Genomic DNA, 70,454 nt, shown 5'->3' with positions numbered 1-70,454 from the left:
CTGTTGTCAAGGAAAGAAATATAGTTAAACTCTTGCAACAACTCAAAAATTTATTTCAGTTACAACGAAAAAAAAATGAGTTTCTTTAAAATATAATAATAATACCATATTTATAATTATCTTAGAATAATATTATTATAGAATAATCTTTCTACCATTCATGAACTGTAGTACATTCTGTTCTCAAGGAAAGAACCGTAGTAAAATTCTAGTCAAATATTAACTTTAGGATAATGTAGATTAGAAAGATTACCTCAACAAAAAAATTATAAATGATAAAACTAAAAATTATTTTAAATAGCCTTCCCCGACTTCTCTGAACTCTGAAATCACAGCGCAAAAATTTATTTCAGCCGGAACAAAAAAAAATGAATTTGTTTAAAAAATCATAATTATTTGAATCATCTTCATAAAATTTAAATATGAGCAAATAACTAAAAATATTTTAATCTATGTTATAAATCTGAGGATTCAAAGATAGAAATAAGATTTCATATTTTTACATATGTTTTCACACAGGCACTACATGAGAGCAGCAGTTTTAATACTGGCAACAAAATCACTAGAGTGTCACACTCACTTAAGTTTGTTTAGAGATATTCAATTGCGTCATGGGTTTACCCTCAATTTTGATGTAATTTCAGTGATCATGTACCTTTCAAAATTTGAAGTTAAAGAAAAATTTATAGTTAATTATCTTTTGTTAAATTAATGTTATATAGACTGTTTGTAACATATAAAAAATGGTAGGTCATACTATTTATAAATCTGAATACAAGTTTCGAAAATAAATCTATGAAGACAATCAATTTCAACAATAATTTAGAGGCCCGTTATTCACTTAATTTGAATAAAGTGAAATAAAATTAAATTAAATTAATTAAACACACAAATCTGTTTGTGTGTTCTCTAACAGCACTTTTTCTTCTCTCTTTTACCGCCCACTATCACTTTCTTTTTCTATTAGCAGCTATTACTAAAGTTGAAATCAGTTCTAATTGTTGGATTAGAATCATTTTGGAAAAATTCTTACATTCATATATTACCCATAGCGAATAGTTAGTTAACTTCAGCTTTTGCGAATTTTAAATATCTTACATTCAGAATTGTCTGAAACTCTATATTTACGATTTTTCATATTCGAACAATTAAGTTACTATTGCCACTATATTAAAATCCAATTCACAATATATGTATATGTATATAATAAAATTTGTGATATGCCATTGAGAGATTCTGTTAGAACGAAACATATTTAAGTAATACGATACGATAATTGCTGTCTAAAACAGTGCCAAAACCATAAAAACACAACCAAGCGATACGTTAAACAATATATCGCTTGAAATATCAATAATACACTTGCATCTCGAAGCATTATTATCATTTGCTGATGAATATATCATTGGATGAATTAAGAAAATAACATGATTCTCACTACAGATGTTAAAAAGCAAAAATAAAAATCATTATTGCATTTACAAATAATAAAGAATGGTCAGAACTGCTTATAAGTTTAAAATTTAGCTATAAATAATATTTATACGACAAGGGGATTAATTTTGGATTAATAAATGAACGATACTTAATTTATGTGTAACTTCTTTGATAACATGGCCATCATATAACAAGACCAGACCTTGAGAGCTGTGTAAAAGGGACTGCAAGGATTATGTCTATTCTCTTTGGTCATTGAGGTATATAGAAATCCACGTAGAAAACAATATTCACTTTAGAAGTTCTTTGGTTTTCAGTTTTTTGTTCCAGAAGAAACAAGTTTTTAGGAAAGTACTTTTTTGATAGTTTGTCAGACTGAATGTTGATTGGTGATGACGAAAGATTTGTTAAATTACCTAAATTCAACGAGGTGGATTTAGTTTTCGTCTCATTTTTATATCTTAAGATTTCTTGCGAGAAAAGTGGTAGTAAAATGGCGAAATATCGCTATGGACAGCGGAAGAATATTTGCTGACCTGCCACTGCAACCGATTTTCGTTGAAAATAATAGATCAATAGATTTAGTTCGCTTTATCTAACCGAGAATATATATACAGTGTTGTGCATAACAAAAGCAACCAAAATAAGCATATCAAATAAATAAGTTTTTTTGTCTACATTTTACTTTTCATTTAAAAACTTTAATACATAGTTTTATTTGTTATTGTATTAGCTACTATAAAAAAACAACAAAACCTATAATTCTTCATAACGGGTTAAAAAATATATATGTATATATATCGTAGGAGTTCGGGTTTTTTAAATAAATAAATCCAAGTATTTAAAAATAGACATATTGACCAATAATTATATAGAAATAATATAGATGAATTGGAAGACTCATAAAGATAACTAGCATTAATGAATTAATTATAAACTAATTAATCATATCAATTACTTAATACTATTATATTTTGTAGACTTATTCTATTACTACTAAATATTTACTCTTACAATATGAAAATATATACATATGTTTACGCATATGTAATATACGAGTATGTACAATATACAATAGAAATAATAAAGGCGGGAGCGACCATGGCCGTCTTTGGTTTATTCAATTTGTTTGTCGCGATCTTCATATTATGATTTCATATTAAACAAACTTGTGTATATACGTACATATATTGTATTTTATTTAATTATTTCCAGCCTTATCAGTAGAATCAGAGCTGAATTAATCTCATAAATGCAATATATAGTATAAGTGCAAATTTATTTATTTTAAAAATGTATATTAACTAATGTGTAGTAGATTGTTTATGAAGTCAAACTAAATTAAGAACAATAAAAACAATTTTTCTTTAAATGTTTTCTTAATAAAATCAAAAAATAAAAATATAATAATCAAGAAATTATTTTTTAAAATAGAGAAATTTCAATACATTTTCGCCACTTTGATAATTCAAAAATAAAAAGTTTTATTGTTGCAATAGTTTATTAAGTAATAGCATAAAAAAAATATAATTTATAGATTCATATGTAATATTTCATTACATGATTTCTTTAATACCTATTCCATACTTATACTCGGGATAACGATAACCCCAACTGTACATTCATGTTGAGTTTTTTTCGATTTAGTACATCTGGGCACTTTTAGTCTTTGACAGCTAGGGATTTCTGCAAAATCCCACCCCCCTCACTGACTAATTTATATATTCCTTAATAGGTTCGTGTTTATTAGATGACTGATCTAAAATCTGCGTACCGCCCTGTGTGGGTAAAGATTACTCTGAGATTAGATAGTGCTTAGTTGGGCAGCCTGTCTGTTTTCACAAATAGCTTCAGGGCTCTGTGCCTAATGTATTTTTTGGCCCGGGTCTTTTCTAAGGTCTCTTAGCATTTGTGCGAATATACCAAGACACTTTCAAGAGACTTCGGAGAGCCTGTACGTACAAGTACAATAAAAGATCACACAAAATAGCGTATCGCAACGATCTATACACTATGTGGATTGGTAAATATCCGGCCTGAGTAATAAAAACACATTTTTCTTTTATGCGTCAATATAGTCCCCTTATAGCACGCACTTTTTAAATAATACGAGTTATCCACTTCATTTAATGCAAATTTCTTTCCCTGGAGCCATCTTTTAAAGATTGGAAACAGGTAATAGCCAAATCTGAAGAATACGGTGGGTGAGGAAGCAAAAACTTATGGTATAGTTACAGTCTGATAACTCGTTTAAAGGTTTCCAAATATACAAAGTATAATTGATTTTATTTTGGCATTACCACCTATTTTGAAGTCAGCTTATCATCGATCCATCTAGTATAATACACTATCAAAAGCATCGAACTGAAAAAAGGGGTGCAAATTATTATAAACTGCAAGATAAACTTTAAGAATTAAAAGTGGTAGTAGTATAAAATTAACACTACCTAAATGTTTATAATATAAAAATAGTAGATATGAAGAGAGGTAGAACACGACGTACAGTTAAAATTAGTTTACCATCATTCACACTACTCATTGGAGAGCAGAGCATATACTTATAAACTAATCCAAAAATTTGATTATTGAAGAACATCAATTTAGATCAAATCATGTTGTCATAAGTCGAAACTAAACTAATCTTATTCTTATTGCTACGATTCTTTTTTCTTTTTATCATATACTTTTACCTCTCCTTTTTACAAGAACATATAATCCATAAATCACGAATTCATAGAATATATAAATTTTTTTTTAACCGAATTAAATAATATATAAAGACCCATAAAATAAGAATTACTTGTTAGAGTTCATTTGTAATTGTCAATATGTACCATACTATTGTTATATAAGATTATGATAAAAAAAAATAAGGTCAAATTGTTTATAAATTTAAAATCTTTATTTATTCTTTAAATCCATTTAATTTTCTTTCAAACCAATACATTATACTTTTACTAACTTTTTTTCAACCGTAGAAACAAATTCGCAAACGATTTGGTATTTACTTCTCAATCATGTCAAATCGGTATCGTCAGGGTGGTTTCTTGAGCTTAGGAAAGAGCCGAAAGTTTTACTAGCACCATTGGATCAAGCGATTATAATAGTTATGGAATAATATAGGATAAAGTTATGACTATATGTTATCGAAGCACCAATGCAGTGTGCGATGGTGTGATATAGTGGTGAAAAAACCAAAAAAATTTAGACTAAATTCTGGACACAAATTCATGACACTCGAAGAATATTTATTGCTAAACGTTTGACTCAGTTAAAGGGATTTCTAATGCACTACATCTTGAGAATTAAAAAAAACTGTTAACATGGTATTGATTTCTGAATGCCTTTAGTGCAATTTGTCTTAATTGGTCGGTTGTTTTCAGGTCGTATGCATAGATCTAAGTATTCTTTAGCACATTTTAACGCTACATTGTTTTTCTAAAAAGAGATTTTACTCGTGTCAAGCACATCTTGCAAAATAGTTTGGACTGACTAATTGTCAATCAACGAATTTTAAGAACCAAATCTTTGGATTTCTTGACATGCTTCTTTTTTGAATTGTTAATACCGCTTGTAAATATTTTTTGTGACATAGCCGTGCAAAAAAACTGTTGTCAGAATAAAGAAGTCTAAGTATTTTATATGTATAAAAATCGCCTTCGTCTTAAATTTTTATTACTTATTGTTAGTGTCTAAATAATTTTCAAGTATGACATAAGACCCAGCAAATAGCGATATCGCACCCATTTTTAAAATTGTTTAAAGATTCTTGTTCTAAACATAGCAAATATTCTTTAAATCCGTTTTAAAAAAATGTCAGTACTTGAAATCCATGCCAATTCACGGTTTAAGAGACCTTTTTATTTATATGCAGCCAAAATCAATTCCACTTCTTGGTATAGCAAACTCTACGGTATTAACGGTAGAGTTACGGTAGAGTAAATATTTGGTTCAGGAATGATCGGAATTTAGATCAATTGAATTAGATCATCAATTATATGTTTACCATGGTTACAGTGCTCTGATTCACTTGGATTTTTTGTACTTTGTGAGGGGATGATTAAACTTTGTGAAGTTTAATTGTGTATATAATTAACCTTTTGTAAACAAGAAACAATATCTGTCAATATCATTAATATACTTATTTAATTTACAGGGCCCTAAAGATGCACCAAATTACTATATAGCATGTCAAGCACCACTCGAAGCCACCATTACTGATTTTTGGCGTATGATTTGGGAGCAACAGTCGCGTGTCATTATACAGGCTACTGATCTAATAGAGAACGGCAGTGAAAAATGTGCAGAATATTTACCACCTTCGGTGACACTTGATAATCACACTACGTTCGGAGATTTCCAAGTAACATTAAAAAATCGTGAAGTAAAAGAGAAATATGCCATATCAACACTAATACTTAAGAATACAATTAAAGACGCAAGCCGAGAACTAACACATTATTGGTATAAATGGCCAGAGACAGGTGTACCCAACGAAGAAGCACCAATAATCGCGATGCTGTTGGAAGCACGTTCATCTCTCAAAAGTTATGCTATTGAACAAGCAAATGAACTCAAGGGAAAATCATCAACAGCTACACTACGAAGTGAAGCGAATGGTATAGTGGGCAACGGTATCGATGAACTAAAAGATGTAAGCAACATATCGGGCAGTAGCACTGGTACTAATAGCAGTAATGGTGAAATAAATGGAAATATTACCACCGATAAATTTAAAGTGACCACAAATAAACACCAAGGGTAAGCCTCAATTATAATTATAATCTTTATTTTTGTCCTTGTGTTATTTGTGTTTTTCTTGTACTTTCGTCTGTTTGCTATCTTTCTTCATGTTTTCTCTATTTTTAGTCCCCTAACTGTTCACTGCTCTCCAGGTACTGGACGAACGGGCACGATTATTTCTTGTGATGTTGCTATACGCAGTTTGGAAACACCAAAACGTATTGTCGATATACCCCAAATTGTATATTACATAAGAAGGGGACGTGCTAGTGCTGTACAAACTAAGGAACAATACGAATTTATATATAAAGTTGCTAATATGTATGCAACTAAAATTACAAATTTATCAAATGATAATTAAAATTGCCTTATTTTAAAAATTATTATAATAAAACAACTCGATTAAGTCAAAAAGGTCCTTATGAACTAAATACTAAAATATTATTTATTATCATGCAAAGGCAATTCTTTTAAAACTCTTATTCTTATTTAAACTTTAAACTTATAAAACAATCTATTTTCTGAAATATAATTGTGAGCTTAGAAGTATTTATATATATACTGTATTTTTATATATTGTACTAGTTTCATTAATTTGTATAACTTTCTAATTCTAGTATATAAAAAATAATTCCATATTCTTTACAAACCATATTAGGTAATTATAAAAATTGGAATAAAATTATAGATTTATATTTTAAGATAATGTGCAACAGAAACAGGTCATAGCTGTTCCCAGATTAACCCAATATTATGCCGTCTCAATAGCTTATCTGGTAGCAAGCTGAAGAGCTAAGTGGGAAGTGATATGTCCTATTTCTCTTTATGCATTTAAAACATATTTGTTTCAGTTTTCTACTTTATAGAAACTACGTAAATGTTCCGGTGCAAAAGGAACTAGGCGACATATATTAAAAATGCTACCAAGATCCTCTTTAAGCTTAGCACAACACAAATAATTCTCATATTTCTTAGGTTAACCTGTTCATAGCTTTAAAATATATTATAAATTCTCAAGATACATATAGAAATACGCAAAATATTGCTAATTTTGCTTTATTTGTTATTTATTTATAATTTTATTGAATATTTATTGTAATTTTTCTTTGTATATATATATATATATTTCATTGATATGTATGCCTCTATATTGTGATATAAATATTGTATTTTGTTTAATAATAATATTATGTTTCCATAAAAAGGATACATGCATATTCTTTATGTTATAGTTTATCTTAATTGTATATAAAAATAAAAAGTGCTTTAATTGTATAGAAATTAAAACTGTTTTCTTTTTGAAATAATTTTTATACTTTTGAAAAAATCAATGAACTAGATTCTATAAGAAAAAATATATAAAATACAGAAATAAGTGTAATTGTGAAACTGAAAGATCCTGGGGATACGATGAATTCGAAATGTGTTTAAAGCTTGATTTTGTAAAAGTGATTTAAGCCAATTGCTTTTTATGTATGTATATTAAAAGCTTCTTTCTCATTATTTTGTAGCATTATAATCCTTAATATACCAGTTCTTTCATAATCAATGCGTTCAATATTTTCAGAAGTATTAGCATAAGTTTCACGTATCTCATAGTCGTTCCATATTTTTCTCAAATGCTTATTTTGCCAATTACTGGAGATGTTTTCTTAGCACATATCCTAACTGTTTCAAACACTGAAGTTTATTGTATTTTATAACATTCCGCCCCTATATTATATAGTCTAGTTAATGGTTGTACTAAATTCAGTAAGATCCACCAATTAGAAGCATTGAGTCATATATCGTCTTAAGTACTCTTCCTTCATACACCAAAAGCTGATTTCAAAAATATATTATAAATATAAGAACTAAGCGAATTATAAATATATATACGGATTTTGTAATTTTTTTATAGAGTTTTAATTTTAAACAACTTAATTTCTTATAAAACGTGGTATTTAAAGCTGGAACTTCAATATGTATTGCTGCATAAATAAGGTTTTTAATATATTTGGTAAACAATGTCACTAAAATTGCTATCACAACATCAACAGTTGTTTTCTAGATCATCTTAAAACAAGGCACAACAATGTCTTTTGACCTATAATCACACCGAACTGCAATTGCTTTTGGTTGTAATGATTTTTGTAAACATGTGCATGGATTCTCTTTGTACCGTTAAGAGAATTGGTAAGAGTAACTTAAAATATATAGAGAAAAACATTGAAGGGTAACAATTCGATATCAAATATTATTCAAGCAGTTCGAATCTCTGTGAGTTCTGATATTCGAGTTCTGATATTCATATTTTCAAAATACTACTTGGCTACTTGTGGATAAACACGATTAGTCATCGCTTCAAATTTGACAGGCACGAGTTTTAAGCTTGGCACTTGCAGTCCAAACAAATTATATACGAACTATAAACTAATTAAATAAAAATTCGATTATTTCCTAAGACCACTGATGAGAAGTACTTGGCAATACTCGAAACAGCGTTGTATGGTCAGCCAAACTTCAATAAATTAAATAAAATTTTTGTCTTTGTCCTTTCTTTCTTTGCTATTCGAATCCGTCTTAGTTTTATTTTTTTTATAACGAAAAGCAATTATATGTCAAAAGTCTAGGTAACTATACTAAGGAAATTTCGAGAATACAGAATTATTGTTGCCAACAAACAGGCCTGTTATCTATTTTATTTGTCTTATAAAACTCAGAGAGTTTAAGACAAATCTAAGCCTTTAATGAAACCAACAAGGGAAGACTTGTTGACTGATATCCTTTAGATGGACCAGTGGCGTAACTACATTTTTTAGGCCTGTAAGCAAATTCTAACTAAAGGGCCCCTATCAACATACTAAGGGGTATCTTTTATAAAATGCAATATGAAGTTATAACAACAAAAAACGTTTACAAACATTTACAGTGGGGCCCCCTAAATTCGGGGGCCCGAAAGCGTTGCTTCCAGTTGCTTCCCTGTAGTTACGCCACTGAGATGGACTGACTTGTCTGAAAATTTATTATAAGACTAGTGACAGCAACGTGGATTTGAGGTTTTATTAGATTTATTTGGACGAATTCTCTTAAAATTTATTACATTTCACACAATTATGCTTTATTTAAGCATAATTATCTTAATTTACTATAATACTAATATCTCTATACGCAAAATTTATCTGGGCTTTTGTAAGTTCTGTTTACTGTTAATCGAATTCTCTTAAATTTTATTTTCCATTTTGCATAATCACACTTCTTCAAGAACACTTAATGAATGTTTTAGTAACATTTTTATTTTAATAATACAAAATTTCAACAGTAAAATTTGGCTTTAAAAAAAAATATAAATTTAAATAAATTAAATATTAAATTTAATTTTGTCTTTCAATTCACAATAATTTATTTTTCAAAAAAAACTTCGAAACAATTATATGAGATAATGAAATAGATCTTATAACCTTCCTCTATCGCACAATAATATACGATAAAAGATTTATTTTGTTATATTTTGATTTATAAATATATATTTATATTTATTAGTAATAAAAATGTATATCATTTTAAATATATGTAAATTAAGGTCAGTCTGATGAAATGATATACAATAATCCAGTCAAGGCGTAAAGAGGGGTTTTGAAGATAAAAGTAAAAGTCAAGAACTTTAATTGACGTTTTGTATTTCATACAATATTATTTTAGTTTTGTTTACGATATACTCACGCTTCCGAATAATACGCTCTTGCTTAAAGTTCCATTGTAACCGCACCTTAAACCATAGGTAAATATTTGGCGTTGAGATTAATATAAACAATAAGGACGATATGAAGTTAGCAAATTTAGTAATATTACTATTTATATATATTGCATTTGCATGTGCAAATAATGATAACAAATTCAGAGTGAAAATAGGCATTAAGAAGCGAATTGAAAATTGTACTGTAAAAGCGAAAAACCGAGATACGGTGCATGTGCACTATCGAGTAAGAAATTAGCATATAAATTTCTCATAATGTTTTATATAAAATCTTTTATTGAAGGGTACTTTAGAGGATGGGAAAGAATTCGATTCTAGTCTTAATCGCACACCATTTATTTTTACATTGGGTACACATCAGGTCATAAGAGGATGGGATCAAGGTATACTTGGTATGTGTGTAGGAGAAAAACGCCGATTGGTTATACCACCCGAATTGGGTTATGGTAAAAGTGGTTCTGGTGACCGTATACCACCAAACGCTGTTTTAATTTTTGAAGTAGAACTAATGAAAATTGAAGGCAAAGATGAACTTTAAATGGCTACTTTACATTTCATGGATAATAATAATTAAACCATTCATTTAAAATTTTTATATTAATATATATGTAATAAAAATATGCAGTAAATGTGAAGTATTATCAGTAATACTGTTTTCATAAATTTAATTTAAACAAGAAAAATACATAATTGTATGAGTGCACTAAATATATACATTTAGTTTAAGTGTTTTAGGCAGGAAAAACGAAGTGGATCAGATTTCAAATTAAAAACTTCCTAATTAATAAAAAAAATCCTAGTCATTCAAATATAATTATAATAAAAAAACAAAAAATTTTCAATTTATGTTCATTATTTTAATTTTTAGAAGTGAGGCATTTTTCGTACCATTACATATGACAGTTATAAATATGTTAAATCGCTAACGACTGTATAATAAGAGTGCAGTTATAAATATAATTACAAATAATCTATTTTTGTGCAAAATACGAAAAAAAATTTTTTATTGCCTAATGATTGATAAAAACTTTTGAATTGTATCAATTGTTGCTTTCTAATATCTTTACGTATTTCGAGAAATACTCGCAAACGATTGTGCCAATGATGTGATATGCTGCATAAACCGACAGTTATGAATAGAGGACCTACAATTACAGTTAATGTATTATAGTGCATGTAAGTGCACTTGCTTCAATTACCTCTACTGAAAGGGTCTGCTTCAGTAAACAAAAACTAATAATAATTTGCCGAAATTTTTACTAGTTTTTGATAATTTTACTATACGATTACATAGCATAAAGTTACATTTAAGCTCCGGAGTATCTAAGGAGCGATACTCATTACATTAACAACTTAATCAATAAAAAGTGGCATTGCAGTTACTGACAATGACTTTAAAACGAAACAAATAAGAAAAACTATTGCTTATTTGGTTAATTTCATTTACCTGAAATATTTTTATATTCTGAAATATTTTTAAATTTTCCACTTACAGTAATTCTAAAATTATTTAAATTCATAATACAACAATATGAATAAATGAGATTATATTATAGGATATTTCAACGTTTGTCTGCATCTATTTATTGTGCCCAGCTTCTCAACCAAACCAAAACTTTGTCACTGTCATGGCTCTATAACCATTTACATGTTTGTCGACACATGCCCTCAGTGTATTGCCTAATCATAATACCCGGATACGGTGAAGGTTATTCGCCGGAAAAAACATGAAGGTATATACTTTACCTACAGAACTATCTGATGGCATACTCTACCCCCTAATTTAAGAAAATAATCTTTTTCTTCCTACATTAAGAAATTCTTGTTGTGTAGTTAGTGATTGATGTTATTGTTAAAAATATCGAATTAGTAACAAATTTATTTATTAGTTGATTCAATAGAAATCCTTTCTCCTCGTTTTAGCGGTTGTAATTTAATACATTTTTCACTTCCTGGCATTTTATGTTGAATTTCTGTAAATATAATATGTAATAAATAAAATACATTAATCCAAATATTTTTATTTTTAGTTATTGTAAATGAAATGATCAAAAATAATATTATACAAATTCAAATATTTGTTTACTTTACTTTTTTGTTGATAAATGTTTACTATTTATTCATTTTTGACATTACTTTTGTGATTTTTTAATATCGTGAAATAAATCTACGGTATTAAGATTTTTGCAGGGTATTATAGAAATAATTCGACTATTCCAAACGAGATTGTATTTTCGTAATAAGTAATAATAAATTAGAGCTACAATTAGAATGACTCTTTTAATCTCTTGTTAATCGCACAATGTATGACATTGTAGCGTACCGTACTACATCTGTTTGGACGTACTTTTTTCCGGCAAGTATAAATCATCGAAAACCAAAGTGTGAGACTTGAACGCACTAAAATCAACTCTTAGGAGCACAAATTCTAACTATTGGACCGTAAAGGTTAGAAGCTGAAACCCATTCTAATAATCAAGCGAAAGGCAGGCATTAGAAAACACAAGACTTATTAGTATTAAGTAGGTTGTGCTGGATGAAAAAAATCAGGAGAAGATTACGATACCTGATAAAGTAACTTCCCGCTAGGGATAACAAGAAATAATCTAATCGCTAACTGTTAGAAGACTTGCAGATACGAAATTACGAAGATGCTACCATAGAGTTTACTCTTGAAGTTAATGCAGTCTCAAAGCATTCTCTTTTCACACGCTCGATTGCATTGACGTACAGTGGACTTGTTTCCCTCTGCATGTTGCTTTTTTCGACAAGTTCCTTAAGCCACATTTTTCAAAAAAAAGTTTCTATAATATCATATTTTTATTAAATTTTACTTAAAAAATTCAAGGCAGACATTATATATATTTCACATATTTACAATTTTTTTATGTCAATACAATAAAATGCAACCCTGCAGTAAATTTGATTTGTTTGGATAAAACAGAAACATAATCTAAATATTCTGTTTATTGTTTATATGATTAGGGAAACTTAAATAAAACAAATACTTCAACAAAATGGAAATAACATCGGAAAATGCTAAATTTAATGAAACTTGGTGCAGAACTTGTAACGAAAAAACAAATATAATTTTTTTACATTCCTTGGAGGAAAGAGCAGGAAGCTGCCCAAGTCTTGCGAATATGTTATTGGAGATAACAGGAATAAATGTGAGTATAATTAAATAATTTTAGTTATGATTCTTGATTCAACTATAACGTATTATTTACTTATGTAAAAAAAGACAAATATAGATAGTAGTCCGAAGTTTCTACCTAAATACATATGCGGAAACTGCACCTACAAACTGAATGTTGCATATGGTTTTATGATACAGGCAAAGCGCGTTAACAAACAGTTTCTTGCTAACCTGCATAATTCATCCAATGAAGAATTCAAACTAGAGGAGCTACAGATTGATGAGGAAAGTGTAAAAATTAAAATAGAAACTTTTATAGGCGATGATGCTTCCGAAATACATGATGTAGTGAATGCAAATGTAAATGACTTAGAAAGTTGTTATAAAAGTGATCTTGAGAAAAGCAACTTAAACCTAAAAGGAACTGTGGATTCTGCCTCAAATTTCAATTGTAAAATAAAAACTGAATTATTGTCTTTTGAGGTACAGGATGAAACAAGCAATTTAAATACAGGTAAGTTTAAAAATATTTGTAAGTTAAAGTTATTTAATTCCTTAGTTTTCTATAGCTTCTGAAATATTGGACCCAATATCTGTGGCTGAAACGCACTGGAATATCGATAAAACTGATGCTGAATTTAAATCTATGAACGATAAAGAATGCTTAAAGAGGTAAAGGTATTTATGGTTATATGTAAAAAACAATTAAATTGAATTAAAAAAACAGTCCAGCTTTTAAAAAACAAATAAAACTTCGTCATCGTGGGCGTCCGCCAATTGAAAAACCCCAATCATGTGATGGACGATTTTATTGTAATGTTTGCGAAAAAACCTTTGCTTGGAAAAAGGATTTACAACGTCATCAAAAAAGTCACTTTGGTTTACCTGACTTAGAGTGCGAATATTGCGATCGAAAATTCTTTCGTAAAGATAAACTTAACAATCATATCAGGACTCACCAAAAAAATAATGCGTATTAATTATTACAGTTTTTGAGCTATTTATATATCGTAAAAGTATGCTAATTGGAGCAAAGGAAATTATTCGGAAATAACTTTAATAACAGAAATGCAATAAGGACACATACATAGTTATCTATATACTCTGTATATCTATGCCAGAGCAATATTTGACTTTTTCTATTGAGATTCGTAAAGTTATTCTTACAAGCACCAAATATGGATGAAGTAAATTCGATCATTTGTGCTATAATATGTACGAGTAATAAGTGAACAAAAATTGCTACTGGATGATAATCTGAAAGAACACAGATATGTTACTAGAATTGAACAGTTTTTAAGTAAATTCAATTTCGTAACCACACACAAATGTACTCAAGGCATTAAGAAAATAAATGTTTCATCGTACATCTTGTACTGAGTTATGCTGAAATGGATTTGATGGCAACATTAATATTTTTATAATAATAAATATAATAATTTATAATTAATATCTTTTTAATATTTAAAGTTGATCTAATGAAAATTGAAATTAGTGATATATTTTGATATCTGTTAATACATTCTCAGTAGTTTATAGTGGTATCGAGGTACCATAAGAATCACAACGGTATCGATGTTTTATTGACATTTTAATCAGATTTAAGAAATCAATGTGCGAAATTCGTTGCTTTATGCAACATTTCATTTCAATATTTTTTATTTTGATGGAAATTTAAATTTAATTTAATGAATTTAAATAAGTTTTATAGGTACAAATAGCTTATAATTTTTATTTTAAGTCATATAATAATAGTTAAATATTCATGCTAAATAGAAATTGTTTTTAATCACTAATATTTCTTAAATTCGATCGCGTTAATATGTATTTCTGCAGAGAAGAATATTTTATTGACAACGAAAACAAATGCAAAGCAAAATATTTGCAGTTGAAAAAGCTGTGTTTAAATTCGTTGTTTTCAAAAACAAATAGTAAACAATCTATTGAATTTATTTCCGGCATTTCCAGCCGGTACTATTGGGCATACAAGCAACAGCGGATGTTCAAAGTGTACTCGAATTGCGAAAAGAAAGTCAAATCGTGTAACATATGAATTCAAAATTTGTACTTTAAAAACAAATGATAATTTTAATAATAGAACATAGAAATCATTTCATACAAAAAAAAATTTTTTGGAAACTCAGCACATCCTTGAAAGCATTAGTATAAATTTGATAAATCAGTTTCTAATCAACGTTATGCATTGTGTTGACTTAGGAGTTACAAAAAAATACTCTGTAGGATTTGGGATGGACGACACTTTTGTCGAAAACCCAGAAACTTGAATGTTTTGTGTAGATGGAAAGCAACAGAATTTATGCAAATAGTTTTGTATACAGGGAAAGTCCTATTTAAAGTCAATTTGGACAATGAATTATACCACACCACTTTCTTTTACTTCATACAGCGTACAGGTTTATATCAAATACGAAAAATTGTAAAACACGTTTACAATATGTTCATGAAATGTTCGAGCGTTTCGTATCAAATTTTCAGTATTTGTATGGTGAGAATAAAATTTCTTATAATGTGCAGTCTACTTCACTTGAGAAAATGTGTTAAAGAATTCCGAATTCTTGATCATTTCTCTTTGTATAAGTTTGAACATTTTTGCAAATATTGGAAAACGATGTACGGAACCCACACAAATATTTTTTTTTTTTTTTGTGGTGAGGAGGTGGAATGATTTATGCACCGTCAAACCGACCGTCGTCGGAATGGTGTGCCCGACTCCCTAACATTAATATGTAGTATACGAACTAAAACACCCCCTCTTCAGCGAGGCTTATTCCCCCTCGGAACCGCTTTCGCATTACTTCGAGGAGGGTCTCTTTTATGTTGACATTTCAAGCCATGCTCTCTTGATTTTCTATCTGCGTCCAGACCACCACTTTTCTTGGTGTCCACTCTATTTATTATAGTTCTCCTTTCTAGATCTAATTTCTTCGTTTTGAGAACTTGAATCACATATGACTCTATCGTTCGCCAACTCTCTGAGTTCGCTTTCATCTTTTCCACTATGTTTTCGGGACTTATATGTCCAATCTGCGCTATTATCTCTTCTCTATTTGTGAGCCATCTGTTACAGTAAAAGAAGGTGTGCTCTGCATCGTCACAGTTCCTATCACCATGCAGTCGGGTAAATCCATTTTTCCCATACGGTACAGGTACTTACCAAACTATCCATGTCCGGTCAGCATCTGAGTGAGATAGTAATTTGTGTCTCCCGAGTTCCGTTTGAGCCACGTGGTTATATTTGGTATCAATCTAGCTGTCCATCTTTCTTTCGTGCTATTGTTCCATCTTTGTTGCCACATTTCGATGGTTTGGCCCTGATCTTCTCTTGCCATTTGTTGAGTATAATCACCGTTTGTTTTCCTGTTGTATACTCTTGGCCGCTCCTTTGCTTGAAGATCTATTGGAGTTACACCTGCTATTACAAAAACCGCTTCAGCCGAGACAGTGCGATACGCTGATGTGATACGTAGAGCCGCCCTTCTATGCACCGCTATTATTTCTTTTCTGCGCGTTTCTATGCCTAGTGCATCTGCACACACTTCGCTACCGTATAGAAGAACTGCGTTTACTGTTGTCATTAACAATTTTCGTTTTTCCGCGACGGGTCCTCCTGTGTTAACCATTAGTTTGCTTAAGGCAGCAGTGGTCTTCGCTGCTTTCTCTACTGCATACTTTATTTGCGCCCAAAACGTAAGATTCCCATCTATTCTTATTCCAAGGTAATTAATCGTTTTTTGGGTCCTTAGCACATCATTATTTACTCGCATTTCTATTTCTGTATTTATATGCTTTCGAGTTAATAGTAATATCTCCGTTTTATGAGTAGCCAGCTGTAAGCCATGAGAGCTTAACCAGTCCTGCACTCTCAGCATCACTTGTGTGAGTTTTCTTTGAACTGATTGGGTATCGCGGCCGGTAATAACTGCTGCCACATCATCTGCATAAGCTACTAGAAAGGTATCTTGAGGCATTTCTATTTGCAAAATATCATCATAAGTGATGTTCCATAATTCAGGTCCCAAGATTGATCCTTGCGCTGCTCCAGCCGTTATTTGTACTGTTTTTAAACCATTTTTTGTTGAGTAGATTAATTGTCGGTTTGTTAAATAGCTTCTAATTACTCTGCTTATATAAACGGATACTTGGAAGCGACTTTCTACCGCCTGTATGACGTCTTTCCATCTGAGAACCCACACAAATATTAGAAAAATTTAATTATATAACAATAGAAAGATGCCTCTGGGTGGTTCTAGTTTGACCCTGTATCTACTACCTACTATTACGAGATTTTTTTGTGGATTCAAAACGGCTTTCCTTTTTCTTTTAGGTAATTGGGGAGGATTCGTCCTCCCTCCACCACAACTAACTAACAATAGAAAGAAATGTGGTGGATGAAAGGTGCAGCACACCATCAAGTAAAATCAATAGAAACGGTGTTTAAGAATTCCTGTTCCGCCACAGTTATCACTTATTATTATGATTTATTATTTTTAAGTAGTAATCGAACAAGTGATCCATATTGTTACATCGGAGTTAGTATTTCCACACGAATATTAAAATTTTTAAAAGTGATAAATGATAAGAAGTTTGTAATTGGCTGAAAATTTGGAAAACAAAATACTTCCCAATGAATTCGGCAAAACACTCTAAAAGTATTTATGTGGAAAAGAAGAGGACAATGAATTCAAATTTAATATAAATGAAATTTCAACAAAACTTATAGATTTATCATATAAAGGCGATCTTGTAATGATACCCCTTCTATATCAGTTTACGAATTAAATTGTATCAAGCATATCTAACATAAGACTATTGATTTTAATTGCTTTAGTGAAACAACATCATCGGCGCCTGGAAATGGTTTTACCTCAGTAGCCTGGGAAGATCTTCCAAATGAAAATGAAGCTACTGAAGCTTTCTACAAGCAGAAATGTTTTGAACTTGGTAATAATTCAAAAAAAGCAATATATGTAAATTACTTAATAATATACATTATTATATTTTCAGAAAATAAAAATAAGCTGTTACAAAATCAGTTGCAAGAAATAAACATCAGTTTGCAAAATTTGACAAATGTTGTGAATAAACAAAACGTAATGCTTCAAAAGCTTACAAACAAAATTATGAATGACGATGAAAAATTCATCCGAATTTTCCCAATACAGGACTTGTATACTTTACAGCATATTGATGAAGAGCTGGCAGAGGATTCACAAACAAATATTGTACGTGTGCCGTAATAACAAATTTACAAATATTTTATTTACGTATTTTGTTTCAGATTTCATACATTAAACAAACAATTGGACATACCGAATTATCGAAGTGTGTCAAATTGTTCTTCTCTGAGAGGCTTTTAGAAGATATAAACTGGGATGGGTTAAAAGGCAAAACTCCTATAAAAACTATTAAGCTTTTCAATACCTTCGTTTTTGGTAATACGCATTCGCTTTTTTATTATATTTAAATTTAGCAATTATAATGTCTTACTAATTTAAATTATGTTTAATTTTTAGAAGCAGTTAAGAATCACATAAATTGCTATACAGACTTCGAAAACGCATTCAGGAAAGGTTTTCGGAATTGCAAATTAAAAATGTATAAAAAAAAGTATCGGGAAAAACGGACAGAACTTCAGAAAGAAGCAATTTAACATAAGGTTTGTATATCCAAGAATTATTTTGCTTCCATGTTCATATTTCTCTATCATATTAATATTATTTATTATTCATTTTGAAAAATTTTATAAAATTTGTTTTTTTACGTTGATTTTTCTATTATTGATTTTTTTTCTTCTTTTACTTTTACTATAGACTTTGCCTATTTTTGTTTAGACAAAATTTGGATACATATCATTTCCATATGGATTACATATCATTTATATGAATGCTTTGTAGTTTATTTTTTTATTTTAATTTTTAGTTCATTTTTTTTATTTATTTAATTATGCTATTATAAAACTTAATTTAAATATCATTTTTAAATAAATATAGTCATAAAATATATATATATATATATATAAATTATATACATATATTCTTCGTAAATATAAATGATGTTTATTTGAAATTTTCGATTCTTTAGGGATACTTTTGGATGCTTTGGCAGCGAAAAAAATTTATCTACAAAATTATATTGATTTCACCACACAATTATATTGATTTCCCACACGAAATTTTACTTCATAAAAGGATCACTGCAGTGAATAATAACGTACTACCACAATCCGATTACGCGAAGTATCTGGGACTTCATCTTGATCAGCGTCTCACCTGAAAACACCATATATTTATAAAACGTAAACGACTGGGACTGAAAATGCGCTCCATGTACTGGTTTCTTTATCAAAATTCAAAGCTATCATTGAACAATAAAGTACTTCTATATAAAGTTATTTTAAAACGAATATGGACTTACGATATATCAATATGGGCAACAGATGTGAAATATTAGATATTAGCGATTTTAGTGATTTTAGAGATTTAAATCAAAAATACTTCGTTTACATGGACATACCATGGATCAGCACTCTACAGCGCGATCTTTACGTCCCATTAGTATTAGAAACAATACAGTTTCCAAAAACTACCGAACAAGGCTATCAAATCACCTTAACTCACTTGTACACGAGCTGTTATCAGATATCAACCATTCACACGACTAAGAAGATTATCTACGTCGGATTTGTCAAAAAGAATCCAAAACACGATTTACTAAGCTCACTGATATTAAACATTTATAACAAAGTAGTTATATATTCTTAGTTGGAATTTGATCTTTAGCAGAGTTTACTATTGAGTGTCCGCATATGTTCTTATATCATTTTATTCTATTTTATATCCATATGTAACACTGAATGTTCTTTTACAGATTGTAAACAAAAAAGAAACAAAACTTTGTATGGTAGTTGCATCGATGGTTGTTGCATCGAAGTATCAATGCATTATCGTTGATGCATCAATTTTTTCGTCTGCTCGATTAAAATAATAATAAATTTAAAAGTATTACAGTTTATATACTTAGATTAAAGTTTATTTGCAATAATTTTTGTGTACCATATATTTAAAGGAAATTGTTTTTGTATTAATAGCAATAATACCTTTACTGAGATCTACAGAAAAAATATCGAATGTACATATATGTAGTGGTCAAAAAATAGTAAATTTTTATGAGTAGTGTGCAGATTACTTGCAATTCGCTTTACGTATGGGACATTTTCCCTCTTCCATTTTCTATATGTGTTCTCTATATAAACTCTTCAAATATTGTGTATAAAAAAAAATAGCTCAGTCTTATATTTCAATTTTAATTTTTTTTTAAATGGTCTATATTGTTCATTCTAATGTGTATAGAAATCTATTTGTTTTGCATCGAGAATGCTTTAATTTTATTCATGGAAACTCTATACTACCCGTTAAGATGCATGATATATAGGGTGCTTTTTAGCTGCATGAGAACTTAAAATGCTAATTCAAGACAAAATATTCTTGGAATCAATTTTTTTTATTATAATCTAGTAGTTTCATGGCATTTATTTTTTGAATATGATATCTAGCATATGACCGCCGCTGCTACGAGTTACATGATCCATTCGATCATTCCAATTTTTGCATGAACGTATGCGTCAATGGTGGAATGAACATTAGGTTTTAATGATGATTCGTTAATGGCTTGAGGATTATCCTCGCTCGATATACGGCAAATTTGGTTATTGAGTAGGCCGATTTTGATGACCACAAAATGGATTAAGTGATCTATGAACACATATTACAATGTTGGATTAAAAGTGGAACCTGAAATCTTCAGTTTTTCAAATTTACAATCGTATCAAAGGTAATTTGGAATATTTATTACATATCAACGCACAACTACCATAAGTTATTACATTTTTTACAATCAACTAATATGGTCACTCTTTATGTACTCATTTTCCATTTAACCAAACCCGATGACAGACATTCGCAAACCCGATGATAGACTTTCCCCAACACCGCTATCTACTGTCTTTCAATTCGTGCGTTTAGATGACTTTATGGTTCATAGCGCGAAGATACTTTACCAGGCATGATAATCTTTTTATTGGTTTTCTTCTCTCAGCTCAATATTAAATAGATCTGCTTATTAATATGAGTGCAACCCTCTTTAATTCTAACTTCAAGTTTCTCCTGTAATTCTGCTTTATAATCGTGGTTACAAACAATTCCTTGCAAAAATTTTAGACATAATTACCTCGCAAATATGTCTTCCCTTGTGTCTCTCACTTGTTCCAATTTAAGCTTTGATATATGTGTTGTCTAAGAAATATTAAGCCTATTTTTAATATCTACATTTTCCAAGATTACTAGAGTGAAGTTTCAGCTTTCGATGTTACGGTCCAGTAGCTGAAATTTATCCAATTTGCTTTCCTATGAGGTGGTTTTAGTGGATTTACGTCTCACCATGGCTTTCGACGCTTTCTACTTACCGGGAAAAAGAAAATAGTACTTATTTGATATCAATAATTTTTTGTTATGTGATACGGCAAAATGCAACCCTGCATTAAAATCCACTTAAAAACAACTGGACGCTGAATTTCTGTTTAACTTTTATGAAATGCAAATATACAATTAAATAAGTAAATTAATTAATAAAATGGAAACAAATTTGGAAAATATTAATGAAACCTGGTGTAGAACTTGCAATGAAAAAACAAACATCAATTTTTTGCATTCCTTGGAGCAGAGAACTGAAGCCTACCCGACCCTTGCAAGTATGCTTTTAGAGATAACAGGAATAAATGTGAGTATGGACAAAACAATTCTAATTTTGATATCTGAATAAGTTGTAACACAATATTAACTATTTGAATAAAAGACTAAGATCGAAAATGAACAGAAAACTCTTCCGCGACACATATGTGGGAACTGCACTTATAAGCTGAAGAATGCATACGCCTTTGTGAAACAGGCGCAGCGCGTTAATAAACACTTCCTGGCTACACTACATGAAATAACTAATGATAATGTATCTAATGAACAATGCAAATTAGTGGATTGTTTACAAGAATTGCCAATTGATATGGAATCTGTTCAAATAAAAATGGAAAATGACACAGATGAAAACGTTTTTGAAAGGTTTGGTGTACTAAATGCAGATTTAAACAACATAGGAACTTGTGAGAAAACTAACATAAAACAGAGTAGCTCTAACCTAAATAAAGCGGTGAATACTGCAATAAATAATGATTGTGATATCAAAACAGATTTTATGTCTCTTGGTGTCCAAGACGAAACCAGTACTTTCAATACACGTAAGTTTATTTAATATAATAATTTAATATGTAATTAAATTAGCTATAATTAATTTTTTATAGCTTTTGATACAGTGGATCCAATAACTGTAGCTGAAACACACTGGGACAGCGATAATAGCGATTGTGATATGAACTATACAAACGGTACTGAAAGTTCAGAGAGGTAAAATTAAATGAAGTTCTTGTATGTGAAAATTATTAATATAATATGTCTTAAAATTACAGTCCAGCATCTGAAAAACTGACAACACGTCGACGGCGTGGGCGTCCATCAATGAAGAAATTGCATTCAGAAGGCGGTCGATTTTATTGTAATGTATGCGGAAAAACATTTGCTTGGAAGAAGGATTTACAACGTCATGAAAAAAGTCATTTCGCTGTACCCGACTTGCAATGTCAATATTGTGAACGGAAATTCTTTCGTAAAGATAAACTTAATGATCATTTGAAAACGCATCAAAAATCAAATCACAGATACCAATTAAGACGACAACCACAGTGGAATTTTGCAGACCTTTTATATACCGATAAACCATTCCAATCAATCCAATGTAAATTATGCGAATATAAATTCGAAAACACTACTGAATTAAGGATGCATATGGCGGTGCACTCCAATCCTGAGTCATTGCAACAATTGACTCTTAGTAGTGAGATTATTAGAGAGTTATTCTCCCAAATCACAGAACTCGATAAAATATATACGGTCATATGTGAAGAAATAGCACAGAAGCAATTTGCAAAATATTGTGCAGTTATAAATGTGTTTGGGTATGAAATGTGCCTTAGTGATTCTGATTCGGACACAGCTGAACCAGAAACTAAAATGAAAGTATATGAATGTGAATTATGTCAGGAAAAATTTAAACGAAAATATCAAGTGCTTGCACATGTAAAGGAGCAACATACCATTGATCAATTGCCTTATCGTTGTAGCGTTTGCAAATCAGAATTTGTTTGCAGTCAAATGTACCAGTTACACGTGAATAAACAATGTCATTGCAAGGAAAAGAAATATCAGTGTCTGAAATGTCCAGGTAAATTTATGTGGTTGGATAATCTTAAAGGACACAAATGTATCACCAAAGTTAACAGCACAGAAAATAAAATAAGCAAAGACAAAGACTTAATATGTAAAATTTGTGATGAGAAGTTTACAAACCTTAAAGACTTAAAACTGCACTTAATTACCCATGACACAGAAATGGAAACTATAAGCTGTAGTATTTGCGAACAACATTTCGTTAACTCCGAAGAGTTAAATCAACATATTGCACAAGAGCATAAACAGTTTTTGGGTAAGTTGCAATGTTGTTTATGCCTGGAAGAATTTCAGAATTTGTCACAACTACGAGCACATCTGAAGCAGCATGCAGATGGTCTGACAGGTGTTAACATTAGTGAAGGGCACTTTTTTCAAGTTTATTATCCAAATGGTTGTGATGGGCGAGAAACTGAAGTAGCGAATCATATTGCATCAGATTTTAAGGACAATAATTTAACGAAATATTACATTGCGTTAGACGATAGCTACAACGAAATGGATTTGTATGATTCGGAAACAGATAATGATGATATGGATTTAATTACAAAAGCAAAACAGTCTGCTACTATATACAAATGTGATATATGTCAGAAGACATACCATAGACGTAAACATATACTTCTCCATCAAATTAGTCAACATAGGGACTGCAGTACCTTACCACATGTCTGCACTCATTGTAGTAGACAGTTTGTATGTTCTGCTATTTTAGATCAGCACAAAAATAGAGATTGCATGAATACTAACAAAAAATTTCGGTGTGAAAATTGTGCTGAAAGTTTTATCTGGGAAGCTAATTTAAAATTACATTTTCAAGCGCGTCATGTTAAAGTGGAGGATGAAGAAACTAAAACGAATGAAGGAAAGAGACTGCAATGTGATCAATGCCAAAAAGTTTTTGTATGGCCTAAAGATTTAACTCGACACAAACGTGTGCATATGCCAGACGATGAAAAATACGATTGTCCTTATTGTGATCGTAAATTTAATAGGAAGGATAATATGCATTCTCATTTAAAAGTGCATGGCAGTAAAGCCGTGGCTTCTGTTTTGCCCAAAAAGGATGTAAATCGACAAAAATTAACTAAAGTCAAAGGTAATTAATTTCAATGTTTTTATTGTACTGTATATAATATAACGATCGCTTTATCTTTTCACAGGCATTGATGAAAATATGTGCAAGCCAAATGGTTGCAAAATTATACAATGCAAGATATGTCTGTCTAAACATACAAAAATATCTGATTTAAGCACTCATTTACGTACTCATCAATATGTAGTATCATTTGCACAACATCAATTACCCATGACAGAAATATCAAGCCTGTTATATCCCGAAGAAGAACCAATGGAAGAACAAGTGCTGATAGCACGTATAATGGCAGATGTTGCAAGACAAAATTTTGAGCATTTTTATTCCATTACCAATGAAGTTGGTTATGAGTTGGATTTGAAATGCTCAGAAACTGAGAGTGAAGCAAGTGACTCTGAAATGGGTAATGCAGTTGGTAATTTTTTGGGAAATCGCCTTCCCAAAAAGTATGGTTGCGAATTATGCGGCGTATCGTTTCAACGTAAATATAAATTATTCGAGCACCAATTGTTGAAACATGAATGGAATGAAGCACAGCATGTGTGTATTAATTGTAATGCTAGATTTCTTTCCGCTACTATCCTTCAACAACACTATGATGATCAATGTAAAAATATTAGTAAACGTTTTCTATGTCGAAAATGTCCTCGACGTTTCATGTGGAAGGAGAATTTGAAATCACATTTGCGCACTATACATTCAGAATACGACGATTCAAATAAGGTAAGTACTTTTATTTATACACAGAATCAACCACCGGTCCGCGCCATTAGCATCACTTGTTGTAAAATAACGCATTTTCGCATTTAATCATATATTTTTTTGATATTGGACTAGTTTTTGCAAATCATGCAGCTGTATATTTTGGGTTGAGAAACACTGCTTTAAACAAATCCTTTGTTAATTTGATATTATTGTGTTATATGATATGTTACATTTGAATATTTTCCTCTATAAATAATTGTTCTTTTCGTCTTCTTATAATATTTCAGTCAGATACACAACGTACATTTGATTGTTTGGAGTGCAAACGCAGTTTTCAAATGCAAAAGGATTTGACACGTCATATGTCCGTACACAAGCGAGATGCATTAATTATTAAATGTCTTTTCTGTCCACGGAAATTTTATCGCAAAGAAAATCTACACATGCACATAAAACGACACGGAATCACAGCAAGCGATCTAAGCACAGCCGAATGCATGATAAGCGCAACAACTCTACCGAATGGTCCCAAATCAATATTCTGCAAAGTATGTAATTTGCAATTTAAAAATATTGTTGACTTGCGGAATCATTTGCTGCAATGTTGTGCAGAACCAAATACTCTCATGCCTCCACATCATAACATCAACTCAGAACTTAACTATTCCATAATAAATAAACAAGGATTCGAATTACAAATCGATGATTCGGAAACAGATGACGAAACTACTTCCACCGGAAAAGTACTGCCCAAAGCCGAAGGTATACCACTACAGTATACATGTGAATTGTGCAATTTGAGTTGCAAACGGAAATTTGAGATAGCACAGCACCAACGTTCTGTACATAAGCATGAGCAACTGCCATTAAAGTGTGAAAAGTGTATATTCAAAACTGTTTCTAAGGTTAGTGCAATATTTATTAATGTTTTAAATCACAATTTTTTATTTAAATATAAATATTTGATTAATTTAGGATATACTCGCATCACACTTAAGAAATCAATGCTGTAATATAGAGAAAAAATATCAGTGTTCGAAATGCACCTACAAATTTATGTGGCAAATTAATCTCGATATACATATGAGCCTACATCATCCAGTTGAATTTGAACCAAAAATTAAAGTAGAAAATAATACGACTCAAGTGGTAGCAAACAATGTTGAGAAAGTATTTCAATGTGATAAATGTAATCGCAAGTATAATCGCAAAGACCGTCTCACTGCACATATTAAAAAGGTACACGTAGAAGGAAGTATTTCAAATAAAGAAAAATCAGACGATTCACAAATAGATCCCGTTACTGGTGAAAAAGTCAAAAAACCAATAATGGAAAAAAAATATCTCTGCGTATTTTGTGGTCGTGCCGTTTCTTCATCATCTAATCTAATTATACACATGCGTCGTCATACAGGTGAAAAACCATATAAATGTGACTTTTGTGATATGGCGTTTCCACGTTCATCAGATTTGCAATGTCATCGTCGTACACATACTGGTGAAAAGCCTCATATCTGTACAGTTTGTGACAAAGCATTTTCTCGTTCATATAAATTGCATACACATATGCGAATACATTCAGGTGAACGACCCTACAAATGCACCTATTGCGAAAAGAGTTTTACACAGTCCAACGATCTGACACTCCACATACGACGTCATACTGGGGAACGTCCATATGTTTGCGGTATATGCGGTGAACGTTTCATACAGGGCACAGCACTGAAAAATCATCGCCAAATGCGCGGTCATCATGAAGATATTGAACCAAAACGAAAGACACTCTTAGAGCAGTTTTAAGGTGTGTATATCAGAGAACTGTAACGAGTCACAATTTTAATACTCAGAGTAGACTTATAACAATCAAATAACTTATAACAACCGACTGTGATGTAATACTCATGAATGATTCATAAATCATTTGTGTCGAATGTCGGTGTTTATGAGTACCATATGAGCAGAACATAACTCATTAGAACTTCTGTCCGCTGTATGTATAAATATACATAAACGTGAAGTTGAATATATAAAAAAGAGAATCAGAATGCATATAAATGAAACACAGTCAATGATTCTAGTGTTAAGTACTCATTGCAGTTCTCTAATGTGTATATATATTTTTACGAAAAATTTTGTTTTTCTACTAAAGATCAAGTTTTAAATAAAATTTGTGTTAGTTATTGGTTTATAATTGATGAATAAATGTTTTATGAAAATGATAGAAATGTCCTTCTTTAAAATTAATAATATATTATAATGTAATATGATATAATGTAATATAATATAATAATATGTAATATAATAATATGTAATATAATAATATGTAATAATATTTAATCTAATATAATAATGTAATGTAAAATAATAATATTAATAATAATTTAGATAAGTATTTAATCTATTTTTTTAGTTTATTTATACACCTACATATATTGTTTTTATTTTAAATTAATATATAATATATAACATTTGTATACTATATATATATATATCCATTTAGATTTATTTTTCGTATATTTTCAATGTATATGAATATTAATCTATATAAAGGCATGAAGAAAAAAAATCTTGAAAATTCAAACAAAGGAACCAAATATTTTTTTTAATTATGCTTAGTCAGAGTTTGTGGATGCGATATAATAATATAAATCGAAAAAATTGAGTTTAGTTTCTAAATCTAGTTAGTCCATATGAAATATTGTTACCACAAGTAACTAAATAAAACTAAGTAGAAGTAAATAATAAAAAACCTAACTTCTCTACGTAGTTGCCTTTTCAATTTAATGTTAAGAATTTAGGTTATACATATAAGATAGCCATCAACACTATGCGGCTATAGACAGATATGACAGTATTATGCATATACCTATACAAATAATTAATGTAGCGGAGGCTTAAACAATCGATCATTAGGCCGTCAGTTACAATATAACAATGTAAATCAACTGGACGGAAGTTTAGTGAGAATTAGGTTTGAAATTCTTCAAGCATGGCACTGACAACTGGTAATAAGTTGTAAGCACTACTAAGTACACCTTCACTCTCCTAGTCGCACTGTTTTTAAAACCACAGATTATATGAATGCTTGTTTATTCATGTACATTGCATAAAGTTCAAAGCTAGAATTAAAAAGATATCGTTATACTTTCTGGCGTCATTATCAAGATAAAATGGATATTAATATAAAAATAACACGATGCATAAACTTCCTATAACTATTTGTAGCAAATTGCGTCATATTACTTGGAGTCTCTTCTCCTATCTACTATCTCAACTATACACGAGGCAGTTATACTGCATAACAGTTTTTAATATCAGAGCCAATATAATACAAATAAATGTATTTTAACAGTAGTAATATACCACATTAATGCTCCTACAGCTATAATATTTTACATATATCTTAATATATTATTATATTAAATCCATATATTTATAATATACTATATAATTTTCTTTTTTATATAGATAAGTTCTTTCAAAGTGTTTCCTTACAAACTAACACAAAGAGCGTTGTATACTTTCCAAAAGAAACAATTGTTAGTTAATATTAGCTATATATTTTTATTAAACTAAATTAAAACTACTTTAGTCGAAAATAAAATTTAGTCTTTTTTATGAATTTACAGTTTTGTGCTTATTAACGTCTTGCAAATTTTAATGCAAGGTAAACGCCAACAATAAAACATACAACCATACCTAATGCACGTAAGTTAGCCTTTGCAACTCCTTTTATTGAGCGCACTACATCTCCATTGTATAGAAAGACGTTGCGGCTTTCTTCAATAAAAGCAGCACGCATATCATCATCAAATTTTCCATAGTTTTCATTTAAGATTGTACGTAATTTAGCTTTAAGAACTGAAATTTTGTCTGGAAAAAATGTAGCAGCACAGCCAGGTGGACAAATAGTAACCTGAGCTGGCATAGGACGTTTTTCTAAATCAACTTCATGCAGTTCCGGATCAAAAGTCATTGCCTTATTATCTTCAGGTTCTTCTTGCTTTCCAATCCACAATTTACGAGCAATCATTCGTTTTTTTTGTAACAATTGACCACCAGACATTAAAGCCATATACATTTGGAAGGCATACGCAAATAACAGTAATTCATTTTTGCTGCGTACTTCTTCTAATTTCTTTAGATATTTCTTAACACTTTCTCTTGGTTCATAATTTTCTTGCCAGTTGCTACCTAGGAATATGTTAAGATCCTTTTCAAATGCTGCAGTGCGATACAGCTCTTTGGGTAATAGTGTTTCTGGTAAGTGGGTTTCAAAAAATTTGTATATCTCGTAAAAAGCAAGTAGACCATCTGCCCAAACAGTTTCATTGGAAAGAGCTAAAATTATATATAAATAATTATTATATAAATGTAAAACTTATATTGAATATTTTGTTTAAATTTAATATTAATTTTAACGTTTTATTGAATATTAATATTCAATCATTTATACTATACAACTATCTATTAATTTTTTGGTTAATAAGACAATATACAACATTTAATTATAAATTATTTAACTCTATTAACAATAACTATTATAAAAGCATTCCAGATGTGTATGTAAACCTATGTGCCACTTATTGTTCAAAACAATAAACAAATAGAATTTTCACAGAAGCAATGCACACAATTGTGGTGTAAAGTCTAAATGCGTATGTATGTAATGTATACTGCATATGCATTTACATACATGTACTTTATACTGCGTCGTAGACTTAAATAATTTTATATTAAATTTAGATGATTAAATATGGCAAATTTTTTTATACCTAATGCAAATTTTGCATTTACAAGAATATCGCTCATTTTATGCACATCCTTAGTAGCTTTACGCAACTCCTTAGTAAAAGTCATATCAGGCTCAGCCTTAACCTCTACGTCATTTTCGTTTTCCATTTTCTATTAATGTATGCTCTGCGCAATAATTTTGATAATACTGAACAAATTTTCAGATATATTTTTTAAAGATTCTTTATACAATGGAAAACTTTTAAAAAAATTGATTTTAAAAGTAAGTAATGTTGTTTCTTTTTACTAGGTTAAAACAGAGTTGTTTTCTATACACATAATAAGTGTGCTAAGAAAACAAAAATTGTAAATACACAATTTTTACTTATTACCAATCCGACGCAACAGTGGCTGTACGGTTCTATTTAACTACAAAATTAAATGTGAACAAAGCAGGACTATTGCAATTGTATATGGAACACATATATAAATTATACCCTACATGATTTTATGGATAAAGTGAATGAATATGTGAATATGAGCTATGATTGAGATGAGCTGTAATCCAGATTTCATATTTTTCTATTTAATATATATTTCTAATCAAAGAAGATCCAATTGAAAAGGTTGGCATTAAAAAAAAAAAACATTTAAATAAATTTATATCAATAATTTATTTAGTAAGTAGGTTTTGAATTTTGTATGTATTTATGTGCATATATCTACTAATTTAAATATTGAAGTAAAACTATTTGTGCTATTACTCCAGTTTGTAACTGCTCGTCTTCTACTAATAAAAGATAAGTCCTTTGGTTCTTGAATATGATACACAACATATTCAAAATTGATTCTTGAATATGATAATGTACAACGTACATTATGGAGACATTATTTTCTATTGAATTGTGACGGTTCCAGTAGGCTGAGTTTACTGAAATTGAAATGCAAAATTCAATTTCAAATATTTTCAGTTTTTTAATTTGGTTGAGGAAAACGTTTCCTATTTCGTTCATAAGAAATTTGATTAAAGTTGGCATATCGTTAAATATTTGTGTTTTTGTTGATTAGTTAAGTATGGAGTACTTTGCTTAAGAATAATTATAATAAATTTATATAAATTTATTTGTTAAAGAAAACCTTGGATAAACAAATAAAATAAAATAATTTAATGCGTCATCTGAGAGAGCGTTTTGAGAGAGGGATGTTCCCTGTCGAAATTTAAAAATGCTACACAGACTATACTTGTACATTTTATTTCAAGTAAAATTTGTGTGATATGTAAATTACCTGTTTTGGTTTGAATTTAAATTTTTGTATTGTTTATTTACGCGGTACTAGTATTCTCACCAGATTTTATACAAAGCTGTTCTATGAAAATCTGTGTAAAAAGCATGATTTGGCACTTTATTCGTGTTACGTTCTCAATTTGTTTGAAAGGTTTATGTTTCATGTTTATTTTTATTATATCCAAACTAATTTTATACCGGATATCTTAAACCAGATATCTTCGTATTATATTAAAACATTAGGAAATTTCACACTCTAAATGAAATTGTTTTCTATTATTAAAATTTAATAACACTTCTTAATAATCTCAAATCAATATATTGTATATTGTGCTTCATTTATATCTATCCTTATTAAAAATATTTAAAAAAAATATTTTCATTTATTTTTCCATTTCAAATTAACTTTTGCAAGAAAGGGGAATCTGTACATCTATTATAGGCAGAGTTGCCGTTTTAGCACTTTTGCTGCTAGATTTAGCTTTTTTTTTGTGGAATAGCTGCAAAATTTGATTTCAGCATTTAGCATTTTATTTAGCAATTCAGTAAAAATTTTTTTGGCATTATTTCGAAAATAGTTTAAAAATTAATAGAAGTAACATATTTGACACTTTTCAAGAAGAAAAGATAAGGATGAGTGATGAGGAAATCACCAATATGGGACTTTAGTGGCAAAAATTAACACTTCATACTTGGAATAATATAAATTCAACCATCGATTTTTGGATTTGTGTGCTTGAATACAAGAATGCAATATATGAAAATCCCTTTAATAAATTGGCGAAGTTTGTCATAAAATTTAGTGTTACCTTTTAGTAATGCGGAGGTTGAACGTTGGTTTAGTGCAATGAGTTTAGTAAAAACTAAACTTAGAAACAGAATCCTTATCGAAACAATGATTTCTATTCATAACATATGTTGCGGCTTAAAATTGCAAAATAAATGTTGCGAAAACTCCGAAATACCTCTCGATCTTATGAAAAAATTCAGTAACGAAAATAATGGTTTACGAAACTCCATTCAAGATGAGGAAGTATTATACGATATCAATTTGGAAGATGCATTAACATAGAAATTCTTTTTTTTAAATTTTTGATAATGTAATGTACTGTAAATAAATAAAATATTCTTAATTATGTTCTTATTTGGTGTTTAAAATATAAAGTTTTATTTTTTTTTTTAGCATTTTTTTAGCATTTTTTTAAAGCCGATATAGCATTATATTTTTCAGGGATGTGGCCACACTGATTATAGGGGAATGCTATTTATTATTATATTTACTATACAACACTGGTTAATAATTATTTGTGAAGTATTCGTATGAGCCGCGAATTTGTTAAATTTTTCAATTACTGTAACAATATAGAAATATGGCATACATAGTCAGCAATACGCATAGTTTTAATCCATCCTTGTGCAGGACATGCCAACAAAGTACCAATATCAGTAGTCTTCATTCATTAGAAGAAGAAATAGAAAATAGTCTATCTCTCGGAGACATGCTACTGGAAATAGCGCAAATAAATGTAAGAACTAATGCTTTATGAATATTCTTTAAATTTCAACTATTCTTATTTAAAGATTAAAACAGACTGTTATAAACACTTACCAAAATATGTTTGCAGTGACTGCCGTGATAAACTTAAAAATGCCCACACATTTGCAGTTCAGGCGCAGAAAGTAAACAAACAATTCATTGAATACTTGGGGAGTCAGTATATCAAGCAAGAACCTGCTATTGAAATAGATAGTGTAGATATCGAATCAGAGGTTCTAAATGAATCTGATTATGTTGACATTAATATAAACTCTTCAACATATGAAAAATATATTGGGAAGAGAAATTTAGAAAAATTGTCATCTGTGAAAAGCGTGGAAGAGTCTTTTTTAAATGTGAATAATGCAACAGACGAATTTATATTACCTATAAGACGTAATGAAATAGGTAATTAAAAGTTAAATAATCTATACTTATAAATATGAATTTAGTACTAAGTAATTTATTTTTAGCGTCTTTTACTGTTGGTTCAACAAAAGTACCTGTAACGCACATTCCGCTTGATAGGAATAAGCATACCTCATGTTTGGAAATTAAAAAAAAAGATTCAAGAACAAACAGATTGAAGAAAAAATTGTTGCCAAAAATTGAAAGTCTAGAAAAGATGATCGATACGCAAGCAACCACTATTAGTGAAATGAAAATGAATTTTGAAAGTTTATTTAAATACTATAATATAAAGGAAATTCAAAAAAATAACTTCGACACTAATAATATCTCAGTGTATAGTTTTAAAGTGATAGACAGTTCTCAAGAGCTAAGAGAACTTGAAGAAAACTTAAATGATTCGAAATACAAGGACTGGTTAATTACCCATCTCTCTTCTGTTTGTGGAGTAGATGGTATGTTAGATGGTAAGAATTGTGCTAATGAGCTGGTCGATTATATGTTTTCAAAGGAATTACTAACAAAGTACTCATTATTGGATGAATGCAGAGAAAAATATAACTCTATTACAAATTGTGGGATTAAAACATATAAAAACGTTTATGGATTATTTTTCACTGTTATTCAAAAGGCTGATATGACTTTCTCTTTTCAAAAGCAGGATGAATTTTTTGATGTGATTTTAAAAAATAAAAAAGCTTGACCAGCCGCTATAATGAAAGTTGGTGGCGTAGTTACGAAAGTAACAAAACATAAGCTGAGACTTGAAAATCTTATCAATGAAAAGAAGCTTTATAGCAGTCTAAGTGAAGCATAAGTTGTAAGTTCATTGCAAGCGGTTCAAAGGAAGGAGGAATATATTTCAGTAACATCTGAAAACATCTGAAAGTAGTAATTATTAGGTATGTATTCTGTGCTTAAAAAACCATAATGTACATAGTTAAATATATCATTAAGACAATTATCGTATAAGCTAATAAAATACTAGTACATTATTATGGTTGTGAAAATTTGTTTTAGTTTAATTTTGTATGTATACACTATCACAGAAAGAGTATTGTACGATTGAAAAACGGTGAATATGGCCTACGAGTAGTGATAAGCTGCTGCCTTTATGTGATACTAAAAAATCAATATTGTTGAAATTAAATAGTTAGTAATGTAAAATATATATGTCTAAATTTTAAGAAGCGCTTTATTTGGAAAACATAAATCTCAATAAATCAACGAATGTTCTTAAACTACTAATAACACATCACCCAATATGTCGTCCGACTAACTAAGAAAAAAAAATTTTTTCTGCCCAAAATCGATTTTACTCATCAATATAATCTCCTTCAAGGGCAATACAATCATTCCAATGCTTCTCTAACTTCTCGATGCCGTGCTTGTAGAAGGATTTGTCTTTTACCTCAAAATAGGCTTCAGTTTCAGCAATTACTTCTTCATTTGAGGTGGATTTCTTACTGGTGAGCATTTTTTTTAAAATCAGCGAATAGCCAGTAGTAGATCTGGACTATACGGTGGATGAGGAAGCAATTCGAAGTGTAATTCGAACAATTTGGCCATCGTTTTTATTGACTTGTGACATGGTGCATTGTCTTGGTGAAACAAAATTTTTGACTTTGCTATATGCGGTCGTTTTTTCACAATTTCTGGTTTCAAATGATCCAGTGATGCGGTGTAGTAGTTACTATTGATTGTTTTTCCCTTTTCGAGATAGTCAATGAATATTATACCATGTGCATCCCAAAATACTGAAGCCATAACCTTTCCAGCTGACTGTTGTGCCTATGGACGCTTCGGACGTGGTTCACCGGCTGCAGTTCACTCAGATGATGATTGTTTTGATCCCGGAGTGAAGCGATGGATCCATGTTTTATCCATTGTCACATGTCGACGCAAAAAATCTGATTTATTATGTGTTAACATGGCCAAACACTGCTCTGAATCATCAACATGTTGTTGTTTTTGATCGACTGTGAGTAAACGTGACACCCACTTTGAAAAGAGCATTCTCATGGTCAAATGTTTATGCATAATTGTAAACACATTGCCTTCTATATCATTATGGTCTCAGCTATCTCACGCAATTTCAATTTACAATTAGATTTAAACAATTTCTGGACTTTTGATGTTTTCTCACTGTCTTCGGTAGCTGTTCGACCACATTTAAATTCAGCAAACCAATAACAAATGTTTTTTTACGATGGAGCAGAGTCCGGATAACACTTTTGAAGCCATTGCTTAGCTTGTACAGTTTTTTTTTCATCAAGAAACAATGATAAATTAACACACGAAATTGTTTTGAATCCATTGTTTTGAAAATAACAGAAGTAGATTTGCTTAAACGGCTGTTTTTCCTGATTAATCGCAATGTCATGAAATTTTACACATAGTCTTTTGAAGGTTGGTACTTCATCAACGTCATATGGATTTGACAATGGCAGCACCATCTGCGTGTCAGTCGTGCGACATATTGAGCGATGTAATACATGATAAGTCGAGGACAAAAAGTTAAACAGTGCTCCATAAACAAGTGCTGATTCATAGTTGAATGGCTCATGACAATTCTGCTTCATGTGCTATTAAGAATTATTTAAACTTGCCAATACATGATTTTAAAACGTAAACTACGTGGTGAAATAACGCACCACGGTAAAATAAAAAGAGATCAAGGAATCGAAAGCGTTGAAGACAGAACTCTAAAATTGATTGATTTTACAGATGCCCATAATTCTTACAGCGCATTAACTACTCGTAAAATAAATACAATCTATATTTCACCAGAAAGATATAACGGACTTTAAAACCTACTTTTATTATCACACCTCAGTGCCTCAAGGTGCATCCACACAAAAGTGAACGGTTGCGAACGAACGAATTTTTGCAGGTACGGTTACCTGCGAATGTTGCGAACGATGCACCTTCAGATAGGATATCTGAATAATATGTATATTATGTTAGATCACATGTTAAGAAAAAGTGGTGCAGATACCAACTCATGTATTATCAAACAATATAAACAATAAATTATACTTTCATTGCGTTTTACTCTTGATTCATAGTTTTAAATTCTACGTTATAGCATTTTAACGCAGCGTGAGTAATCGTAATTACGATTTTAAATGTAAATTTCTGAACTTTACAACCATAAGGCTAAGATCAAAGTGTAGTATCTGTTTTATTAGCTTAACATCTAATAAGTAATAATATTATGAACTCAATTTCAATTTAACACAAATTATTAAACTTTCGGCTGTTTTCTGCATTTTGTAAGGAATCGAGCCGAATAAGCGAAATTACGATTATTTATCCTATGTGAATAGAGTTATAATTTTTTTTTATATATGTAACCGTAAGAATACTATAGGAACATGTTATTTGTGTTTAATATCATTTATTTATACAACAAGTGGATTAATCAATAGATTTATTTGGTGCTACACAGCGTATAAATAAAATTAGAATAAGAATTATTTTGTAATAGATAGTTAAAAATCGATTCTACAAATTTTAAGAAATTTTTTACATAAATTCTTTGATTGGTTCCACTTCCAACATTGAAAGCATATTTTTAAAAAAAATTAATTAATTGGTACTACTTCCAACACTTAAAACATACCTCATATGTATGAAAACCAGTGGAATTTACAATAAGTGCAGAACTGTGTATTTATAAATGTGTAGAAATATTGATAGGATTAAAATATGGAAACTAAATTAGAAATCAAAGAGAGCTTTGATGAGTCCTGGTGCAGAACGTGCAATGAACGTACCAGTATCAGTTTTCTTCATTCTCTGGAAGAGCAAGTAGAAAACTGCCCAAGTCTTGCCGATATGTTACTTGAAATAGCCAAAATAAATGTAAAGCCAATCTTTAAAACGATTTTATTAAAAATTATTAATATTTTTATTTAAAGATCAAAACAGAAGACGATAATAACGACTTACCTAGATATGTGTGCGGTAATTGCAGTTATAAACTCAAGAACGCCTATTCGTTTGTAGTGCAGGCGCAGCAAGTAAATAAACAATTCATTGAGAAACTGAATTCAAATGTCAGAAAAGTACATGTTAAGCAAGTGGACTGCCTGCAGGAAGCACCTATTGACATGGAGAGTATGGAAATAAAACTTGAAAACCTAGAAGAAACTGATGGTTACGATGCGTTTAAAGATATTGAATTCTCCTCGGAAACGGATGCAAACTTGATTGCTGATGTAAGTTTAAAACATTCAGAAGCAACGAAAACGAATGAAAGCACTTCTGTTAAAAGTATTATGGCAACAGAACCTATATTACCTACAAATCGGGATGAAGCATGTAATTAAATGGTTACCAATTGTAATAGATTAAAAAAAATATATATATTTTTAGCTTCTGTGACTGTTGATCCCATTACCGTTATGGATACACAGTGGCAGTCTGATAGCAATGAATCTAATGGTGCAAAGAATGATGATGATTCCGATAGTTGCGAAAAGTATGTTCAGCATAAATATATAATATGCGATTTATGTTTTTTATATATGATTACAGATTCGCTTATCGGCCAGTGAGAAAACGACGACGCGCTGCTAAAAATACAGCAGAATCAAATGAAGGAAGATTTCCATGCAACATTTGTGGCGAAACATTTGCTTGGAAGAATAGTGTACTACGCCATGAGAGATCCCATTTTGCTAAGCCACAATATGAGTGCTCCTATTGCGATCGAAAATTTTTTCGTAAGGACAAACTTAATGATCATACAAAGAAACATTTAAAACCAAATCAATCGAGAAAACCGCGTCATCCTGAATGGAACTTCGGCAATCGCTTATATTCTGACAAACCATTCCAAAAGATACAATGTAAAATCTGCGATATGATTTTTAACAACACATTTGCATTACGTAAACATTTAGCCGTACACTCCAATCCAGATACGTTACTACATTTAAAACTGGATAGTGACATTGTAAAAGAGTTTTTCACACAAACCGAAGATTTAAATGAGATTGTGGCTAGCATATGCAAGGACATTTCGCATCAACTACTGTCTAAATATGTTGTAGTAGTTAATGAATTTGGTTATGAAATGTGTCTCAGTGATTCCGATGTGGACTCAAAAGAAATCGATAAAGTAACGAAATATAAATGTGAATTGTGTAATGAGTTTTATTTGCGTAAGCATCTCGTTTTTGCACACATTAAAGAGAAGCACTCAACAGATCAACTGCCATATCGTTGTCTTGTTTGTAAATTAAAATTTGTCTGTGAAAAGATGTATAAACTGCACACGGAAAGTCAATGCCGTTGTAAAGAGAAAAAGTACAAATGCGTCAAATGTCCAGGTAAATTCATGTGGCTAAAAAATTTAGAAGAACACAAGTGTTCCAATTGTAAAGAGGAAGAGTTGGTATGTAGCTACTGTGAAGAAACTTTTACGAAATTAAGTGACTTTCGATTTCATATGAATAAACACGATGTGGATGAGAGTTTATTTGATTGTACAATATGTGATCAACACTGCACCCAGGCAGATGAGTTGCGACAACATTTTAATGAAAAACATGCACTTACAGGGCGTAAGATCCGATGCTGTCTATGTGAAAAAAGTTTTACAAGCTTAACTCAACTCCGAGCACATCTACAACAACACGCAGATAGTTTGGTTGACATCAATTTAAATGAAGGATACTTTTTCAAAATATTTTATCCACAAGGTTTCGTAGGCCGCGAAAATGAAGTCACTACTAATATTGCAGACGATTTTCTAACGAAAAGGTTATCACTTTTCTATATAACATTGGATGAGGAATATAATGAAATCGACTTATATGACTCAGAGACAGATAATGAATGTCAAAACGTTGCGGTATATGAATGCAGCTTGTGCAAAAATATCTTTAACAGGCGTAAACATTTACTGAAGCACCAAAATACTGAACACACAAATTCCGAATTACCTTATGTCTGTAAACACTGTAATAATAAATTTGTTTGTGATTATCTCTTACAAAATCATATGAGTCGCGACTGCCTTAATATTAATAAAAAATTTCATTGTGAAGAGTGCGGATCACGTTTTGTTTGGGAAGAAAATTTAAAACTACATATGCAAGCGAGACATCCTGCTAACAGAGTGCAGAAAAACCTACAGATAGCAAAGAACTTGCAATGTGACTTGTGTTATAAAGTCTTTATTTGGCCAAGAGATTTAACGCGGCATAAAAAGGAACAACATATGAGCAACGATGATAAATTAGTTAATGCGAAAGCAGTAAGAGCCGTGGGTAAGACTTTTGATTATTTTTTTGAACAGTACACCTAAATTTTGAGATTTTTTTTCGACAGGTATTGATGAATATTTATGTAAGCCAAATGGTACTAAGATTGCGCGTTGTATGATTTGCCAATATAAAACCAACAAAATTTCTGAACTTCAAACACATCTTCGTAATCATCGATACTTTTTGTCATTTACACAGCCTGTAGAAAGTATTTGTGCCTTGATTTATCCCGAAGAGCCACCAATGCAGGAGGAGATATTAACTAAACGTATTTTGTCTGATATTGCTAGACAAAAATTCGATCATTTTTATTCTATTACAAATGAGGTGGGCTATGAATTGAACATTTTCAGTTCTGATACGGAATGTGAAGAATATAATGTGAACTCTGCTCAAGAATTTTCTTCTAATCAACAATCTATTGCAACAAAATTAAACTATTGTGACCTTTGTGGTATCTCATTCGAACGTAAATATAAACTATTCCAGCATCAACTTTTGAAACATAAATGGAATGAAGCACAACACGTGTGCAGCTGTTGTGACAGTAGGTTCCTGTCTGCTTCTAGTTTACTAACGCATTTGGACAATCAGTGTAAAAATAAGCATAAACGCTATTTGTGTTTTAAATGCCCTCGAAGATTTATGTGGAAGGATAACCTTATAATGCATTTACGTATTATACATTTAGAGGTAAATCTAATAGATTTAAAATTGAAATTTTATTCTACATTAACAATGTTATCAAATATTTACTTTTTTATTTCAAATAAACACTTGTTGATTTTACAGACAGATGATTCACAAATTGAAGCTAAAATTAACTCAAGCAGCAATAAAAGAAATAAAGCTGTTGTATCGGATAAAAAATATTTGTGCGAACTATGTGGTTTTGCTGCAGCTAAACCATCCAATCTTGTCATACATATGAGGCGTCATACAGGCGAGAAACCATTTAAATGTGATTTTTGCGATAAGGCATTTCCAAATACATCTGATTTAAAGACACATCGTCAATCTCATACTGGTGAAAAACCATATATCTGTAATACTTGTAATAAAGCTTTTCCACGTGCATACAAATTGCGCATACACATGCGTACGCACTCAGGAGAACGTCCATACATCTGCTCTTATTGCAACAAAAGCTTTACGCATTCGAAAAATCTAACCTTGCATGTGCGTCGACATACCGGTGAACGTCCATTTGTTTGCGGCATTTGTGGTCAAGGATTTATACAGGGTGCACAATTGCGAAAGCATCGCCAATTAGTTGGTCATCATGAAGATATAGAACCCAAAAGAAAAACATTACTATTGGAATAGGTATAATTTAGAGGGCTTGATTACTATTATGAGATATTATATTTTGACTTACTTCTTTCCCCAATCTTACTACTGCAATAAATTAAGTTAAAATATATGGAAGCTAACTTAGCAGATTTTAGGCAAATATTCAAAAATTTTCCAATAACATTACACTGCAAAATTAAACATTTTTTAATATTTTTTGCCCGAAGTTAGTATTTTTTTTTATTCAAGTAGAAAAACGCTAGATGAAGCGAGAAATGTTTAGTAGTGATATATCATTGTATATACCATTCTTTTCAAAATTCAAACTCTCGATTGGGATAGAAAATCATTATGTGGGTTGACGATTACATAACTAAATATAAAATAAATACCCATTAGCGACCTAAACAGCAAAAAATATTTTTTATTAAAAATTAAACAAAAATTGGACCACATTTCGACACTAATCTTTTCATTAGATTTTTCAATCTAATGGGTACTTAATATCAAAGAAAAATACAAGAATTTGGACAAATAGAAAGAGCAATCAAAACGAAAATAGATACAGCATCTTGCCAATTGGCCCAACATCCATTGTGGAGATTACAATTAATTTATCAACCAACCACCGGATCTAATTTATAGTTGCTAAAATCTCAAATATTTTATAAAAATGATACCAGCCTTCATACATAGATTTCCGAAAATCTTCTGACAACATAGACAAGAGCAAACAATCAAGTATCGAGGATTCAATTCAAAACTCTGTACGTCTACGTACAGGTACCAATCGCCTGCACAGACGAGCAAACGACAACAATGACGGACAACAAAAATAAAGTAAATAAATAAAACACTTATTTGATTAGTTGCAACAAATCGGCGTAAAGTGTAAAAAACAGACTGTCAGCAATAACTAAAGAGAATACTTGATTGATATATCCGAAAATGATATAACAACGATTTAGAAATTAATTAATTAATAAATATTGTAGCTTTGTCGTACTATTAGACTATTAGCATTTCTCGTTAATTTTTACATTTCTAAAGCCAGTCTGAACTCTGTTGCATTTAACATTCCTTTTCGCTTTGGTAAAGTTGTTTCTCTTTAACAATTTGAATCTGACTTTTTTTTTTGTTATGTAGAATTAGAAATCATAGGGATTGTTCTTTTAAAAATTGTAAGCGAGAAAAGTTTTTAGTGTGACTAAATATACTCTTTTATGAGATTAACTACAATATATTTAAAGACAAATTCGAAACTTAATATAAACTCTTTTCAGTCTTCATATAGTCTTTTTCTAGTTAAATCCATGCAATTCCCGTAAGTATCGTTATTTACGTTAACGAGATGTTATGTTTATATTTCAGGGTTTGAAGGTATAGATAAAATTTAACTAAGATATAGTTTTTTAATGAAATCCTAAGCAAACATAAAAATGTAAACTACTTTTATTTAGAATGTTTAAGTGGATAAATTTAAATAAATTTTTATATACCATCATTTTTCGTTTTATTTTGAGGGACGTGATACAAAAATTTTCATTTATATAAATAATTTATTATTATCGATACAATATTGTTTGATGCGATTTCTGAAAGTATCTAGCTTAACTTTATAACTTTAGATAAAATTAAAATACATTTTTATTCTATTTATTTAAGTGAAGAATTTCAGACGGATATTATATATGTCCTCCAATATGCTATGTTTTTTTGTGAATTCAAATTGGTTTCTATAAATATGTTAAATTACCCCGTTCCTATCTATCTCTTCCACTGCTATTTCTATAAATTACTTTAATGCTTTTTCCATATTTTGTTATTTTATTACTTCAACAACACGGCAATGATATTAAGAACTAATTTTATCTAACATTAATTACTAAACAATATTTTTGTTTCTGTTTTTCTTTCCAGAAGACTCTATTTTTTTAAATCGCTTGTCTGTCGCCAATTATATATGCTTTTATATCATTAGTATTAAAAGTTAAATGCTGTTATAAACATGACATTTTTCATAATATGAGAAGTTAAGTTTTTTGTTTAAAAACGTTAAATAAAAATTTTAGTTCAAGTTTGAATTATCTGTATGGGTTACAAAATGTTAACCGCAAATAGAGCATACATTAGGAAAACTAAAAATTATCCTAGACTAATATATATTTTTTTTCGAATTTAAAATTAATACTTTTTAATTGTTTTTCTTATTAATGCAAGTCGTTGTTTATGTGCTTCAGTTACGGCAGCACGTTTATATGGCCGTAACTCATCAGTGCCAAAACCTGGTAACCACATTTTATATTTACGTTCCAGATGTAACTGCACATCACGTACTTCAAGTTTTGTTGCTTTTCGGTGCTTAGCGTATTGACTAGCGGATCTTACCGCATCTTCAATGAAGTCATCAGCTATTTGTAAAATTATTTCTTCGACATCTTCATCCAGTTGTACAGATGTATCAATTTCACGCACCAATTCCATTAGTCTAGGTTTTGTAAGAATCTTTAATTTATTAAGGAGAAAGAATTATTAAAAAGATTTATTTATTAAGTCGATTAAGTTAACAATCTTACCGGTTGATTATCATTACTAGTATTTTTGACACTTGATGTTGGAGCAGAAGCACTTACACTTGGATTGGAATTGTGTACATTCTGTATGTTTGCTCCAGCTGTATTGCTCACACTGACTGGATTAGAACTAAATGTACTGACGGGGCTTTCGAGTGGTGATGCCATGTTAGTATCTTGTGATTCTTCAATAGCGCCGTTACTATCAAAATTGTGAAAAATGTCCGACATGGTAGCTTCAATTTATGTTTAATAATATATGTTACAATATAATATGTGTGGCAAGAATTTAATCAAGCCAATTATAAAACAGAAATAGATTTCTTTCCAAATTTTAAAATTTAATTATGAAATTGAAGCAAATTAAATGAAAAGGCCGAAATGTTGTTATAAGTGTTGTCAAAGAACAGGATCAACTGGAACTGTAGTGTAGAATACCGTGTATGGACAATAATATTTTTGTTTTACAAAAGGTGTTGCAATTTTGAAAGATAAAGTATTATACAGTTAAAGAAAGAGTAATGTATATTTCACGAACAAACATATTTTAAATCTTAAAACTTACTTTGTTACCGACAACTTTCGTTCAACTTCTTAATAACTCAACATAGTTCACTAGTTGTTGCAGACTGACTAAAAATGCAATGACGTCTTTGACATTTCTACACTTTTTACAATGTTACCATGCTAAATAAATAATGAAATTAAAAAATATTTGAATTTCCAAAATTATTAAGACATTACCACAGACAAATAATATACAGATTGCGAATACAGAAAAAAAAAATGGTTCCCATGATTTCGTAGCAGCCAGCTAAAAGCAAATTTGAGTTATATATACAGTCAGCGACAAAACTCTACATACACCCCCCATTTCTGCTAGTTCGTAAATCCAAAGACATAATAGAAAAAAAGTAATGATACAGTTTTGTTTAGAACTGTTTTTTAATAATAATAAACAAAAGAAAATTCATTCATCAATATAAATTAACGAAATTATTCGAAAAAAACCTAAAAAAATCATTGACAAAAGTCTACATACACTTCATTGATTGTTACATTTAGTTGACAGTAATTTAAATGTTAAACGGGAAAGTACCGTTTTTCATATTTAATGCTTGTGGCATGAATCATACACTTATATAATGTACTTAGTTGTGCTTTGTGAGTGGTATTTAATTGACACGATGGGTCCACGAAAAGAAAATTCAAGTGATATGCGAAATCTGGTTATTAAGCATAGAAATGAAAAAAAACCTTATGGTAAAAGTATCAAAATTAGTAAATTTGACTCGATCTACAGTTCCGACGATAATAAAAAATTATAAAAATACTGGTTCTATTGAAAATAAGCCTCGCAGTGGTCGCCCAAGGATACTCATACGTAGGGATGTCAGCTTGGTTTTAAAAGAAGTTAACAAAAATCCGAAAGTAAGTGCCTTAAAATTAGTCGAACACATTGCTAGTGCAACTAGGAAGCATGCCAATCTACGTCAAAGCTATTTTTCCTACTTCAGTTGCAGCTACGTCTCCCCAAAGCATAGCACTGCCACCACCATGCTTTACAGTTGGCATTATATGCTTCGGATTCAGTGCTGTTTTTGCTTTCCTCCAAACTTTAGCTCTCCCATCGCATTCAAATATATTGAATTTGGATTCATCTGTAAATAAAACCTGCTTCCAGAAATCAAAGTCCTTTTCTTTATACTGTTTGGCAAACTCTAAGCGCAGCTTTCGGTTTTTTTCAGAAATTAAAGGTTCTTTGCGTGGTATTCTATCATGAAAACCGTGGCTGTTTAACGTTCTTTGTACTATACGTGGATTGACATGCTTTCCAGTTACATTAGCAATGTGTTCGACTAATTTTAAGGCACTTACTTTCGGATTTTTGTTAACTTCTTTTAAAACCAAGCTGACATCCCTACGTGTGAGTTTCCTTGGGCGGCCACTGCGAGGCTTATTTTCAGTAGAACCAGTATTTTTATAATTTCTTATTATCGTCTGAACTGTTGATCGAGTCAAATTTACTAATTTTGATACTTTTACCATAAGGTGTTTTTTCATTTCTATGCTTAATAACCAGATTTCGCATATCACTTGAATTTTCTTTTCGTGGATCCATCGTGTCAATTAAATACCACTCACAACAAGCATTAAATATGAAAAACGGTACTTTCCCGTTTAACATTTAAATTACTGTCAACTAAATGTAACAATCAATGAAGTGTATGTAGACTTTTGTCAATGATTTTTTTAGGTTTTTTTCGAATAACTTCGTTAATTTATATTGATGAATGAATTTTCTTTTGTTTATTATTATTAAAAAACAGTTCTAAACAAAACTGTTTCATTACTTTTTTCTATTATGTCTTTGGATTTACGAGCTAGCAAAAATGGGGGGTGTATGTAGAGTTTTGTCGCTCACTGTATATATTGCGTATAATACAATGATCTTAAGTGTTCGAAACATGCAAAGAGATTTTGAATGTGCGTATGAAGTATATGTGATATAGTATAGAAATTGTTGCTATATTTTCAATTCATATTACCAACACCAAGTTGCTGGCTATACTGGCCGAAATGTATGTATATGTAAACAACAAACCCATTTTCTCAATCTAGGCCAGTAGTTGCATACTGGCCTTACACTTCGGCCAGTAAAGAAAAAAGTGTTACCAACGCAAGAAGCGAACTATTGTGAACCTTCATTGGAAATTCCAATAAATATTGCAATCATATGTCAAAAATCATATAAAAACAAGTATTCAAACAAAATTAAAAATTTTTATAGATTGGATATTTGGTATTATTTCAAAAATTTTTATCATTCCTTTAAATTCTGTATTCATTTTATCGATTTTATACAAAATGTAATTTGCTTACATCATGTGCACGTATGCAAGATTTGCTATTTGTCAAAACATAACACTTACAGACTGCAACAGTGATGCCAATGTCTTGTTTAGCGAGTATAGAAAAACATGCGTTTTTTGCGAGTGTTGCTATTTTTTGCCACAAATCGGAGAGGCCTAATATACCTATTGTTACATTTAAATGTTATAGTTATCATGTCTACTTTTACATTACATGGTTCCGAATATTGGGCTTTAAAAATGGTGGTTTGGTCTTTTCGTTTAAAAAGCTACTGGCAGTACTGATTGTTAAATAAGCAAAACTATTGTGAATAATAATTTTTTATATTGAGAGTTGAATTTTGTTTTGTTTATGTTGCGCTTTAGTTTAAAATGCAAATTCAAAAATATACTGAACAATCTTTAATTTCAAAAAACTTCGATTCAAGTCAAGACAACGAAGACGGTTTTGATGAGTTGTGGTGCAGAACATGCTGCGAGAAAATTAGTTTGAGATTCCTGCATTTGTTGACAAATGAAGCTAATGTGCCTTCTTTGTCGAATATGTTGTCAGAAATAGCCAAAATTGATGTAAATTCAATTTATTTAATGTTCTTTTTTGCAAACTAATACAATAGCTGCATTTAACTCAATAGGTGAAAACTAAAAACGGTGATGGGTTCCCCGAGCATATTTGTGACAATTGCGTATACAGACTGAAAATAGCTTACAACTTTGTTTTGCAAGCCCAGCAATCTAATGAATACTTTGAGCAGATGACTTGTATGCTACTGAAGCAAAACTTGAACAATTCACAACAAACACCTATAACTATGACAGAAAATCTTACTTGCAAATCTGAGTTTTATGATGAATTTGCGAATATAGAGAAAAGCAATGTTGACACGAACTCGGAGAGCTATGAAAATATCTTTGAAGATGTTACAGTAAAAGATGAAACTTTACTTGATGAGGAAAATAATGATGAAGGTAGTGTTATAATTTGTTTTGTTAAAAAATGAATTGAAAATTACTTATGTATCAAACATGAATCCATAGCATTAGTGAAATCTATGGATATTCCGTCTCCAAATATAGAAATGAATAATGACGACTGTAGAAGGAAGTAAGTTAACTTTATATACGTTTTATATCGCATAATCCACAAAGTAATTTTTTTAAGAAATGATCGAAAGATTGTTTACATGCAAACAAGGAAACTAAATAACAAACGGTATGTATGGAACCCAGCAGCGGAACAAGCGTTGTTTGAGCTGTGGGAATCGAATTTAAAACACCTTACTCAAACGCGTAGGAAAGGACACATATATAATGAAATATCTGAACAACTAAGTAGCATTGGATTTTATCATAGTGCCCGCGAAGTACAAGTGAAAATAAATAATATGACTCAAAAATACAGGTATATAGAATGAATGCATATCAAAGTTTTTTAATATTTAATAGTTTAAATTTTTATTAAAGAAAAGAAAATCGCAAAATAAAATCTTCAGCTGAATCACAGTCAATGTGGATACATTATGAAAGAGTGAAGAGAATTATTGGAGATTTCAAATGCAAGAATATTGAACAACTCCAAACAGAAAACGTTGACGGTAAATAAGTATTCGATAATTATTCAAGTATTTACACCAAGTTTTATATAGTTATGTAAATTTTCCTATATTTATATAGTTGATATTATGTTTGTATTATCTTGTTATACACTATATAAAAGTATTAAGTATTAAAAATATATTTTGTAATATTTCGGATGGGGAATTTTATGAAGTATGTTTGGATGATTCAATATCTATTGATGTAAACATAAGGACACAATCTTCATTGTCAAGAATAACAGATAGATCCGGCCTAATGCCACCATCGCCATCATATTTAGAAAGTACATCACCAATATCGTTGGAAAGTTCGATGGTAGAATCAACGCCTACGTCGCCAAAACCGAAAAGAAGAAAATCAAATTCTTTTCAACAAAGGATATTAACCAATTCGAAGAAATCAAAAGGTAAAATATTTTAGAATTTAGAAGCATTGTAGCACACGTACAAAGAACGGTTTAATTTTGACTGCTTTCTAGAAACACCAATATCTTTGACAGAAAATCTTACTTGGGAACCTGATGATAATAGCGATTCAGATGCGCAATATGAAATGAAAAATATAAAAGCACAAAGTATAAATATTGGTACAATTTTACAAAGTTCTAAAAATTCTTTTAAAAATAATGTTGAACAAAAAGATGAAATGACTTCTGGTGTAGAAAATGAAAAAATTAAAATTAAAGGTAATTTTATAATTTGTATAAGTTAAAAAGTAAAGAAAAAAAGAATTTGTATACGTAAAGATCTCTGCTTAAATGAATCCATAACATCGGAAAAATTGGTGGATACGCCATTACCAATTATAAAAATAAATCACAATAGAAAATATAAAAGCAAGTAAGTTAAAATTTTTTTTTACTATAAGTTTTTACGTTTCTGTTGTATAAGCCATAAAAATATCAATTTTAGAACTTATCAGAATATTGCTATGTTGCTTAAACGAAAGCAAAAAGAAAAGCTATATAGTATAAATCAAAAACGAGATGTATGGAGCCCCACAGCAGAACGAGCTTTACTAGAAATATGGGAACTTAATTCGTATCGCCTAAATCGTACACGTAAAAATGGGCACGTCCATAAAGAAATATCTGCAGAGCTTAGTAAACTCGGATTTGTGCACAATCCCCGTGAAGTACAAGTCAAAATAAATAATATGACTCAAAAATATAGGTATATAAAATAAATAAATATTTAAGTTCTTTAATATTTAATAGTTAAAATTTTTTATTAAAGAAAAGAAAATCGCAAAATAAAATCTTCAGCTGAATCACAGTCAATGTGGATGCATTATGAAAGAGTGAAGAGAATTATTGGAGATTTCAAATGTAAGAATATTGGAGAACTCCAAACAGAAAACGTTGACGGTAAATAAGTATTCGATAATTATTCAAGTATTTACACCAAGTTTTATATAGTTATGTAAATTTTCCTATATTTATATAGTTGATATTATGTTTATGTTATTTTGTTATATACTATATAAAAGTATTAAGTATTAAAAATATATTTTGTAATATTTCGGATGGGGAATTTTATGAAGTATGTTTGGATGATTCAATATCTATTGATGTAAACGCAAGGACACAATCTTCATTGTCAAGAATAACAGATAGATCCGGCCTAATGCCACCATCGCCATCATATTTAGAAAGTACAACACCAATATCGTTGGAAAGTTCGATGGTAGAATCAACGCCTACGTCGCCAAAACCGAAAAGAAGAAAATCAAATTCTTTTCAACAAAGGATATTAACCAATTCGAAGAAATCAAAAGGTAAAATATTTTGGAATTTAAAAGCATTGTAGCACACGTACAAAGAGCGGTTTAATTTTGACTGCTTTCTAGAAACACCTATATCTTTGACAGAAAATCTTACTTGGGAACCTGATGATAATAGCGATTCAGATGAGCAATATGAAATGAAAAATATAAAAGCAGAAAGTATAAATATTGGTACAACTTTACAAAGTACTAAAAATCCTTTTAAAAATAATGTTGAACAAAAAGATAAAATGAGTTCTGGTGTAGAAAATGAAAAAATTAAAATTAAAGGTAATTTTATAATTTGTATAAGTTAAAAAGTAAAGAAAAAAGAATTTGTATACGTAAAGATCTCTGCTTAAATGAATCCATACCATCGGAAAAATTGGTGAATACGCCATTATCAAATATAAAAATAAATCACAATAGAAAATATAAAAGCAAGTAAGTTAAAATTTTTTTTTTACTATAAGTTTTTACGTTTCTGTTGTATAAGCCAAAAAAATTTCATTTTTAGAACTTATCAGAGTATTGCTTTATTGCTTACACGAAAGCAAAAAGAAAAGCTATATAGTATAAATCAAAAACGAGATGTATGGAGCCCCACAGAAGAACGAGCTTTACTAGAGATATGGGAACTTAATTCGTGTCGCCTAAGTCGTACACGTAAAAATGGGCACGTCCATAAAGAAATATCTGCAGAGCTTAGTAAACTCGGATTTGTGCACAATCCCCGCGAAGTACAAGTGAAAATGAATAACATGATTCAAAAATATAGGTATTTGTTAAAAATAATAAAAAAAAAATAATCCAAGAATAATTAATTCTTATTTTATTAAAGAAAACAAAATCGCGAATTACAGTTTTCAGGCGCATCTGAGACTGTGTGGACATATTACGAAAGCTTAAAGAGAATTATTGGAGATTTAGAATGTGAGAATAAGAAACAATTCCAAGTAAAGAGCTTTAATGGTAATAAATATTCGAAAGGCATATTAATTTTTTAGACTATGTGTTCTTTATTTATGTTCTGGTATATTGATAATCAGTATATGTTTTTGTTATTTTATTATATATAAAGTTGCTCGCTTACAAGATCCAATTATAGTAAAATCTATGGAATCACCAATTCCAGATACAGTAATAAATAACATCACAAGTTGCAAAAGCAAGTAAGATTACATTTGTATACATTAAAACTTTCTCGTTACATGTTTCAGAAATATCTCTTTTCTAGGACTCATCAAAAGATTGTTTCACTGCGCAACCGAAAACGAAAGAAGATTTATCAAAAAAATAACAAACGGTATGCATGGAGTCGAGAAGCGGAACAAGCATTATTTAAGCTATGGAAGTCGAATTTAAAACATATTCTTGGTACACATAGAAAAGAGCATATATATATAAAAATATCTGTACAGCTTGCAAAAATTGGATTTCACTACAGTGCCCGTGAAATTCAAGTGAAAATAAATAACATCACTCAAATATATAGGTATTTAGGAGTTTTGAATTTAATAGTTCTATAAATTTGAATTATTATTTCATTACAGAAAAGAAAATCGGAAAATAGAGTTCTCAGGTGATTCACGGTCTATGTGGGTACATTACGAAACCGTAAAGAGTATTATTGGAGATTTTAAAAGCTAGAATTTTAAAACTTTGTAAACACAAATTAGCTATGGAGAACAAATAATCGAAAATCCCTTCGATTTTTACATCATAGGTTATTTTTGGTTTATGTCTTAATAATATTAATTTATATTTTCTTAACGTGCACTATTTATATTAAAATAAACATACACTTTCCTTCACATTTGTTTTTCTATTTAACATATTAATTTGTATAAAAATCTCCTAAATGTCAATTTTGAACTATTATAGTCCTGTCACTGGCATAGGCCATCAATCTTGCTAAATCTGTGTCCAGCAATTGTCGGAAAACTGAGGTTACCAACCACTGTGATAACAGTCACTGACATATTAACAATGCACCCCTACTTGACCACTAAGACATTGGCCAATCTTACAGCAAATATTAGACAAGTTACGGTGGAATGAATAAAAACATTAATTTCGATCTATAGTATTTTATTTCATGTTTTAAAAATTTCAGAGAAATATTTTAATATACATATATAAATAATTTATATAATTTATTTATACTATTTGTTCCCTTCAATATTTCTATGTCGAGAAAAAAAGCAAAGATTATGTGATACAAATTTTTCTTTCTGAGCCATGTGTGTACATTGCTCCAGAGTTAGATGTTACAGTCAGTTAGAATCCTGTCTACCAGATTTCTTGGTTAGGTGAATTGTAATTTAATTAATTTAATTTAATAATTCAACCTTAAATTGTTGCATTAAATAATTTTTTATTTCATCCTTATTTTTCTTAGATTACTGAGGCAACTGAGTTAAGTAATTGATTAAGACATAGCCCTTCTAAGTTGGTATTAACTTTTTGCATTTAATGAAAAATTTTTCAAATACATTTTCCAGTAGGCAGTGTTGGCTAAACGTAATAAATCACAATAGTTAAAACAATTGTGAATAACAATATTTTCTATATTGAGAGTGCAATTTGTTTTGTTTATATATTACACTTTTGTTTAAAATGCAGATTCAAAAATATACCAAACAATGATTAAATTAAGAAGGTATGGATTCAATTCAAGTAAGTATAAACAGCTTTAACGAGTCGAGGTGCAGAACATGCACTGAAAAAACAAGTCTCAGTTTTCTACATTCTTTAATTACTGAAGTTGATAATGTGCCTTCTCTGTCGGATATGTTGTCAGAAGTAGCCAAAATTGATGTAAATATAATTTTATTTAATGTTTTCTTTGCAAGTGATTGCAATTAGAGTATTTAATTCAATAGGTAAAAACTGAAAACGGTGATGGGTTCCCCAAGCATGTTTGTGACAATTGCGTGTACAAACTGAAAATAGCTTACAACTTTGTTCTGCAGGCCCAGCAATCCAAAAAATATTTTGAAAAGCAAAATTTGGACTGCTTACAGGAAACACCTATTACTCTGGCAGAAAATATTACTTGCGAACCTGAACCTTATGATGAGTTTCTTAATACAGATACGCATCGGAAAAACAGAAATATAAAAGTAGAAAGTATAAAAATTAACCAGAGTTCAGAGTGTTTTAGAAATCTCTTTGAAAGTGTGGTTGCTGTAAAAGATGAAATGATATCTGATGAGGAAAACAAAACTAAAGGTAATTTTATAATTTGTGCTTGTTAAAAAGTAAAATACAAACCATTTGTATATTTCTAAAGATGTATGCTTAACTGATCCGATAATGTTAGTAAAATCTATGGACCCTCCAGCGCCAGGTCTAAAAATGAAAGACGATGTAATTAATAGCAGCAAGTAAGTTAAAAGTTATAAATGTTAAAACTTTCCTATTATATGTTTCAATTATATTTGTTTAAAGAACTTTACAAAAGGTTGTTTCTCTACGAAAACGCAAGCGAAAAGTCGAATTCTCTTCTAATTGTAGTGAAAGTAAGGAGGTAGTTGAGTCAAATAATTCAGAAAATGATACATTTAACACAGAGAAGTAAATAACTTTTATAATTATTTTTATTAGTTAGTGCAATTAATATGTTTTATAGAGACCTACCTATAATAAGGAATATTCGCAAACGTCGTTGCATTGCAAAAAAAACGAAGGAATCAAATCAACCTCGTTTTCCTTGTAGAATTTGTGGTGAAACTTTTGCTTGGAAGAAGAGTGTGCTACGTCATGAGCGAAATCATTCTGCTCAACCTGAGTTTTGTTGTGAGGTTTGCGGACGTAAATTTTTCCGTAAAGATAATTTAAAGGAACATTTAAAAAAACATTTGAATCCTCACCAAGCTAAGAGATTAAAACATCCAGAATGGAACTTCGCTAGTAGTTTATACTCGAAAAATCCTTTTCGATTGATACAATGTAAGATTTGTGATTATCAATTTTTTAGTACACAATTGCTTCATCAGCATTTGTTAACACACGCCAATATTGAATCGCTTCGGTTTTTAACTGTTGAAAGCGCTATTGTTAAAGAATTTTTTACACAAACTCGGAGTTTATGCGAAGTCAAATCAATTGTATGCAAAGATATTATAAGACGCCATTTATATAAATATTATTTAGTACTTAATGAGTTTGGATACGAAATGTCTCTTAGTGATTCCGATATAGACACAAATGACAACAAGGAAACTCCGAAATATTCATGTGAGATTTGTAAAGAGTTATTTGTCCGTAAGCACCAAGTTTTCACTCATATAAAGGACGTGCATGCTAATGATGAATTACCTTATCGGTGCGATATTTGCAAAGTAAAGTTTGTTTGCGAAAAAATGTTTAACTTACATACAAGAAGTCAGTGTCGTTGTAAAGAAAAGAAGTACAAATGTGTTAAATGTCCTGGAAAATTTATATGGCTTGAAAATCTTAAAGAACACAATTGTGCAAGAAAGAAAGGTGAGGAATTTATATGTAGCATATGTGATGAAATATTTTCCAAATCGAACGAATTAACTTCTCACATGGTTAAACATGAATTGAATAAAAAATCGTTTACCTGTAATATATGCAGTGAACAATTTTTGACAACGACTGATTTAAACCAACATAACAATCAATGCCATGTAGTATCTGTGCGGAAAATTCGATGTTGCTTATGTGAAAAGAACTTCACTCGATTATCACAACTGCGTTCCCATCTACAGCAGCATGCGGATGGATCTACAGGTGTTAAAATTGCCGAAAGTCATTTTTTCAAAGTCTTTTACCCAGATGGTTGCGCAGGATGTGAATCTGAGGTAGCAAACATTATTGCGGCGGATCTCGTAGCAAAGAATTGGTCAAGATATTATATTACATTAGATGAAACCTATAACGAGCTGGATTTGTACGATTCAGAGTCTGATACGGAATGCTTGGATAACAGTTTAAATCAACCACTACCAACCAATATATATGTATGTACACTTTGTCATCAAAACTTTAACAGACGTAAGCATATACTAGCTCATCAAAATAACGTACACTCAACCGATATATTACCTTTTAATTGTTCTGAATGTAATATTAAATTTGTTTGCAACTCCTTGTTGCAAAGTCACTTGGTTCGAGACTGCTTAAACCCAAACAAAAAATATCAGTGCAATGATTGTGGTTCAAGGTTTGTATGGGAAGAAAATTTAAAACTACATCTAGAGAGTCGACACACTAATTTAAAGGTGCAAAGTAATGATGAAATAGCACAGAATTTGCAATGTGATATTTGTTTTAAGATTTTTATTTGGCCAAGAGACTTAAGACGTCACAAACGTGATATGCACAAAAGAGATGATGAAAAATATGAGTGCCCTTACTGTGATCGTAAATTTAATAGGAAAGATAATATGAATACACATTTAAAGGTACATGGAATTGGAGTAAGAACATCATCTCTAAATACCAAACTCATTAAAGTAAAAGGTATATATTATTATATCATCATATCAATTTTTTTTTATTAAGACATCTATTTATTTTTTTGTACTTAAGATATTGACGAAAATTTATGCAAACCGAATAGTCCAAAAATTGCGCGTTGTATGATATGTCAATTCACACATACTAAGATTTCTGAGCTTCGTTTGCATTTGAGTACACATCAATTTTGTATTAACTTTGCTCAAATACAGCAACCAATTAATGAAATATCTGAATTGCTTTATCCTGAGGAGTTCATGAGTAAAGAAACATTAGTATCACGTATAATGACCGATATAGCTGGGCATAAATTTGAACGTTTTTATTCAATAACAAATCAAGTAGGATATGAGCTAAATCTCACTAGCTCCGATACAGATGATAGTCCGGAAACTTTGTCTACTTACATAGAAAATTTTAATAGGAAATTTTATAGTTGTGATTTGTGTAATTCATCATTCCATCGCAAGTACAAACTTTTCGAACATCAAATGTCCAATCACAATTGGCATGATGCCCAAAAAGTTTGTGATAAATGCAATGCCAGATTTGTATCAGAAGCATCATTACAACAACATTATAAAGACCAATGCAAAAATATGCTAAAGCACTATCAATGTCGAAAATGTCCTCGTAGGTTCATGTGGAGGGATAACCTAAAGGCACACATTCGATCCATGCATGCTATCGTAAGTTTCATTAAATTATATAATCTAAATAGTCTATCTGATTGTTTAATATATATATAGATGAACGATGCTGAAATCGAAACACAAATTGGTAATACTAAAAGCACTGCGCCAGAAAAAAAATATCTTTGTGAGTTATGTGGATTCGCTTCTGCTAAGCCCTCTAATTTAGTTATACATTTACGTCGACATACTGGTGAAAAACCTTTCAGTTGTGATTTTTGTGATAAAGCATTTCCAAATACATCTGATCTTCAGTGCCATCGTCGTTCGCATACTGGAGAGAAACCCCATGTATGTACGGTGTGCAACAAAGCTTTTCCACGTGCCTACAAGCTGCGCGTACATATGCGCATCCACTCGGGTGAACGTCCTTATGCGTGTACATACTGTTTGAAAAGTTTTACACATTCCAAGAATTTAGTGGTGCATGAACGAAGACATACTGGCATATGTCCGTTTAAATGTGGTATTTGTGGGGAAGGTTTTCCTCAAGGTATATTATTACGTAGGCATCGACAAAAGACTGGTCATCACGAAGATGTTGTACCAAAACGGAAGACTTTACTATTAAAGAAATTTTGAAGAATTCAAATAAGACATAATATTAATAATACCATTATTCTTAATAAATTTACTTTAAATCGTTTTTATACATATTTACATTGTATAATAAATAAAATTTTTTGTCGTCCTCTAAAATATTTTGTTTTTACCGTATTTATTTTATTTTTCCTTGAAGATTTTTATAACATAAAACATTCTAATGGAGGGTTTTGTCATGAAATTTTCGACTTCAAGGACAGTCATGGCTTGTCGTGAAGACTTATAAGGATGACTTTTAAAATTGATATAACAACAAAGTAGCAACTCATATTTTTGAAATATTTCTTAAACAGCGCTTTATTATTAAAATATAAGTATAGGATACAATAGTCATCGACTATAGGTTAATTGTGCATTGAACTTAAAGTGCAAAAATCGTTGTAAATTAATAAAGTAGTTAGTGTGCAAGTTTCTTTTTTGTTAAACAAATGTATTATGGGTAAGGATTGCACTTTTAAAATAGTTTTAAATAATTTTTACTGCCATCTTTAGTGGGTATTCAGTATGCATACATTCTTAAATTTAATTGCAATGTAATTGCTAGAAGTTTCATTCAAGAACTGATGCGGTTTTAAATGAAAGGAATTGTTTCTTGAATTCAATTACGCGGATATAAAGGAAAGTAAGAGAAATAATATAATGTGTCTTAAAATGTATCGAGTTATTCAATATGTCAGAATATAGTTTCAGAATATTTTTGAAAAAAAAGACCAAATAAAAATTAGTTATTGAAACTATAACTTAAATTAAAAAGACTGATTGAACGAAAAGAAAAGAAATACTATGATGCTTTCAATTGATAGCACTAGGAGAAATCTTGAATTAAGTATTGCTTAGTTAAAATAAACAAATCAAATATTTAGAACTTTAATATCTTAGTTATGAAATAAAATAAAAGAATTCATCAATAGTTTGGTGAAATATTCGCATATATTTTGACATAACACTTGAAGACCGAATAGGTAGGAATTTAGTTATAGGGGATAAGTTTTACAATTTCAGTTTTCCGTACATAATAAATATATATTTATATCAACATTTATGTGTATTAATTTATTATAATCAATTTAAAAATATAAAATCTTATAACTAAGATAGTAAAAACGAGCACCAGCTGCCAGGGGTAGATTACAGGTCTTAACATATTTATTTATCAAAAGTATATTTTTAACAGTAATTGTTTTTAATAAACTAGAAGGCACAAGATGATTGAAAAGATCTTACTACAAAGAGAATCAAAAGAAGGGTAATTGTTAAAAGTATATGATCTATGGATGGTGGACTATTAGAAAACGGGCAGTTCGATTACTGATCGTCACTCAAAAGATATTCATGAAAAAGCTTTAAATGTCCCATATGCAGCAATCGCATAAAAATTTGACGTTGTCTACGTGCATGAATGTGGGTATATTCTTTTTAATCCACTGGTATTGATGAACTTGTAGCGATGGTTGTACGCTGATCATTTCATTGCTCTTTCGTCTTCCATATGTTTGTTAATTAAGATTAAAATGTCTTTTTTTAGATTACAGATTTAGATGAATAAGAAAAAGGGAGAGCGGATGGCGGCGGAGGCAGAGGCAACTTGATCTGTTAGTTCATTTCCTTTGATTACTGCGCGTCGAGGAAGCCACATGATTCTAATTTTGTTAGAAAAACGTATGCAGTTAAAATATATGCCTTGTGTCAAATCCTGATTAAATCCTTTAAAAATAACTAGTTTTTGAATACAGGTATAGCCCCTACACTTAACACTTAACACTTTGCTCTTTCTGAAACAAGTCGTCAATTATTCTGTGAAACTTTTCAGTTCATGAAATAATGGTCTTACGTTTTAATACTCATTATAATAGACATATTAATTAAATGTAGCTGAACACGTTTTTATATTAACTTAATATATTCGCCAGATCATCTACTTACAACAGATCAACTTACCGAATAGTCGTTTTATCATTTTCTAACACTACATTTTGACAGCTTTTGACATTTACTTTGAAATTTCATAAATAATTCCTCAGCTTACAATTTTTCAAAAATATATTTGAATTGTATAAATAATAGAATGTGCAGCCGTGCAAACAGCGAAAGGGGCTCTGATAGTATTTACTACATATTTTTACACGTATTAGAAGGTATGAGAATTATCAATATTTTATATAAATATTCATTCCTTAAGTATAAGATCTATTCAATTGCTAATATATTTTTTGAACAGGCATTGGTTTAGTACCTCAAGATGGCGAACTCGATTATACGGAACGCAAACGAGAAAGGGTACACTTGAGAGTATCACTTAGTGGAGTAAAATTTGAAGTTGATGGATATAATAGCGGATCGACTACACTGTTTAATAGCAATTGCATATGGGAATGTGCATTTATCGACATTAAAAAGTGAGAAAAATGTTTAATAAAGCCAAGCTTTCATTGTAATAGATAAAAGTGCAGTTAAATGACAATAACAGTAAATTTGAAGTACATGCTAATGTCTGTTATAATTTAGTACAAACAACAACATGAGTATAATTCGTATTAAAATGTTTACGCATGAATGAACGACGCTATATAGTTATAATTCTAGTTTTGTTTTTGTTTTTTTTTTTAGAATGAAAACAGAGAATAGACCTATTAAAATGGAGGTTTTTCACCGTTCAGAAAATGGATCACTCAAACCGATAGGAACATTGTTATTGCCAATGCGTGTAGTGCCAATTGTATCTTCTACGGGAGCAGTACAGGTTAGCATAACATATTCATTGGAATGTTCTAAATATCATTTTATTATTATTTAATTTCCAGCCTACATTGCATTGGCATAAATTGAGTGCCTTAAATCCTGAGTGGCGTGTCAGAAAACCTGAAATATTTTTGTTGTTGGCTATCACCAGTAAAACTAATTTGGAATCTGAAGTATTTCAACCATATTTGGGGAAGGTGATTTTTAACATAAATTTATTTTATACATATTTGAAACATTTGCATTTAGCTAAATTGGGTATTATAGGAAAAAATAAAAACTTTGAAATAAAAATATATGTCAACGATATGATAACATTATTTATTTATTTTACTAGAAAAAATCATCTGATACACTTCCATTAGATGTAGCAGAAACAACAAACATGCTCCAAACACAAAAAAATATATACGTTCAATTGTTGGAAGATAAAGGTCTTGTACAAGTTGGAAATAACATTGACTTGGATTTTGATATATATACAGTGATGCTAACATTTAAGCATATAAGAAACCTTAATAAACTACACGAGTTCGAAAGTAATTTTACATCTGGTTTTAATACTTTTATACTGCATTATGTGTTTCTCGGTACCGAAGCAAATTGTGAAATCTTTGCGAAAGAGAATGATTGCAATCCAATAAATGAAAAGATTTCAATGAGCTTTAGAACATCGATCAGTAGTTTACGTGCATATTTTCAACATATATTTTACATACCAATTGAATTGCACTTAAATGATAATGTAATAGGTGAGTAGAGTAAATTGTTCCAAAATCATAGCTTACTTAATATATTATAATATTAAATATATTCAGCTGGACATAATTTAAGATTTACGGGATTCTTGCCTGATAACTCTCATTTTGACACGCAGAATGAATGGCATATGCATGGCACAATTTATTTCGATTGTTATTGTAAGCCAAATGTTTCTGCTAGTTTAAGGCCTTCAATAGATATAATGTTTTCATTAGAGTTACTATCTTCTAACACAAAAAGTAATTCAAATATATATATAAATTGTGAAGATGAATCTGTAAATGGATATTATGAACCATTTGCTTCTTATGATATACCGCAAGGTTCTCAGACTGCGCGTAATCACAATAATATTAATCAGTTAAACATGGACTGTTATAGAGCACAATCTGAGCCAACCTTATCAACTCAATCGGATGAGCATTTACAAATAAAACCCTCAGTCGAATCACAACAGTCGTGTGTACAAAGTAAAAGTAATTTTTATATGAAGGAGAATAAAAGTACCAGCACGAACGATTTAGTGGAAAATATAAAAATTTCTTCTATTCTAATAAATAATGATATGAATGAAAAAGAAGGGATTGCAGCGGACCTTGTTGAAAACCTACACGAAGAATTGGCATGCAAAATTGTGCAAGAATTAGAAGAATGGAAAAGTCAACAAATGGAGAGATTTTTGAATGAGTTAGAAATGAGGGAGCGAGTTTATATAATGAATATAGAACGTCAATGGGAAGAAAGGCGTACCCTCTTACAAGCTAGATTGGAAGCGAAAATAATGAAATGTGATGAGCTTAATCTTAAATTAGAAAAGGCACATATTGAGTTCCAAGCACATAAAAGCAAACATCTTGAAACAAATAAGATAGTACAAGCTCTTAAACAAGATATTGAAAATAGTTATTCAACAAAATTCAATGTTTTGGAAAATGAAATGCAGGAATTAAAAAAAGAATTACAAATTAAAAACAAACGTATAGATATTACTAATAATGAATTGGAAGTAGAAAATTTAAAGCTCGGAAGAGAAAATTCTGAACTTAAGCAACGTATACAACAAGTAGAAAGTCAATTGGCTGCCACTGCTCAAACAAATTTGTCAACGGAACAATATAAGGAACTTCTTAATGAAATGGTAAGAAAATTGTATTATGTTGCATATAATAAAATATAAATTGAGACGAATAGAAACTAAGATATACAGATTGGAGATTGGTATAAATATATTAATTGGATTATTAACAATTGGCGTATGTATTGTAGAGTTGTTCAAGTATTACCTAATAAAATTTAAAAAAAAACCAATTACAAAATTCTAAAATGGGAATAAAAAATAAAAAGTTCAAAAAGAATTTAGAGAAATTTATATTAAGGAATACAAATTAGAGTAAAAAATAGTAAAAGAAAGTACAAACATAAATATTTAATTTGTTCAAGTATGTGTTTTTTCTATAATTATATTTTTTAAATTTATTTCAATCTTCAACTGCTTAGTTGTTTAAAGGTTAGATTTAATTAATTAATCATTTACTATGCAATGATGTTCTAGTCTTTGATGGAATTGCCAATAATAACTGATTCCATTAGAGTTTTACCACTTATCAGGATGACCAACTACACACACTTTCTTTCTAAAACACGTTATCACTTATAAGAATAATAAACTACGAATTCTTTTTTGCTAAGATACGTTCATTACGTTCTTAATGAAATTTTTAAATTTATATAATAAAGATTAGAAGATTAGATTCTAATCTATGAAGATTAGAATTATGATAAAAAGGTACTATGCTTTGTCCTCAAATGGGGACAAAAACTTCCATCGCAATACAGTCAAACCTCTCCATAACGAAGTCATTGGTGCCTACAAAAAACTTCGTTATAGAGAGGTTGAAAAAAATTTTTTTTGTTTGAATTTTTTTTTGACACTTCACTGAGAAATATGTACTTAATTATTTTAAAAATATATTTAATTCATGTTTATTCATATATATATACAAAACATTAAAAACATTAATTGTATATTGGTAAGTCTGTAATTTTAGTTTGTTCAGACATTTTTACTTTTTCCTTATTAAGGAACTCTTCCAAATTCAAATATTCTAACAAGTTAATAGTTTGCATACAAAGAAGTTTCTCATAAGTTACAACGTATTAGTTGAGTGTTTAAGTTGTATTTGAGTAAATTCGTTATAGAGAGGTTTTTTTGTATGTAAAAATTTGTTTGCATACCTGAAAAAACTTCGTTATAGAGACGAATTCGCTATAGAGAGTTTTTTTATAGAGAGGTTCGCTATAGAGAGGTTCAAATATATGAAAATCGCTGTGTGTTCAACAAAACTTCGTTATAGAGAGGAATTCGTTATAGGGACGTTCGTTATAGAGAGGTTTGACTGTATTTTCTTCATCAACACCAGACGATCGTAAATAACAGATTAGTGGTCTTATCTGTTTCAGGACTACAAGGGACAGCATTGTTTTAAGATAGACTCATTTTATTCAGATGATAGCGCAGGCCGTCGTTACTCCTAAGACAATTTACTAATAGCCTATTCTATATTCTACTGGAAAGTTACGTCTTAATTTATTTATTATGATGAATTAACTGTAAATTGGGTGATTGACCGATGTCCGATCCAGAGCTTTTTTAGACATTTTCAAATTTTTTATCAAAGACTTAGTTTTGGTTTAATTGCATCCACAATTACGATCTGTGTAGCTGATCTGGTTCTTGCGAGTTTGCTCCCGATCCCTTACAATAAATTTTAGTATGTACATGAAATCAACAAAAGACTAGCAACATAGAAAAACTTATGTTCTTAGATATCATTTTTCTGGATTAGATATTTCTAAAGTGCAGCACCTATTATCTATGATAATATTTTTGAGGAAAAGGAAGATTAAAATTTTACGATTTCTTTTTATTTAAGATTCTGATTTATAAATTTTATTTTCTTAAAATTTTCTATTTAAGTATCTTTTAAATATTTTAACTTTAAAAACATTTTATTTTTTATTTTTTTTATGTCTTTAGAAATGTCAAAATAGTCGTTTTGCAGAAGTGGAAAAATCAAAAAATTATTATAAGAATCAATGGGTGAAGACTACACGAGAAATGCACAAAATAAAATTAAGATTGATCAAAAACGAAGAATTTTTATTGAAAAATAATAAAGGCGGTGATTATGCGTAAGAACGCACAAATATTTTTTAGATTCTGTATTGCATCTATCTTGTAATTTTAGAATTAACTTGAACAATATACTAAGTGAGGAACAAAAAGCACTGAGTTCTGATAGAAACGAATTAAACAACGTTAAGGAAATGCTTTACTTATCCGATTCTTCTTCTGAATGTAATGAATACTCACTAGAATCAATTTGATTGAATTTTATATATGTAATTTATTTATTTTTTATGTGCACATATAATTTTCTACTGTGATTATAGTTTCTAATGTGATGAATTTTATTTAATAATGAATTTATTTATATATTACTTCAAAAATTAATACTTTTGAACTATTGAAGGAGTACTAATATCCTACGCGTTCAAAGTAAGGCAAGATATTAAGAGGTGCATCATAGTTCATTATCCATATCGGACCCTTGTAAACTTGTTTAGTATTACCATCTTGCCATTGACCTTCTGGTAAATATATATCACGTGTGGTGCTGTCTGGTATAACTACGGGAGCAGCAATTATATCGTCACCAAGTAAAAATTCTGTAAGTTGAAAATATAATAAATAGAAAAATAAATAAAATAAATACTTTATTTTTGATGAAATAGTTAAAATTTCAAATACGTACGATCATATATGCCTTGAGCAACAACATCGTCAGGCGCTATCCACCATAGTGGTGGATTTACTGGTTCTCCAGTTTCTACAGCCAGTTTAAAACGTTTCATTATATATGGTGTATAATCACTATGCAGTTTAGTGAATGTTTTACTTATAGCAATTGTTTCATCATCAAAATTCCAAGGTACAAAGGAAAATTGCAAACTTGGCATGAAAACGTTAGCCTGTAGCCAGCGTATGAACAACTCTTTCGTTGGTGGTTTATTATTATAGCCATTACCACCGATCATATCAGGCAGCACAAATGGATAACCATTCATATTCATTTGCAGTAAGGTGGTGATTAATGTTACTAAGCCATTTTTCCAATTCCATTCAGAATCTTTATCGATCATACGTACAAATATTGGCATATCTTGTGTGCCTTGACCAGAACGCACTTCAACCATTGAACCAAAGCTACCAACTGTGCGTACATAGTCTTCTGTTATTTGATGGGGTGAAGTATTTAATTCTCCTTCGAGAACTGGATCAGGTGGTACCCAACTTGTTTCACCAGCATCAAATTTAAAACTATCGATACCATCTTCTGTTTGCAAACGCTGTAGTCGTTGCTTAAACCAATTTTGCACTTCTGGTTTTGTGAAGTCTATGTATGCTGCATCGCCACGAATGCTATTCCACCATTGTGTATCTGCATTGCCGTCATGATCGAGAACCAAATAGCTATAAGAGAAACAGGTAAGTTGATAATTATAATTACTTTGAAATGATTCTAAAATTATATGGTAGCTATAATGAGTATCATGTATTTTTAAATATATGTTACAGTTTTAGTAGTTAAGTCTATGATGTGCAAAGGTATTTCTGAGATTCACAAGTTTTTGTGATTCTTTTGTTTTTAGAATTCTTCGCCTAAAATTCATTATTAAGTAAAAAATAATGAATTCTATATTCATTATTAAAACAGTGTTCTAAAAACCCTCACTCACAAAAACATCTATTTCTCAAAAATGATATTTAATACTATTAAATTTGATGTTTAATTCGATTATGATTATATCAGAAGTATTTGTAATAAACATACCCCTTTGATTTCGCTTCTTCATACATTGCTGTACAATTTTTATTAATAAATGGATGTATCCAAAGTGTAACACGAAAGCCTTTTTCTTTCAAATCGTCTGTCAATTTCTTAATATCTGGAAATTTATTTTTTCGGAATGTCAGTGCACCGTAACAATCCTCCCAATCGTCATCGATCTCTAACTGACTGTTTTCAAAACCGGTTTCTTTTATTTTATCTGCAAATTCACGTACTACAGTATCATCAATTTCTGCTTTGTATAACGCCCATGTAGACCAAATCGGATGTTGTACCATACGCTCATCTGGATGATCAGTTGGTATGCCCAACAATTCTTTAACAGCGTGCATATGCGCTACTTTAGCATTTGTGCCGATACCAATGTGATAAGTAAAGCTAACCTTCGGCATACGTACATTATATGGCAATGTACTAAAGGCACTAAAACATAATTGATTCTCAAATCCTTGTGAATTTTGATCTATGAAAAGTGGTGTGGTGGTTTCTACAAATAAAAATAATCCCTTTGAATTTAACCAATAACGTTCAGCGATACCAGCATTGTGATCTTCTTTAGTTAAATATGAATAGTTAGAATAAGTTTGACGTTCTACGGGCCAGTACTGGTAACGATCTTCAGCGCCACCATACCAATGTGTACCCTGTGCTACATCCAGATCAAAGCAATCTCGTGGTTGTAAACTACGTGGCACATCATCGCGTGTCACAAGTACATGTGTAATGTCTGCACTTGATAAAATTAATTGAAATTCTACTGAACTTCCATCTGTAGCTGAGAGTTTATAGCTGCCAGTTGTAGTTGCTTCCAGATTTCCATTTGTAGAAACATTATCCAGGCTAACAGTTTGTAACACCTTTGAACCTGTTATAAGAAAAAACAAATATTTTAAAAGTTTTAAATTGCAACTATTTACTAAATACTAAATACTAAATACAGTGTTTAAGTAAATATTTAAGAGTGTCCTGATTTATTTACTTTCCAGGAATTTAGAAGCTATTACTTACCTTTCATGATTTGGTATTTAAGTTTAGTTGCACGCACCAGGCGTATGTAAACATCAGAATTTGCAAACTGGAATCGTTGATCCAGTTGTCCTGCAGTTTGGCAGCACATTGTTGATTGCCATGTGCTGCCCAGGACTAATATAGTAACACATATTAGCAATAAAGCACGCATTATAGCGTTTGAATAAAAAACAGTATTTAAAATATAGCTATAATTGCTTCAATGCAATCTTCACGGTTAACGCTGAACAATTAATTGACTTATCGATTTGAGTCTTCCTTATATAGTTGAATATCAAAAAATAAAAAAACGTGAGTTGTTTAAAATGCGATAAGATTATTATTATTATCTATCTCAACAAACACTTGATTATGCATGTTATATATTAATTTGAAGGATTTTCAAGATCGACTACTTAAAATAGCTACTGATATTCGTGTGATCATAGTGCTATGCATGTGGTCTTCTGCTGTTATCGTTATGACAAAGCAACTATCTATCGTTTTAGTGTGCAACTTTTCCCCAATTTTTCCTGTTTAGTTATTTTGTTGGTTTTCAGATATCAGTACTTGGAATAAAGTGGTGTTCACTTTAGACAAATTTAAGTAATGTTAAATTAATTTTTTGAAAAATATTTCACAACATTATTTACTAAATAATATTTGTGTAACTGGTATATTCTTAAAATATTTTTAAGTTTAAAGTCAATTAAATTGTTTGGAATAATTAGTATTGAAGAATAGTATTGAAAATTAACAATTGAAAATAAAATTATAATTAATTAATTAATTCAATTATTCTACAGCTGGTTTATGATTTCGTTCTAATATAAACACATCAAGTAAAATTGTTAATAGTAATTAACAATTTAAAGTAATAATTGTTCATAGTAATTAACAATTTTAAGTAATAATTGTTCATAGTAATAGTAACAAAACTCCAGAAATATATGATCATCTGATCAGTTGCGCTGATCAGGTGCGCTGATTCTGAGCTTCACATTTGGCAGGACCCAAGTTCGATTCCTGGTACTTGCATACTCAAAAAATAATTATTTACGAATAATTATGTTAAATACAAGAATTATTTCCAAGACCACTGATGATGGGTATTTGGCAATACTCGAAACAGCTATAAGCCAAAAATTCAATTGATTAAAATAATATAAAAAAAAATAAAATTTTTGTTGTTGTATTTCACTACTGTTCGAAAAAACCTCTTTGGAATAATTATTAAATACAAAATTGTACTGTGAACAAATATAGACGACGTCCGAATTCGGATTTGGGTGCTGTAGAATATGTATATGTCATAATTGAGCTCTTAACTCTGGCATAAATCTGTATTCGCTTATAGTGGAACTTAACTTTACTGAATGGCTCCTCAACGCAGGTGGATTATCTTGTATATCTTGTCTTATATCTTGTAAAAATTGCTTCATGGTGACATTGATCTTACATACGCATTTAGCTAAAATATTATTTATTATATTCTTTTAGCGTCCAGCAAGTAAGCTTTAAATTCTGTAAAAGGTGATTACTGAGAACTATTGTACAATAAGCATTGGGATCACTTTCTCAAAATTAACTATGAAGTCTCAAGCCACATATTTATTCACAACTTTAGTATAAGAAAAGAAGACTAAGGTAATGACAACGTGATTTCAAATGAGTCACTTGAAATTTATTCTGTCACTCGAAAGTTAAAAATAAAGTGCACAGATGTCTTTTCTTGGAGAAATTCAACATCAAAGTATGTTTCTGATTAAAGGATAACTGTAGCAGACATATATCAGGGCTTTAGCCCCTCAATGATTTATTTATTCATTACGACTCTTTAAAAAATAAAGAACTGGTCAAGGACTACTTTAATTTTAGTAACTAATCTAGTTCTATGTAATGATATTTTAAAACAGTGAACGAAATGTGATACCTTGAGCACAAATATCAGAATACATACAAGAATTGGCCTCCCTACAATCTAATTACTCTAAATAATTTCTCATTGGTGAATTTCATTAATGCGTTAATAGGATACTTTTATTGCTAACTGGATAAAGTTTATGTTGTAAAGGGATTAGAGGATAATGTTGTGTTAAATATTTTCCTAGCGCAGCGAGGCGCCTTTATTGTTCGCAACGAGGCGAATATAACTATATTGCAACTAGACTGAGACTCAATGTTCAGGTTTCAATCTAAATTTATATATTAAAATTTTACAGTATTTATACTCATTCTAAACTAAACACTATCCTACCTGAATATTTTGTTCTCCTAGTATTATTCCTATAAAAATGCTTATTATGCATTTTAATTAATTTAAAAAATGAAATTGTTTTATTATTAATTAATTCGGATTAAATGAAATTCCAATGCAAGTTAATGCACTTTATGATTTTCATTTGCGCAGAACAAAAGGATCAAATTACTTCTCTTTTGCGATTCTTCACATGCCAAGTGTATGACCAATGCAGGTCTTTGCTCTTGGCATGTGCCGGTACCTTATATCATCATATTACTATCAACAAATAATTTTTGTTGATAATAATTAATTAATATGCAGATATACTACAATGTCATTTCTAGAGTTGTTAAAAGAGGAAAGTAATATTTATTTACTCTGCTGTTACTATAGGATTTACAGCAATAAAGGCACATAACTTTCTAAAGGAAGTTTTTTATATTATGAGTATTTCACATCTCCAATATAGTCTTTAAAAATAATCTTTGTTCTATTAAAGTATTGGTTAAATACGTTTAGTAATTTAGAATAGAAAGACTTAATAACAAATGTTGTTATAGATAGGTATAGTGTTAAATAATTATTATGGGATGGTTTTATTTCCTACAAAACTGTGTGAAACTATTAATACAAATTTTTCATATATCATTCTGATTCTAAGTTACTAAAAGTTACTCTTAAATAAGTTGAATTTAAATAAATGCAATAAACACACAATATCCAAATCCGAAATATAGACTTAATTTTTTTTCTCAAAAAAATATAACGTCAAACTATGATATTAACATCAAGCAATTTATATTTCTACTGCAAAATATTATTTCGTAATTCGTTAGGAGAAATGTTAACATATTGACAGTCTTTGTTAATGATTTAGAAGTTTAAGTAAGTTCCCTCTAAAAATCATATTTACTATTCTTGTTTTCTATATAGTTTTCGTTTATCAATGAAAGAATAGAATAATGCTAATCTTTTTTGGCATTATAATTTAGGTGGAACAGTGCTTCCATAATCGAACCATTCTACTTTGTCCGATTTGGTGTGATATTGTTATTAGCTTCTTCATCTTAAATCTATGTTTTCGACAGCATATCTTGAATACGCCCACAAATCGTTTTCCAACTTGCTTAATGCCCATTTTTTGTGGATGCTTTACAGATTGCAAACTCAGAGATTTAATGCTTGAGATTGTACTGGATTTGACAGCATTTATCGTTGAGTATCACTGAGTCTAATATTTTCTGAAGTTCTCTTTCTATATGTCTCAAAAGTTTATTTAATGTGATTTAGTGGACATACCTTGCATCTATGTGTAAGAATTGAAAAGATCAGATAATTATACATGCGAATTTCTTGATTTCTTGATAAAATCATAGAAATAACGAGCTTTGTGTTGCCGGACGAAAAATAATAATGTTATCAAGCCCGCAAAATATATCTAAATTATTTCTATATAGCACACAATCTGTTGTTTTACATATTAATGTCAATTCCTAAGTATTTATGTATTTAGCTATAAATTAATTATAAACAGGTTTTTTCGAACAGTAGTGAAATACAACAACAAAAATTTATTTTTTTTTTATATTATTTTAATTAATTGAATTTTTGGCTGACCATACAGTTGTTTCGAGTATTGCCAAATACCCGTCATCAGTGATCTTGGAAATAATTCTTGTATTTAATTATTCGTAAATAATTATTTTTGAGACTGCAAATACCAGGAATCGAACTCGGGTCCTGCCAAATGTGAAGCTCAGAATCAGCGCACCTTAATCAACTGATCCAAAGCCGTACTTGACTTTTTATTTTCGCATATTTTTCTGGAGTTTTGTTACTTTTGCTATGAACGTTTTTATTAACAATTTTACTTGCTGTGTTTATATTAAAACGAAATCATTAACCAGCTGTAGAATAATTGAATTAATTATTTAATCATATTTTTATTTTTAATTGTTAAATTTCAATACTATTCTGTTCGTAGAGGCATTATTTGTTGCATGATTTGTTCTTTCTTATGTATAGAACCTAATCTAGAAACGTTATGCTGAGAAAGTCATGCTAATATTACTCCACTAGTCGCACGGACGAGACCAATATTTTGTGAATATAAGTTGGAATTTAACGTCAAATTTTCCAGACGAAAGTGACTATTATATTTTAATAGAAACTTATATTTCATTTCATTAATTAATTATTATAAGTTTAGCGCATAATAATAGCAAAATTAAAGCTTGAATATGCAAATAACCTGTTTCTAACGGGCCTTAAATTTTCTTGGTGTATTTCAAATATTATTCTTCGAAGTTTTGGGAAAAGTTGATAGGTTATCTACACTTGTTCCTTATATATTTTTATGTTAAGAGTGAAACGTTGGTAGAAAACCTAAATTTTATCATATCTTAATTATTGCGATAGTGTGTAAAGTTTCAGACGAAAAACATATTTTTCT

At 30.0% G+C, this 70,454-nt stretch overlaps 11 protein-coding genes across 17 annotated transcripts in view; 8 read left to right on the top strand and 3 right to left on the bottom strand.

The window, feature by feature from the left end:
- LOC119677725 (mucin-17) overlaps positions 1–7,213 on the top strand; it is a 59,240-nt gene extending 52,027 nt beyond the window's left edge. The window contains exons 6-7 of the mRNA XM_038089184.1: positions 5,594–6,198; positions 6,307–7,213. Of these exons, the coding sequence (XP_037945112.1) occupies positions 5,594–6,198; positions 6,307–6,541 (840 nt within the window). The 3' untranslated portion in view covers positions 6,542–7,213. The remainder of the gene's footprint in view (positions 1–5,593; positions 6,199–6,306) is intronic.
- A 2,720-nt stretch (positions 7,214–9,933) lies between these two features.
- On the top strand, positions 9,934–10,560 carry LOC119682789 (peptidyl-prolyl cis-trans isomerase FKBP2). Its single transcript, XM_038096301.1, has 2 exons — positions 9,934–10,142; positions 10,200–10,560. The coding sequence occupies exons 1-2, from the start codon at positions 9,984–9,986 to the stop codon at positions 10,452–10,454; spliced, it is 414 nt and encodes a 137-aa protein (XP_037952229.1). The 5' UTR covers positions 9,934–9,983; the 3' UTR covers positions 10,455–10,560.
- Positions 10,561–12,821: 2,261 nt separating this feature from the next.
- Positions 12,822–20,087, top strand: LOC119675804. 2 transcript variants are annotated; one of them, XM_038087020.1, is made up of 8 exons: positions 12,822–13,086; positions 13,161–13,569; positions 13,625–13,727; positions 17,905–18,017; positions 18,081–18,298; positions 18,355–18,508; positions 18,590–18,732; positions 19,158–20,087. In XM_038087020.1, the coding sequence occupies exons 1-7, from the start codon at positions 12,934–12,936 to the stop codon at positions 18,724–18,726; spliced, it is 1,287 nt and encodes a 428-aa protein (XP_037942948.1). In that variant the 5' UTR covers positions 12,822–12,933; the 3' UTR covers positions 18,727–18,732; positions 19,158–20,087. The 2 variants fall into 2 exon arrangements, with proteins under 2 accessions (XP_037942948.1, XP_037942949.1); XM_038087021.1 differs by lacking the exon at positions 19,158–20,087 and adding an exon at positions 18,887–18,946.
- Positions 20,088–21,588: 1,501 nt separating this feature from the next.
- Positions 21,589–40,820, top strand: LOC119675720. Its single transcript, XM_038086927.1, has 16 exons — positions 21,589–21,851; positions 21,927–22,362; positions 22,426–22,528; positions 22,591–24,506; positions 24,571–25,226; positions 25,496–26,113; positions 26,184–27,005; positions 32,810–33,173; positions 33,239–33,442; positions 33,509–33,640; positions 36,883–37,040; positions 37,097–37,499; positions 37,554–37,659; positions 37,716–39,454; positions 39,516–40,144; positions 40,244–40,820. Exons 1-16 carry the CDS (start codon positions 21,705–21,707, stop codon positions 40,775–40,777), a joined length of 8,967 nt encoding a protein of 2,988 aa, XP_037942855.1. The 5' UTR covers positions 21,589–21,704; the 3' UTR covers positions 40,778–40,820.
- Positions 28,746–30,214, bottom strand: LOC119675806. The gene is made up of 2 exons (XM_038087023.1): positions 29,984–30,214; positions 28,746–29,549 (listed from the first exon to the last, which is right to left on the bottom strand). The coding sequence occupies exons 1-2, from the start codon at positions 30,108–30,110 to the stop codon at positions 28,849–28,851; spliced, it is 828 nt and encodes a 275-aa protein (XP_037942951.1). The 5' UTR covers positions 30,111–30,214; the 3' UTR covers positions 28,746–28,848.
- On the top strand, positions 32,428–34,173 carry LOC119675805. Its single transcript, XM_038087022.1, has 3 exons — positions 32,428–32,754; positions 32,810–33,173; positions 33,239–34,173. Exons 1-3 carry the CDS (start codon positions 32,599–32,601, stop codon positions 33,874–33,876), a joined length of 1,158 nt encoding a protein of 385 aa, XP_037942950.1. The 5' UTR covers positions 32,428–32,598; the 3' UTR covers positions 33,877–34,173.
- A 1,444-nt stretch (positions 40,821–42,264) lies between the features above and the next one.
- LOC119675807 (transcription initiation factor TFIID subunit 12) lies at positions 42,265–43,992 on the bottom strand. 2 transcript variants are annotated; one of them, XM_038087026.1, is made up of 3 exons: positions 43,883–43,992; positions 43,321–43,519; positions 42,265–43,249 (listed from the first exon to the last, which is right to left on the bottom strand). In XM_038087026.1, the coding sequence occupies exons 2-3, from the start codon at positions 43,483–43,485 to the stop codon at positions 42,929–42,931; spliced, it is 486 nt and encodes a 161-aa protein (XP_037942954.1). In that variant the 5' UTR covers positions 43,486–43,519; positions 43,883–43,992; the 3' UTR covers positions 42,265–42,928. The 2 variants fall into 2 exon arrangements, with proteins under 2 accessions (XP_037942954.1, XP_037942952.1); XM_038087024.1 differs by having other exon boundaries at positions 43,321–43,739; positions 43,883–43,976.
- Positions 43,993–46,144: 2,152 nt separating this feature from the next.
- On the top strand, positions 46,145–51,341 carry LOC119675803. Of its 5 annotated transcripts, none has more exons than XM_038087017.1 (18): positions 46,145–46,760; positions 46,826–47,159; positions 47,229–47,295; positions 47,353–47,592; positions 47,655–47,785; positions 47,962–48,195; positions 48,289–48,474; positions 48,535–48,628; positions 48,701–48,961; positions 49,025–49,155; positions 49,332–49,565; positions 49,638–49,844; positions 49,904–49,997; positions 50,071–50,331; positions 50,395–50,525; positions 50,635–50,725; positions 50,791–51,048; positions 51,107–51,341. In XM_038087017.1, exons 1-18 carry the CDS (start codon positions 46,563–46,565, stop codon positions 51,201–51,203), a joined length of 3,249 nt encoding a protein of 1,082 aa, XP_037942945.1. In that variant the 5' UTR covers positions 46,145–46,562; the 3' UTR covers positions 51,204–51,341. The 5 variants fall into 5 exon arrangements, with proteins under 5 accessions (XP_037942945.1, XP_037942943.1, XP_037942947.1 ...); XM_038087015.1 differs by having other exon boundaries at positions 48,268–48,474; positions 49,659–49,844; XM_038087019.1 differs by having other exon boundaries at positions 48,268–48,474; positions 50,689–50,725.
- An 803-nt stretch (positions 51,342–52,144) lies between these two features.
- Positions 52,145–56,346, top strand: LOC119675802 (zinc finger protein 585B-like). The gene is made up of 7 exons (XM_038087013.1): positions 52,145–52,373; positions 52,439–52,787; positions 52,849–52,942; positions 53,007–53,132; positions 53,188–55,046; positions 55,116–55,732; positions 55,793–56,346. The coding sequence occupies exons 1-7, from the start codon at positions 52,218–52,220 to the stop codon at positions 56,315–56,317; spliced, it is 3,726 nt and encodes a 1,241-aa protein (XP_037942941.1). The 5' UTR covers positions 52,145–52,217; the 3' UTR covers positions 56,318–56,346.
- Positions 56,347–58,351: 2,005 nt separating this feature from the next.
- LOC119678288 lies at positions 58,352–63,313 on the top strand. The gene is made up of 8 exons (XM_038090045.1): positions 58,352–58,473; positions 58,557–58,734; positions 58,946–59,078; positions 59,140–59,274; positions 59,415–59,829; positions 59,896–60,977; positions 62,877–63,031; positions 63,088–63,313. Exons 1-8 carry the CDS (start codon positions 58,404–58,406, stop codon positions 63,224–63,226), a joined length of 2,307 nt encoding a protein of 768 aa, XP_037945973.1. The 5' UTR covers positions 58,352–58,403; the 3' UTR covers positions 63,227–63,313.
- On the bottom strand, positions 63,287–66,016 carry LOC119678289 (myogenesis-regulating glycosidase). The gene is made up of 4 exons (XM_038090046.1): positions 65,761–66,016; positions 64,735–65,617; positions 63,655–64,373; positions 63,287–63,568 (listed from the first exon to the last, which is right to left on the bottom strand). The coding sequence occupies exons 1-4, from the start codon at positions 65,930–65,932 to the stop codon at positions 63,378–63,380; spliced, it is 1,965 nt and encodes a 654-aa protein (XP_037945974.1). The 5' UTR covers positions 65,933–66,016; the 3' UTR covers positions 63,287–63,377.
- Positions 66,017–70,454: the final 4,438 nt, after the last annotated feature.

This window comes from Teleopsis dalmanni, chromosome 2, assembly GCF_002237135.1.
Source record: "Teleopsis dalmanni isolate 2A chromosome 2, ASM223713v2, whole genome shotgun sequence".
Lineage (NCBI taxonomy): Eukaryota > Metazoa > Arthropoda > Insecta > Diptera > Diopsidae > Teleopsis > Teleopsis dalmanni.
Note: the sequence above shows the minus strand (reverse complement) of the source record. Positions and strands in the feature narration are given on the sequence as shown.

Excerpts from the sequence above, each read along its gene's own strand:
- LOC119675720 (XM_038086927.1), top strand. The coding sequence starts at position 21,705 with ATGGAAACAAATTTGGAAAATATTAATGAAACCTGGTGTAGAACTTGC. Across the intron at positions 25,227-25,495 it reads AATACGACGATTCAAATAAG|TCAGATACACAACGTACATT; the intron begins GTAAGTACTTTT and ends ATAATATTTCAG. Across the intron at positions 39,455-39,515 it reads GAAAGCAGTAAGAGCCGTGG|GTATTGATGAATATTTATGT; the intron begins GTAAGACTTTTG and ends TTTTTTCGACAG.
- LOC119675804 (XM_038087020.1), top strand. The coding sequence starts at position 12,934 with ATGGAAATAACATCGGAAAATGCTAAATTTAATGAAACTTGGTGCAGA. Across the intron at positions 13,087-13,160 it reads TGGAGATAACAGGAATAAAT|ACAAATATAGATAGTAGTCC; the intron begins GTGAGTATAATT and ends ATGTAAAAAAAG. Across the intron at positions 18,299-18,354 it reads AGGATTCACAAACAAATATT|ATTTCATACATTAAACAAAC; the intron begins GTACGTGTGCCG and ends ATTTTGTTTCAG.
- LOC119675805 (XM_038087022.1), top strand. The coding sequence starts at position 32,599 with ATGGCATACATAGTCAGCAATACGCATAGTTTTAATCCATCCTTGTGC. Across the intron at positions 32,755-32,809 it reads TGGAAATAGCGCAAATAAAT|ATTAAAACAGACTGTTATAA; the intron begins GTAAGAACTAAT and ends TCTTATTTAAAG. Across the intron at positions 33,174-33,238 it reads TATAAGACGTAATGAAATAG|CGTCTTTTACTGTTGGTTCA; the intron begins GTAATTAAAAGT and ends ATTTATTTTTAG.
- LOC119682789 (XM_038096301.1), top strand. The coding sequence starts at position 9,984 with ATGAAGTTAGCAAATTTAGTAATATTACTATTTATATATATTGCATTT. Across the intron at positions 10,143-10,199 it reads CGGTGCATGTGCACTATCGA|GGTACTTTAGAGGATGGGAA; the intron begins GTAAGAAATTAG and ends CTTTTATTGAAG.
- LOC119678288 (XM_038090045.1), top strand. The coding sequence starts at position 58,404 with ATGTGCAGCCGTGCAAACAGCGAAAGGGGCTCTGATAGTATTTACTAC. Across the intron at positions 59,079-59,139 it reads CTTCTACGGGAGCAGTACAG|CCTACATTGCATTGGCATAA; the intron begins GTTAGCATAACA and ends TTTAATTTCCAG. Across the intron at positions 59,830-59,895 it reads CTTAAATGATAATGTAATAG|CTGGACATAATTTAAGATTT; the intron begins GTGAGTAGAGTA and ends AAATATATTCAG.
- LOC119675806 (XM_038087023.1), bottom strand. The coding sequence starts at position 30,110 with ATGGAAAACGAAAATGACGTAGAGGTTAAGGCTGAGCCTGATATGACT. Across the intron at positions 29,550-29,983 it reads AAATGCAAAATTTGCATTAG|CTCTTTCCAATGAAACTGTT; the intron begins GTATAAAAAAAT and ends ATATAATTTTAG.
- LOC119678289 (XM_038090046.1), bottom strand. The coding sequence starts at position 65,932 with ATGCGTGCTTTATTGCTAATATGTGTTACTATATTAGTCCTGGGCAGC. Across the intron at positions 65,618-65,760 it reads TAAATACCAAATCATGAAAG|GTTCAAAGGTGTTACAAACT; the intron begins GTAAGTAATAGC and ends TTCTTATAACAG. Across the intron at positions 63,569-63,654 it reads TGCTCAAGGCATATATGATC|AATTTTTACTTGGTGACGAT; the intron begins GTACGTATTTGA and ends TTCAACTTACAG.
- LOC119675802 (XM_038087013.1), top strand. The coding sequence starts at position 52,218 with ATGGATTCAATTCAAGTAAGTATAAACAGCTTTAACGAGTCGAGGTGC. Across the intron at positions 53,133-53,187 it reads GATACATTTAACACAGAGAA|AGACCTACCTATAATAAGGA; the intron begins GTAAATAACTTT and ends TATGTTTTATAG. Across the intron at positions 55,047-55,115 it reads CAAACTCATTAAAGTAAAAG|ATATTGACGAAAATTTATGC; the intron begins GTATATATTATT and ends TTTGTACTTAAG.
- LOC119675807 (XM_038087024.1), bottom strand. The coding sequence starts at position 43,548 with ATGTCGGACATTTTTCACAATTTTGATAGTAACGGCGCTATTGAAGAA. Across the intron at positions 43,250-43,320 it reads CTAGTAATGATAATCAACCG|ATTCTTACAAAACCTAGACT; the intron begins GTAAGATTGTTA and ends AATAAATTAAAG.
- LOC119675803 (XM_038087014.1), top strand. The coding sequence starts at position 46,563 with ATGCAAATTCAAAAATATACTGAACAATCTTTAATTTCAAAAAACTTC. Across the intron at positions 47,786-47,961 it reads CCAAACAGAAAACGTTGACG|TATGTTTGGATGATTCAATA; the intron begins GTAAATAAGTAT and ends AATTTTATGAAG. Across the intron at positions 49,845-49,903 it reads TGAAAAAATTAAAATTAAAG|ATCTCTGCTTAAATGAATCC; the intron begins GTAATTTTATAA and ends GTATACGTAAAG.